General features: G+C 36.0%; 7 protein-coding genes, 2 long non-coding RNA genes and 1 pseudogene across 11 annotated transcripts; 3 read left to right on the forward strand and 7 right to left on the reverse strand.

Moving 5' to 3' along the window:
- Positions 1 to 2848: 2848 nt before the first annotated feature.
- LOC137738059 (uncharacterized) lies at positions 2849 to 4326 on the reverse strand. 2 transcript variants are annotated; one of them, XR_011068861.1, is made up of 4 exons: positions 3931 to 4326; positions 3640 to 3796; positions 3334 to 3448; positions 2849 to 2991 (listed from the first exon to the last, which is right to left on the reverse strand). It is a non-coding gene; the product is annotated as an uncharacterized lncRNA (long non-coding RNA). The 2 variants fall into 2 exon arrangements; XR_011068860.1 differs by lacking the exon at positions 2849 to 2991 and having other exon boundaries at positions 3185 to 3448.
- A 1254-nt stretch (positions 4327 to 5580) lies between these two features.
- LOC137736105 (exopolygalacturonase-like) lies at positions 5581 to 6780 on the forward strand (annotated as a pseudogene).
- A 5528-nt stretch (positions 6781 to 12308) lies between these two features.
- LOC137737142 (large ribosomal subunit protein eL14z-like) lies at positions 12309 to 14333 on the reverse strand. The gene is made up of 5 exons (XM_068476533.1): positions 14201 to 14333; positions 13959 to 14060; positions 12883 to 13012; positions 12678 to 12790; positions 12309 to 12503 (listed from the first exon to the last, which is right to left on the reverse strand). The coding sequence occupies exons 1-5, from the start codon at positions 14201 to 14203 to the stop codon at positions 12447 to 12449; spliced, it is 405 nt and encodes a 134-aa protein (XP_068332634.1). The 5' UTR covers positions 14204 to 14333; the 3' UTR covers positions 12309 to 12446.
- A 593-nt stretch (positions 14334 to 14926) lies between these two features.
- Positions 14927 to 18830, reverse strand: LOC137737567 (uncharacterized). 2 transcript variants are annotated; one of them, XM_068477088.1, is made up of 5 exons: positions 18418 to 18830; positions 16433 to 17665; positions 16070 to 16219; positions 15796 to 15976; positions 14927 to 15465 (listed from the first exon to the last, which is right to left on the reverse strand). In XM_068477088.1, exons 1-5 carry the CDS (start codon positions 18658 to 18660, stop codon positions 15287 to 15289), a joined length of 1986 nt encoding a protein of 661 aa, XP_068333189.1. In that variant the 5' UTR covers positions 18661 to 18830; the 3' UTR covers positions 14927 to 15286. The 2 variants fall into 2 exon arrangements, with proteins under 2 accessions (XP_068333189.1, XP_068333190.1); XM_068477089.1 differs by having other exon boundaries at positions 16433 to 17679; positions 18418 to 18558.
- A 721-nt stretch (positions 18831 to 19551) lies between these two features.
- Positions 19552 to 24377, reverse strand: LOC137737279 (protein NPGR2-like). The gene is made up of 6 exons (XM_068476720.1): positions 24105 to 24377; positions 23346 to 23629; positions 22371 to 22623; positions 20796 to 22012; positions 20318 to 20471; positions 19552 to 20046 (listed from the first exon to the last, which is right to left on the reverse strand). The coding sequence occupies exons 2-6, from the start codon at positions 23607 to 23609 to the stop codon at positions 19703 to 19705; spliced, it is 2232 nt and encodes a 743-aa protein (XP_068332821.1). The 5' UTR covers positions 23610 to 23629; positions 24105 to 24377; the 3' UTR covers positions 19552 to 19702.
- Positions 24378 to 28440: 4063 nt separating this feature from the next.
- On the reverse strand, positions 28441 to 29986 carry LOC137737476 (glycine-rich cell wall structural protein 1-like). The gene has a single exon (XM_068476968.1). The coding sequence runs from the start codon at positions 29755 to 29757 to the stop codon at positions 28642 to 28644; it is 1116 nt and encodes a 371-aa protein (XP_068333069.1). The 5' UTR covers positions 29758 to 29986; the 3' UTR covers positions 28441 to 28641.
- A 7445-nt stretch (positions 29987 to 37431) lies between these two features.
- Positions 37432 to 37857, reverse strand: LOC137736106 (uncharacterized). The gene has a single exon (XM_068475437.1). The coding sequence runs from the start codon at positions 37855 to 37857 to the stop codon at positions 37432 to 37434; it is 426 nt and encodes a 141-aa protein (XP_068331538.1).
- Positions 37858 to 43869: 6012 nt separating this feature from the next.
- LOC137736108 (uncharacterized) lies at positions 43870 to 44319 on the forward strand. The gene has a single exon (XM_068475438.1). It carries the CDS (start codon positions 43870 to 43872, stop codon positions 44317 to 44319), a length of 450 nt encoding a protein of 149 aa, XP_068331539.1.
- A 7377-nt stretch (positions 44320 to 51696) lies between these two features.
- Positions 51697 to 54410, reverse strand: LOC137737740 (peroxisomal membrane protein PMP22). Its single transcript, XM_068477291.1, has 7 exons — positions 54252 to 54410; positions 53947 to 54045; positions 53547 to 53648; positions 53356 to 53431; positions 52358 to 52428; positions 52181 to 52266; positions 51697 to 51942 (listed from the first exon to the last, which is right to left on the reverse strand). Exons 1-7 carry the CDS (start codon positions 54321 to 54323, stop codon positions 51891 to 51893), a joined length of 558 nt encoding a protein of 185 aa, XP_068333392.1. The 5' UTR covers positions 54324 to 54410; the 3' UTR covers positions 51697 to 51890.
- Positions 54411 to 63781: 9371 nt separating this feature from the next.
- LOC137736650 (uncharacterized) lies at positions 63782 to 65761 on the forward strand. The gene is made up of 4 exons (XR_011068784.1): positions 63782 to 63989; positions 64074 to 64192; positions 64728 to 64789; positions 65617 to 65761. It is a non-coding gene; the product is annotated as an uncharacterized lncRNA (long non-coding RNA).
- Positions 65762 to 71302: the final 5541 nt, after the last annotated feature.

Genomic DNA, 71302 nt, shown 5'->3' on the forward strand with positions numbered 1-71302 from the left:
ATATGATGGATTGTGCCCCCCCTCTGCGTACGAAGTTAGATCAATGAGAACGTACACAAGAATCTTGAAAACACCCCGAGTAAAATGAATTTATCTTATAGGTTAGAGAAAAACAGAAGTTGCAGAGCACATAAATTTGAACTGTGAAAGGGGGAAGCAATTCGTTGAAATAAGCAAATCATTTTGGCTCGCCATCCATCATAGCTGGACACTTTATTTCAACTAGCTGTGATGGGGCAACTGAAATTATCCAATGGTGAACACGCAAGAGCATGTTTAGTAATACTACTAGCAAGCTTGCCCGCACGGTGCTGCGGGTTTTGAAACTGTATAAAACATGTAGAAAGAGGCAAAGAGGCAGGTGTTATTCATTTGATCTCTCAAAGACTGATATTATTGCAACACATTCCAAATGGAATTTAAAAAAAAACATAAACCTTCACTTCCTATGAACTATCACCAGAATTCTTCTCTGAACAATCATCAAGGGAACATCCTTTCTACTTTTTTCATAACTTCCTAACCATGCTCAGAAAGATTAGGATTCGACAATCATCAAAGGAACATCCTTCAGATGATACAAATATTTAAGCATGAGCACACACCTCATCTTCAGATTCAGAGCTCTTTTTAGATCCAGAGCTGCTAGTGTCTGTCTTCTTAACAGCCACTGATGAGCCTTTCTTTGCAACTGTGCAGGCTTTTTGCGCAGTAACCTTTGCAGGGGTTTCCTGTGGACACAAAAGTTGAGGATCACTATTGACCAAAAGGTATCTTTCTCAATTGAACAAAGAATAAATACACAACACAATGTATCCCAAATATACAGATATGAGTGACTCAATCTTCAGGTGAATATCCCATGCAACAACCCCAACGGAAAAAAAAATTATGGCACCAGATTGGAAAACCAAAAACTCACAACATCATCTTCCGAATCATCGCTACTCTCATATGAGCTTTCAGCTGAGACTTCTTTCTTCTTTGTAGCAGCAGTTGGGCCATTCTTAGCAGCTACCTTAGATTGAGAAGCCTTAAACCAAACAGTAACACACACTTAGAAATAACCATTATTTTCAAAATCACAAATCAAACACAAAAAATTAGCGATAGCATATGTGCATCAGTAGCTTTCTTAGCTTCAGCAATCCTATTTTTATCAAAATGGGCCCATCAAAATAGATAAAATGATTGTGTCGTCAATTTTCCTCAAAATAGATGAATAACAGAAGTACATTTCTCCACCATTTAAGTGTGATAGACAGAGAGGCTAACAGAAACTAACAGAACAGAGAAAGACTAACAGAAACCGCAGTGTAGCAAGGCCGGACATCAATTTCTCCACCATCATGCATTCAAGAAGTAATTCATGGTAAAAGTATATCAAAGGTAATCATATGATCCTTGTACATATATGTCCTCAAACTATAGAACCATGCAAATGAATGTGATATCTAACCTGAAGCCGCCGCTTGGAAGTTTCATTTGCTGCAAAAATTTGTAGAGTTCGCCTCACCACCAAGGACTTATAAGTGCATTAACTGCAACATAAGTTGTTGCAAGATGTGGCATCTGGGAAATCAAGGAACGCGCTGTCAATTGTAAATCAAAGAACACGCTATCAATTGTAAGGAAAATAATGCAAAGCACTATCTAATAGAGTAGATAAGTAATGTTGTATAAGCCTAGTCAAGCTATCACAACTAACATTAACTGAGTTAAACAAAGATATATGGACACTGGCTAAGCCAAAACAGCATATAGTGAGACCAATATACTTGCACGTCCTTGTCCGCCGCCATATCAACCCTCTGAGTCATGGAAGCAAAACACTACTTCATGAAAATCTAAGGATACCATTTCACACTAACAAAACAATAAAGATCACTTTTTTGTTGTTGTTCTTAGTGGTTAAAAGAAAATATATAAATGACTGACAATCCGGATCTTTTTTTTTAGATTGACAGGCCAACTTTATTTTTCAAAAAGAAAAAAAAAAGAAAAAAAACTCAATGGTCATTGTTTGTTATAAGAAAAGGAAAAGAGAAAAAGTGGTGTAGTCGTCATCTTTGTTAATCTTTGAGATTCTCTGGACCATGTTGGGGGGAGGATTTTGTAGTCATCATCTTTGTTAATCGCATCTTCTTCTAAATTATCTTTAGAAAGATTAACTTGAATATAATTCTGCAAAACTACAAATGGATGGACACAGCCTGATCCCTTTTCTTCCACTGTGCTTTTAAGATAACAGAGAAAAGCCTCTGAAAATTGAAGTCCATAGGGCCCACTTTGTAAGTCGGCTTTGCAGGGGCATTTCAGTGCCTTGTGAGCCTTGGCAAGAAACTCATTTCCATCAGTATTTCATCAATATAGAAAGGCAGAAGCTTGATGCAGGCCCATAAATCAAAAGAAAACAGAAATATTTCATTGCACAGAAAAAAAATGCTAAAAAACAATGTGAGTCACAAAATATATGAAACCTAGATCAAACATCTTGATAAAACCTAAGAACAACTCCACAAATTTCTGAGTTGTAAAAAAAAATTCAAAATCCCGGATCAAATTTCTTGATAAACTTTAAAAACCCCAATTAAGATGAGGAAAATACATGAGGGACTAATTTTAGCCATATTAGTTGTTTGCATTAGGTTTTGAGAAACTCAAGTAAGGAACAAAAAATGAAATCAGATAAGTAATGTTATATTCAAAAGGTGAACACTAAACGTATGATAAAGATGACAATGAAATTGAATTATGGGTTCCTACCGTGCCCTTTGTGAACTGTCCTTAGTTGAGCAAAATATTCATATATTTTCCTGATAGGCTTCCACCTACAAAGGTAAAAGCAGAACATCAAAAATCATGCAAGCGTCCCTGTAGAACCTTTCCAACTGATGAAAAATAAGGGAAGAGATCAAGACTGACCTGCTCAGCCAAAAACTCGATTTCAACAAAATCTATTAATTGCACATCTTTGTTCTTCTCAGCAACCTGTTAGTCGTAAATTCAAGGATGAACATAGTATAGTAAGATTGTTAATTCACAACACAAACCAATCGATGGTACAAAATATAATCACCTAAGCCTAATCATCTTATATTAAAAAGACATCATACAATAACAATGAATGTTTTACAGTGTGCAAGTGAAGCAGCTTTCATTTGCTAATTTCTCAAGTGATAATGCAAGCTCAATTGCCGGATAAAAAAATAAGGACCAAGAAGACATCAAATCCAATGCAGACAGCAGATAAAATTGAAACCAAAAGGCAAAAGCTTTCTCTAACAAATAGATACATATAAAGAGTCGTTTGGGATATAGATATTGGTGGACCTGGAAGAATAGAGACGCACTGAGTAGGAGAGAGCAAAGAGAGATAGTGGAATTTTGGAGGAATACTGGACGACGACGAACTGTGCAGCCATAGCTGTTGGTGGCGGTGATTCCGCTGCGAGAGAAAGTTCGAAAAAAAAGTAATCAATAAATCTTACAGAACTGTAATAATTCAGTCATGAGCTTCGAATCATTGACATTTCAATTATAAGGATTCATAATTTAAATTTTAAGATAGTATTAACGGTTTACAAAATTAGAAAGGTACAAAGCCATTAATAATTATGTAACTCAAACTCTTCATACCTAGACTTTGCTCACTACAATCTCTATTTTAATCTTAGCGGCAAAGTTCTCTTCATGTCTCATTACTTCACTCTTCTTTCTTCTTCGTTACCAAAATGATTTTCTTCATGTACTATCTGATCTATTCAGCTATTCTCCTCAGACAACAAATTGATAACTGGGAAGAAAGAATAAAACATGCATCAATAAAATTTCAAATTTTTAACCACCTCTAATTTATAATTAATCTAAGTAAATACACAGCAACCACAACAATAAGAACTTTCAAATAGAAACGTATCTATTAACTACCATGCAGAGGATCTTCCTAGATCCAACTTCCCACAGCCCTATGTCCCCCATATTGGTACCAACTGAAGCATATACAGAGATCAATCAACAGTCAATTATGAGCAGCAAGCATCTAGGGAAAAACTGTAGAGCCGAAGGTATACAAATAAATATAAGGAGCTACTTAAAAAATACAACCCAAGAAGCAGAGTCTGCTGTGAATGATGAATATCCATGCTCATGGGAATTGAGCCCTGATTCAAAGTCCGTGTGACATTCTTAGGCAAGTCATCAGGTGCATTCAAAGCTTGCCCTGGACATGTTACTGGCCACATGTTAACAGGGAGATTAATCATAATCCCTGATTTCCTGGTATTCCTGTACAAACTGATTATGGCCTGATTTTTTTAAAATCATTCCATAAGCTGCAACCACAACACAGCCACAGCAATAAGAACTTTCATCAGTTGAATCTAAGCTTGCAAAAAGCATTCCATGAGCTGCAAAACACAAATGCAACTGACTATTATGCATACCTTTGAATTTTTCAGATGTTTCTTCAGATACAGTTCATTGGAATCCAGTGTAGGTGGTGGTGCTAAAAGCAATACATGTTATTTGCTTCTTCCAATTTCTACATAAACACAAATTAACAGATTAATCTCCCAATTACAATACGTAGCATGAAATAACAAAAACAGCCAATATAATTTGGTGCGTTAAATGCTTTGCCCTCCCTCATTTTATACATCGTGGGAAAATATCAAACCCAAACAGAAGTCCTCTGAAACTCCGATTTCAATATAATCAAACACAAACAAAATACCAACTCAACTCTGATTATAAAAAAACTAAACTAAACTATAAATTGAAACTTTCAACAGAATAACCCCAGAATTTTAAATTACTTACCTTGAGAACAGAAGGGTTTTGCAACCTACAAACAAACATCCAAATTTTTCTTGAAGGATTACGAGGCGAAAAAAATAGCTGAAGTCAGTTCACTTTTCTTGTATTACTGAATGTAGCTGGTCATTGCTTTAACTGAGTTCATGTAGCCTCAGACTGTTAATTCACTACAAGGAAAAAACCGAGATGCCAAAAAAGGCCGTGAAAAAAGGCTATCTTGCTGGAGAACTATAGTTGAATGGATGAATTGAAAAGGTGAGTTGAATCAGTTTTTAGTGGGATTCTGAACAAGGTCTCTTATTTCCATATAGATACTCGTACATTATAGTTTCGATACTCAACTCATCATTGGGCAATACTGGTAATTATTCAGCTCAAACTCAAAAAAGTATCAAATGTTGCTGCTGTAGGACATTTTTAGTTATGAATAAGGGGATCAAATAGGTCATCAATGTTGTAAGGGAATGGGTACTTCCTAAATCATGTTGGCATTGATGCTTTTTAAGGAATATATGCAGCATAAAACTGTCTTACGTTGGACATCTGCGCTTTGTTGGTGATGCGCTAAACAGTTTACTAATTATAGGATAGAAGTTGAGCTACAATTCAACTGCCTAAGGACATATATAAAAATAGCCAGTTTGGTTGGTCATTTTGATGGTGTTGACCCTTCAGGTAGGACTATAAATTGACCTGAAATCCAAATGTAGTTTCATCATTCTTCCATTAATCAAAAAGAAAATAACCGAGTGAAAAATCAAGATGGCTCGGACATTGAATATCCTGGCAGCGTTCTTGTTCTTATTGTCAGCATCCAAAACTCAAGCTGAGCCGGGTGTGTTTGATGTCACGAGTGCGACATATGGGGCAAAGCCCGGCTCTGATATCACGCAGGCTTTAGCAAAGGCTTGGACTGATGCGTGTGCATCACCGACGCCGAGTAAGGTTGTTGTTCCAAGCGGGACGTACATGTTAACAGAAGCAAGTTTCAAAGGTCCTTGCAAGGCTCCTATTGAGATTCAAGTACAAGGGAAATTAACAGCTCCAGCAGACGGCGGCAAACTTACCAGACCGGATACTTGGGTTTGTTTTGAGCACGTCAACAAGCTCACCGTATCAGGTGGTGGAACTTTTGACGGCCAAGGAGCACTTGCTTGGAAGAAAAATGACTGCAACAAAAACAAAGATTGCAAATCTATGGCCATCAATATCAGGTTCGACTTCGTTACCAATTCCACAATTCAGGACATAACCTCCCTCGACAGCAAGAATTTTCACGTCAACGTTTTGGGGTGCCACAATGTCACATTCCAACGCGTCAATGTCACGGCACCGGGGGAAAGCCCAAATACGGATGGAATCCATATCGGGCGTTCAACTGGAATCAACATTACTGATGCACACATTGGAACTGGGGATGATTGTGTTTCCATTGGCGATGGAAATAAAGAAATCACCGTAACTAGGGTTACTTGTGGACCAGGCCATGGCATAAGCGTTGGAAGTCTTGGAAGGTATCCGAATGAAGAACCTGTGGTTGGAATCAGAGTTAAGAACTGCACCTTGACTAATACATCCAACGGTGTGAGAATCAAGACATAGCCTGCTTCTCCTTCAGATGGTATTGCATCAGATATGCATTTTGAAGATATTATCATGGTCAATGTCAGCAATCCTGTCCTCATAGACCAACAGTACTGCCCGTGGAACCAGTGTAAACAGAACATTCCATCGAAAATTAAGATCAGCAACGTCAGCTTTAAAAACATTAAGGGCTCATCTGCAACTCCCCTCGCAGTCCAGATTGTATGCAGCAGTGGCATAGCGTGTGAGAAAGTGGAATTGGATGACATCGATCTCACCTACAACGGAAATAAAGGCCCTCTTACCTCTCAATGTTCAAACGTGAAGCCCACCATTACTCGCGTGCCAAATGCTCTTGCGTGTGCCACCTCTTTGTGATCAAACAAGTAGAAAATATATTCTTTTATTCTTTTATCATCTTGTACTACCTCTATCGATCTGTTTTTTTTTTTTTTTTTTTCTCCGATCAGATACCTGGTTTTGTTACGAAAAAAAAAAAAAGGAATTGTCCTGAAATTGCATCAGTTTCTACTCCATATATGTACTTTTCTTGGCATGACATCAGTGGGACATTCCCTTTTCTCAGTAAAATTGACAACTGAATCATTTTTACGATGATAAGCAAATATTTTTCCGAAATTGAGTTGACATTTTCTATAACTGTATCAGTTTCCTGGGTTTTACGTGCTGCTGCCAAAATATTAAGAAAAACCAAGTAAGAACCCTAATATAGCTAAACATTAATCAAAAGAAACAAGAAAAATATATAGGGGATTAAATCGTTAAACAAAAGAACCCTAATATAGTTAAATTCTAATGTAGATTTTTCGACACAGTGGATTAAATCGTTAAACAAAAGAAACATACATATTTTACAATGCCCAACTAAGATTTAATTACGTGTTAGAATTTTATATATATAGACTACAGGGATTGCTCAAACTTGCCTTTCCCCTGAATTTCTTGATTCGTTGAAGCTGGTGCCATAGCGGCTCTGCTTCCAAGAAGATCAGCCAATTAAGGTGAACGCAGAAGTCTTTGAGAAGTAGCGACAGACGATAGGAACGCTTTATCGTCTTCCTCATCACGATCTCTATATCTGCCTTGAGTGGATAAAGACAACCCTTCAACTTGAAGTGAAAGCTCCTCTTCCCTAATATGGAAAATGCGCCTCACGATGTTCCCAATAGCAAGCTCTGCAGTCCACCCCCAAGTCAACATGATCATTATATAATTTATAACGATATAACAAAGTATTAGCTATACAACTAATTGCACAAGAATCTCATGTATATGAACAAGACTTGGGGCAAACTCAGAATGCTAATCTCTGAATTCCGCTACCTAATTTAGATGTATCATTCTGTCATCATTAGACATAACCCAAAATCTATATGTAAATCTTGATGAGACTGAGAACCTAATTTGAAAATTACTAATTTACTATATTCAATTTCCAATTATAAGAGTAATACAATTGCTAGCTATCAAATATGTTATTCTTAATCAGCACATTCTGACACAAAAGTTCAACGAATCAATTATACCATTTTGACCATTAATTATAATAATTCAGGTGCACAGTTTGACAAGAAGTCAAGGAAGAGAATATTAGAGTCGGTTGGCTAATCAGTCACATCCGCACCTAGTACTCACCATCAAGGTTCGTATGAGAGAATTTTCATATCAACTAATACATTGAACTGCTTGCTAGAAGATGAGACGACAAAATTAAATGATGATGTCACCTAGATCAACGTGACTACAAGAATATTGCATCAAGGCGCAATTTGTTTCTCCAGTTGTGAATATCTACACGCTAGGTTCTTGCAAGTGTTTTATTACTCATGTATCTAGTGTTCTTTAATCCATGCCCCTATGGATTCATATACATCTTTTTAATTGAAAGCTTGGTACGATTTACTCTACTACATGAAAAGTTTTGATATAGAATCGATTAATCCAGTAAAATCCCAAAAACAATTATCACAGAGCTGTGGAGAACCGCCGCAATAAGAGCAGCTGCTTGGTTTGTAGGTGATGGCAACTTCTGTGCCGATATAACTGTCCGAAGCAATTCTGCCGTTAGCCAAGCAGTCTCCCGTGAACCCTCGACTTTCCTGCCATTGCAAAAATCCATAAACAGCCGTAACAAAAGAAAACGAACAGCAACAGCCACACAAAGAAAAGAGTACATGCATGCATAGATACACACGTACAGTTAAAACTCACCGCTTCCGGAGACTGGTAGCAAGCTCATTCACGAGACCTTGGACGTCCGCGATAATTAAACCAAACCCTAAAAGGAAAAAGATAACAAGAAAAGAAATAGAGAGTCAATTGATTTGAGAAGGAACAGACTGTTTTTGGCGTTGGTTTTTCTTTTGGAAAGAAAGAGGACGAGATCGTAACTGTTACCTCTGTAGGGGGATTGTTGTCTTACGAATTGTGAGAAGGTGACTTTGTTTTTACTACACAAGTATCTAAAATAATTTGGCTTTTTTTTATTAGCACTCCACATAATGTTAATGCACCCAACATTAAAATTTAATATTAAGTGGTTTATGTAACTTACTATGCAATGACAATTTCGACCTTTTGAGATTTAAAGACAATAAGAAATTTCTAAATACACCCCAAATTACTTTTAATGTATTATTTATCTTCTTCAACTATCAAAACCCCTCTCACCCTCCACTCCATTGTTGAATAAAATTCTAACTATTGAAACTATAAACACATTGATTGAGAAAAAAATTAACGAATTAAACACGATATCAATATTTCGGAAGTTTCACATGTGGTGAAATTTCATATTTGTCATTGTTTTAATTATTCAACGACATCGGTAATTATTTAAGCCTGCTTTTGCTTTCCATACTACCCAATTTCATAGGAGGCCAACCCAGCAACGCCTTTTCTGTTCTTATTCATCTTCTAGGGTTTACTTTTGCTCTGTTAGGTTCCTCCTAGTCGCCATTTTTTAGCAGAAATCCTTTTTTGTTAGCAAAAGGTTTAAGGGATAGAGACAAGGAGATTGGCTGTGATGACCCAATGAAACTCAAGCTCAACAAATCGGATTGTAGACTTCTCTTTTTAAAGAATGTTAGGGTTTTAATCCTGAGTCAATTTTGATTTATAAAAATTGAAAATGAGTATTATAAGATTTGAAGAATGTGGGGTGTATAGAAAATGTGGGATGTATGTGGAAAATATTAGGTGTATGAGAATGTAGGGTGTAAGGGTATTTATTATGAGAATGTATGTGAGGTGTATTAAGATAATTTTTAATTGAAAAAACAAATTTGAAGTGTATTAAATATATGAGGTTTAATCAACAATAAGTAAGGTTTTAATAGAATAAGCCAATTAATTTAATGTTTATGAGAAGCAGGATATGTAATATCAAACTAAATAAACGCGAACTAGTTTTTGATCTAGTTGTACTTTTCTCTTTGAAGTAGGAAATTGTATCTCCCTCTCACCTCGTGATTCAGAAAAAAATAAATAAACTTAGGGGGGTAAGAGTTGAAGTTTCGACGGGCTTTTCTTTTCGGTCAGTAAAGAACTTCACCAAAAGCTTAAGGGCCCGTGTAGTGGGCTGTCATCGCGCACGCCGTGGTCAAGTTGCTAGATCTTCAGGCGCGGCCGCGTCGTCGGGTCGACAAGCCAATCTATCCAATCTAATCTTTGTCTAACTAGTCCTCTAATCCTATCCATTCCACCAACCTTCACCAACACATTTGGTCTAAGAGTGCATTTATTGCGTCGAACTATTTCGGACTAGATTTGTTTTGGGAACTAAGTTGGACTGGCTTAGATGAGACTAAGCCCTAATTTGGTATTAAGGTGATTCTGAAAAAAGTGGCTATCACAAAAGACTGGGAGCTTTTTTCAATTTGGTAAACATTCAGCTGCAGCTTTTTTTCATAGTTTTGGGTGAAAAAAAAGCCAAAAACACAAAGCTGCAAAACCCAGCTTTGAAAAACCAGTTTTTTTTCACATCTGTTTTATATAAAAGTTTATCAAACATTATAATACTACTTTTTTTTTTTTTTCAAAAGCACTTTTACAAAAAAGTTTACCAAACACTGTTACTTTATTTTACAGTTGCTTATTCTCACAGCACAGCAGAAGCAGTTTTTTTTTTCAAAGCACAGCAATACCAAACCAGTCCTAAACTAACTTAATGAAACGTTTAGTCTAGTGTCAAACTAAAAACTAAAAACAATAACAACAAATTCTAATATTATATTATTTAATAATATTATATTATTTAATAATATTATATTATTTAATTCACTATAATTATTATTTTATATTATTAATTCAGGTTTGTTATTATTTTATTCTTACTTTTGTTTATATTTTTCCTCTCCAGAAACCTCCGTAGTGCTTTCCTATTTCTTTTCTGTTCATTTCCCCCACCCTTCATAAGTTTCTCTGTCCTAATCCCTTTTTTTTCTTTGTCCCTCTCCCTTTTCATCTCCACCTTTTTCTTCCTATTTTTCTCTGTTCATCTCCCTTGTTTCCTTTTCTAATTTTTCTAAGACGCAATTAGCAAATCAGAACATATCAGAGTTTGAGTCATATGGATGGATACTCATCGTTCTGCTTCTCTGGCGTCAATGACGAAGGTCTGCGATTAGGGAGTCTGGAGTGCATGTGTAATTAGAACGGCTCTTTGTGCATGTGTGAATGGACGACTATTGTGCTTTTCATACACACAACGATTTTTTTTTATGTTTTTTTCTTTTTTTTTGTATCGAATTTTGGGTTTGGATCTGGTTTTGAGAATGGAAAGAGTGTATAATTTTTTTCCTTTTTTGTTTTCGAATGTTGAGGGATTTAGGTTTGAAAATGGTATATGAGAGGGGCGAAGCAGAGCAGAGTTGGTAAATGGGATATGGGTTTCGAATTTTGTGAGGAACGAGTAGGAAGAGAAGGGGGCGGGGGGTGAAGCAAGGAGTTGGTCTTAGCAATCCGGCCAATTTCGGAGGTCTCACTAAGACCCTCTAGCGAAGCCGTTAGTCTTGGTTAGTCGAGGCGAGTCTCATTAAAGCCTGTCCCAGCATGGAACAAGCATGGCACTGCATTCCCACTTATCCAGTCTAGTGAATGCTAGCGAGTGCAAACAAACACACCCTTAAAGTCTTTTCTAAAACATAGAGGGCATGATTGAAATGCTCTAATCTTCTGTAATAAAAAAAGAATTAGGGTAACTTGAGCATATAGGAAGTAAGATGATCTCTAATGAGCTCTCTAAATGAACTCCTAACTAGAATTCAAAGAGGATTTCAAAAAAATAAATAATAATAAATAATAATAATAATAATTATGCTCCCTATCCAGCTCTTAAGATAAGGATTCATCTAGGAACTCCTAGTGGAGACTCCTTATTTTCTCTCTATGATTAATGCTAAATATTCCTATTGGAGAACAAAATCAACTAGATTTTCATACATTGAACTGCGGATTTTACGAGGAAACCCACTTTTTTGATGTCCACATGTTTTAGTAAACTCATGGATAGGCAGGAATTCAATCGATTCTAATACCCAAAATTTAGCAAACGTGAAAAACTCAAAAACCAAAAGAAAATTAATTTCACATCATTTTTAGCCTCGCACACATCCGTTTTTCTTTTTAACCATCGGATTACATAAATCAAACAGAACCAACAAACAGAATTAAACAAGAGTGTATAGGAGATCAAAAGTGATGTGCGGTTATCATTTCATTTCCCAATCAAAGTTATTGCAATTCTCAAGTTCAACTCACATGTATAGCAGAGTACTAAATACATTTGTGATGAACCCAATTTTAGCCGGGGTCACAACTGATACTAACTTTTGGTTGGGGTACTTATAGGCGCAGAACCACCATATTAAAACACAAGTCATCCATACAAGAAACTGAAGATCTATATATCAAACCATAGTGTCAATGATATTAGAAATGGAAAAAAATCTGAAAATCTAAAATTGATCCGATACAGTTTCGAAAACAAAATCCACGATAAAATTGTAAACTAAAAATATAGTCTAAGCTGCACTCTGCTTCTTCAGTTTCGCAAGCTCATTCCTGACAAGCCCAGCTTTCTGCAAATGAGGAAAAGGGATTAGCACGACAGAGTTCAACATGTCAAAGATGAACAAAATCATAGTGACCGTCTACAAACATTCCAAACTATGCCTCGTAAGGAAACAAGGCGCTTTTAAAGAAAGGAGTACATGGTTTAAAACTTTGTACTTGTTTATGGCAAAACAACCAACCTTAATCTTAGCCAGCATGAGCTTGAACCGATCAAAGTCATTAAGAGCCGCCCTTCTCTTCTGAACAATCAGTTTTCTACCCCACGAACTGTTCTCCCACTTCTTCTTCACATCTGCCAACACGTATACAACTATTTCGAATAAAACTATGACATAAAAAATAAAAATAAAAAGACTATTACTTTTTACGAGGAGTTGAGCTTACCAGCGGCCTCCATGGCAGCAAGCAGTTCCTTCTTCTTGGGGACCCTCTTGATGTCGATTTTGATGTCAGTGAGAGAAAGTCTCTTGAAATTCATTTGGGACCTCACCATATCAGGGGCATCAACCAGAGCCTACAGAGAATTACCAGAGGATCAAAACGCTGACGTCAATGCAGAAAAAACATCACAAATACATTGAAGATATGACAAGACCACCATCATACAATTACAGATGGGCAGATATCGATTTGGTTCTGATTGGAGCCCAATCAACACCAATTCAAAATTCTACCGTTGTGATTTATCACACCAAATAAATACAAGTTATACAACCCAACAAAATTCGGGTCAGATTGGATTGGTAATCATGTTATAATCTGCACTCAAACGAAAAGTTTAGATCTTAAAATTTTCTCACCAGCAAGTAGGAAACTAACAAAATCCATGGGCCAGAGGAGAAGTTGTATGAGAAGCTAGAACTTAACCCTTCTAATAGATGCAACAGATTTCAGTATATTCAAATTATAATTATTTAACATTCCCATCGTACCTAGTCGCATTCAGCAAAATAGTTATTAGACTCTTCTAAAAATCAAGAGACATCCCAACATGCATCCAAGGGAGTACGCATACAAAACACAATGGCGAAGCACAAATAATAAATTTTCATTGTTTCAATCCAAAACCCTTTCTTTAATATATTAGTTGATTTGTTCTCATTTATATATCTAAATACAACTCAAACAACACAGTAAGTGACCTTATTGTTTAGGGAATGGTTGCGTTGGTTGTAAATCTCTAGTCCGAGATTCCAAAAACAATAATAACAACGCAGTTCATAGAGCTCAAAATCTAACTACTAGCTCCAAAATACTTGAGGAAAAAGCATAAATATGCAGCACTGAAGCTTCCAACTCTACCCAAATGAAGTCCCAAAAAATGCCCTTCTATTTCCCCTCAAATTTTCTACGCTAAAAACAGAATGCAGCAGAAAATTCCAACTTTACAACCAAAGAATAAAATTCAACAAAGTTCAAAAATAAAAATAAAAAATGGAAAAAATGAAGGAGAAGGGTACCCTGTTCTGGTCAAGGACATCGACGATGACGACGAGCTTCCCGTAGTCCTCCCCGTAGTTGACGAGAGCCACCCTTCCGATCTCGACGTACCTCTTGAAAGGCTATCCAAACAACAACAAAAAAAAAACAAAACAGGGTGAGATCAAACAAGAAGAACGAAACGAAGTCGTATTAAAAGAGTATACAGAGAAGGAAATCCAATGGGTGTGTGGATTAGAGTGGAGGAGAAGAGATAGCTCACCATTTTCTGCTTCTGGTGTGAGAGCTCTGGTAGTGGTAGTCGTAGTGGCAGCGGTAGCGGTCGAGGAGGCGGAGCGGAGACGAACAAATGCAGCCAAGGTCGGGGATTTAGGGTTTTGTTATTGTTATTTAGGATGAACTTGGATTTTTCATTTCTTTATTTATTTTTTATTTTTTATTTTTTATTTTTTATTTTTTATTTTTTTGGTTGTTTAATAAAAGGTGAATTAGAATTATCAAATTTGAGTGAGGCTGAGTCGAGTTACCTCAAATAAGCTTTAGATAATTTTTGCAGCATACGTCACATGGTATTTCAAGTTTTAACCAATTTAAACAGTTTATTATTTTCTCAAATATCATCTTTAAAATAAATTTAAAAAATTGGCCAAATCGAGAAATATAACCTTAAGTTAATATGTTAATCTATATTTGAAGCATTAAATTTTTTTTTTTAAATATTATTAGTATTAGTGAAATTGAGAGAATTTGAAACTATTATATTAATTTAAAAAAAATTAAGTTTCAAACTCATGATGCATTGAGAGACACTTAATAACTTATTCATTAGGATGTTAGCCTACATGCGTGTTCCTTTTTTTTCTTTTTTTTTTTTCAGTTAGATGCGGTAGGTCGTCCAGCTTATAGTAAGGAGGTCGACAAGCTTAATATCAAATTATTATGACCGACTCGGTATGTGACTTAACTAAAATCTCCACTCCAAAGGACATCACCCATGCACCTATCGCTTGCCAAGCCGAAAGGTTAGAATCCCCTCTTTGGGCGGAAAACCACTCCACCCCATGCAACATTGCCAAGACAGTTGGTGGGCCATATTCAGCCCGACCAGCAGCCCAAGCCAAGCAGTCCATATTTAACTGGGACTCTTTTGTTTCTAGTTTGTTCCATACACATATGCTTGATTCTTACTGTTATGTCCGTGTACATAAATTGTTTCCAAATTATAACTCAATTTCTTGCAAATTGTCAAATTTTCAATCTCAATTCGAGCTCTTCCCTAAACCCTAAATCCTAAAAATACAAAAATATTTGAAATATAATTGTAATGAAGAACAAGTGGACATCATCATCATTCAACATAAACTTGCCAATAGACACCAATCCCAGCCACAAGGGTAAAAAGTATCAGTTTCCGACTGATGAAGTACGATGAAGTGGGGGATGGCTGAGGTGGCTCGTACTGTTTTCCTCTAAGCTTGGCAAACAACCTAGATCGCAGCTGAAGGAGCCGACCAGGTTTATTGGCATCTGCAAGCAAACATCAGAAGCTGTTCATGAAAGAGTAACGAGTCCATAGAGAAATACTTCAATCCTAGAGGGCGTATGGAATCCAGACTGAACTAAAAGCAGACTACCAGCCACATGAAACTCTGTTCCTGACCGTAAATAAACCCAAATAGATGCATTATGAAAATCCAAGAAAAAACCAAATTACATTTGGGAACATTTAACCTAGGGCATTTTGTATAAGATAATCGATATGTTTCAACATCTGCAACTTATGCGGTGTTCTAAATTAATACTCGTGTTGTATATCCATGAAATTGCCAATCAATATTACGCTACAAACAATCTAACCTTTGCCCTTCGCAAGTCTTTCCTCCTCGCCAACACGCCTTCGAAGCACATTGAGCAAAGCACCAAAATACAAAGCACAGACAGTGCACGTAATTGTGATAACATTGTAAGGCATGCTAAAATCGGGTGTTGTCAGGGGTACAAGCAATACTTCTGTGTATGCCAGAACAGTGCTCTTTTCCTGAAGGAAAAAAAATAATTATAGAGTGAAAAATAGGTATAAAAATCCATGAATTGAAATATGTACAAAAGAACAATATGTCAGATAGAATACCTGGAATCTGGATAAGATGGAGGACTTATCCACAGATTCATCTTTAAAAAATTGCATACTTGTGTGGAAGTTGGGAAAGCTTATTATGGCTGATGGAATATCAAATCCTTGATTGGCATCTGGCGGATATTCATCAATATGCAAAAAGCCCTACATAGATATTATAACAGTCATAAGAAAATCAACAAGTACAGATGAAATTAAGTGTACATTCAAACTTCAGTGTGTGTTCTGAGCAAAAAATATGATACTGAAGTTCCTATCACCATCGCTTTAGTCAACCATTGTTTTGCACGAGCATACGCAAAGTTTAGCAAATAGAGGAATTTTCACATAGCTATAGAACAAAGAAAAAGAAATTACCTTATCAAAATCCAAGGTTATAGCAGCTGATTTCATTCCACAAGGGAATTTCAGGACCATCTCCATCAACCCAGGTGACACCTTGTCTACAGAAGGTGAAACGCGCATCTTTTCAACGACATCTGAAACTGCTTGAAGCTCTTCATCAACAAACACTTGCAGTGTATGATAATAAACCTTAATATACCATGGCACAACCTGGAAAACTTTGACTTCCAATTTGCAGCTGCCTTCACTCGTATCAGTACCCAACAACCAATCACTCACTCCCGTAGATCTCAAGGATATTGCGATAGCACCCCTTTCATTCCCACTTCCCATCAAGAACCTACTAGCGTGTAATGGTGCTTTCTGACATGACCAAACTACAGGACGCTTCCAAGTTAGGCCTAAATCAAATGGCCTAGATTCAGTGTAATTCTCGATAGAAAATTCATATAAAACAGATGGACTCTTCTTTTCAAAGCCATTCAGTTCTTTCAAGACATTGTCTGGCTCGACAGACAACTCAAAGACAGATTCATCAGGACTAGATATCTCATTTTCTTTCTGCAAATAATCCAGTTGAGCAACTAGTCCCCTATCAAGCTGAACGTATACGGTGGAAGATTTAGCAAGCACACATCTTCCAATGACCTTCCTCCCAAAAATTGAAGTCAAGGACCAGCTTGGTTGCAATTTTGTTTCATGGGAATAAGTCATAGCAGTTCTCTGACTATTGGGTTCTACAACAACTGTGAGTGTTTGCTGAAGAAAAATTCCTGAAACTACCCCCTCTGATTCGATTTCACTTGAGGCCAACCACAACCGCTGTGAATGATAAAATCCCTTGTAGATAGACGGTCTATCCATTAATGCAGAAAGCCCAGCTTTATCTCTACAAGGTAGGAGCTTGAGCCAGGGAGTTAGGTTCTCAGTACAAACAGCCTCACGAGGCAATGTACCATACCTCAGACTGCCTGCCGCTGGGCGATATCCCCATTCAGGGGCAGAATATGTTGTAGACGATTCCAGGAAGTTGATTGATGCACAAAAGAGACCTGAGAGAGCATGAGTTAAATTCTTCCAAGAATCATCCACCTGGTCATGAGAGACATCAAAAACAGCCCACAACTCAACTCCAGGAGGCTTGGCATTGTCACTTGCTACAGGATCAAACCCACCCCAGCGATCATAATTCCATCGGCCTTGTGTGAAGGATAATTCCATTTCCTTAACATGAAACTTCTTAACCTGTCCAACCAACACTATCCCACAAGTTATTTAGTAGTTCAAGATACCACAGAAAATTTTCATAAATTCATAGAAATATTGGAGACAAGTGGACAGTTGGGTTGTGCAAGCAGTAACACTTAGAAGAATGTTAAAAAAAAAGGGTCGAGGGGTTGTCACTTGTCAGGATCTCGGATGCATTATATACTGGACAAGCAGAAGCAGAAGAATGCATGATAGCGAACATTTAAAATGTCGGTTGCAATCTGGTTTAACCTAAGAGAATCAAGTACCCAAAACCTTCCCAAATGCAGAGTGACGATTAACTGGTATGCAAACAAAGTCAAGTCTTGTACCCATCGTGTGCCCATGCCATATTTGGGTTGCGAATTCCACTACAGAACATTGATAGCAAAAAAACTAACAGTTCCTCCATGAGTCATTGTTACACACTTGTTGTTTCTAATTTCCAAACACCATATACAATCCACCATTGCAAAATTGTTGTTAATTTGCAAAGTACATGAAGATACACTACCTAACACAAAAAAAAAGCAGATGCCTCCAGAGTGCCAATTATAATAAACCCTAAAACTGAATCTCAATCCTAAAAGCTCAAACACGTAAATTTCAACACTTACAACACCTAATCAGTTATCAACTACCTTAAGCACTCTATTAAACAAAACCCAGATACAAGATCCAAACTTTATCTGTTTACTGCCTCACCCTAATCCCAAATTAGCGATTTTGAACAAATAAAAGGGACCTACCAGCTGAGATATGGCTTTGGGGAAGAGATGGTGGTGGCGACCATTGGAGCTAATATGTGGGGCCCTGCTCCGGAAGTGGAAGTGAGCCAGCACCTTTCGATCCGGCAATGGCCTCAGAAGCAACTCCTCCGAGAAATCTTCTTCTTCGACCACCGATCCCGAGGCAGCTTCGGAATGGAGAATTGGAGCGGATAGTAAGAGAGAGAGTAAGAGGACCGGTCTGAGTTGAAGGAGAAGGGCCATGAGGAGAAGCGAGCGAGCTAGAATCGGAGTGTGGGCGGCGTTGAGAGTGGCTACGACAAATAGTGTTTAAAATATCGGCTATATCGGCCGATATTTCCAGCGATATGTCGGAAATTGGGGTAGTAGGCATAGAAACTAGAAAGAGGGGGTGAAGTGAAAATCATCCATGAGTATCCCCATTTTTTTTTTTTTTCAGCCAAAAGGTTTATGGTTAATTTTTAAATAAGTCTAAATTTCCCTTATATTTCCAGTAATTAAAATTTCAAAAACTACTTATGATGGATACAAATTAGTAAAAAGAAAATAGAAAAAAATTAAGTAAAATTGGAACATAAATTAATAAGCCACATGAGAGATTTGGAAATGCTACGAGTGTATTACGAGTGTATATAGAAAAAACTTACATATAATTGGTTCATAATTAGCCTAGCATTTTCTCGTATCAATATCATTAAATTTTTGTTTATATATTGTATTATTGAATTGAAAGAACACTTATTTCATACAAAGTTAACTCTAGTAAATGAGAAGATGTTTTATGGAAGGAGAAATAAACGCGAATGTATAGGGTTGGGTTGAGGATAACAAACGCGAGCCTGAAAGTGCAAGCAAAGTGGAAGCAGTTTTGGGGGAGGTGAAGATGAAATTAGACGGACGAAGAAACTACTACACAAGATTTAGAGAACCAAGTTTATCATAAAAAATTGTTAATAACTAACGTTTAATGTTACAATCGATTCGCCGCTAACCTTCACATCATACCAATGCTTAGTATTACGACGTAATAGTATTTTTCTTCACTGTCAACTCAAAGAAATGTCATCACATACAAACGCTTAGATTATGCCGAAAGTTTACCATCCTGTTTTGGTAAATAAATAAACGAACAAATTTCACATATTAATAGATTATAACTCAATATATTTTCAAGACAGAAGGATACTTCAACATTTTTCGTATTCTAATGTATTCACCTCTTTGTATCATTTCAAAATACATATATATAACTTACAAACCACTTTCTGATTCTATCATACATGGTTTAGAAGGTGCAACAAGTCGGGGGTGGCCATCGAAAGGGTTCGATCGGCGCATGTTCTTCAAGAAAAGCTGCTGCCTCAAAGCACTCGGCTGTTTCTAGCGTTGATGCCCTCGCATCAGCTTTGTACAGCAGCCCCAGATTGTACCAAGCAGAAGGGTTTCCTCTGTCAAGTCGTAGTGCATCCATGAGAAAGCTTCTAACGACTGGTAGAGATTGGCCACCAAACTGTCTGAGTATACAGGCAGTGGATATCAAGCTTGGGACGTGGGTAGGTTCAACATCTAATGCCTTCCTGAATGATTCCAAAGCTTCTTGCTGGAGACCCTTGGCTTCGTAGAGTAAACCTAGCAAAATAATCAAAGTTTTACAAGAAGGTCCACAGTGAAGGCTGATGAAAGATTTCGCTACAAATTTGAGTAGCTTGGTGCCAAAATTAACAAGCCCTGACTTTTTTCTCTTTGGACTCAAAATTATACTTCTAGAATTGTGACTCTGTGCTACCGGAGACAAATGAGTAGCGGGAAGTAATAAAGTCATCCATATAAGAATCCAAGACCCAAGGACTCAAAATAATGCCAGTGTTTTATATAAACGAATATAGCTACAGCAATATACCTGTAGAGTGCCATCTGGAAGCAGAATGAGGATTGATGCTCTGGGATTTTGAAAGGCAGACCTCAGCATCCCGCCATTGGGACAAGCTTGTATATAAATTAGCTAAATCGTGCCACGTCTCCATTTCCAAGCTTCTATTATGGTTTCTCCTACTCTGTAAATGTATAAAGAGACATAATATATTCTACAATTTGCTACCAAAAAACAGCTTTCTATAAATATTAATTGGATACTCAAGATAAACTTTAATACCATATTCCTTGAGCATCTCAAATAACAAATAATGGTTACGCATTATGATGCTGAAATATTCTCAAATTATATTTGAAAATACATGAAGTTTATGATCCACCAGTGTAATGAAATAATGAAAATTTTGGCTAAAAGTAAGAAAAGATTTGCCAGCAAGACACTTTTCAAATACATTAAACATGTACGCTTCAAAGGAAATGGAACACAATGAATTACCACCATTTACCTTTAAAAGCCTCTTCTCAACACCAAAGTTTTTTGTCCGAACTTGAAGAACAGCCAGAAGATGGGTGTATGTTTCTATTGCATTCTTCAGCTGGCCTTGTGCAATATGCAGTTTTGCTTTAGTTCGCAATAGTTCTCCTTGATCCCACTTCCCTGTCTGATCTAGAGCAGCATTGATTACAGTCTCAGCATCAATGAACCGTTTTTGAGCTGACAATATTCGTGCCAAAAGAGCATATGATTTTATATTGGAACCAGCCTCAAGTTTTAATAGCTGCTTTGCATAATAAAGTGCAATATCCAACTTCCTTTGCTCAGCGTGTTCTAGACAAAGATGATATACAACGTATGGAGATCTCTCTTTTGTAATTTTATCAGCAGTTTGTAGTGCTTGTAATGCTTCAGACTGCTTCAAAATCCTTTCAGAATCAGAAGCGACTGATCTGGATTTAGCTGACAGGGAAACACCAAGTAAGCAATTTGCGATACTCAACATTTGGCAGCATTTTCCATCCAACTCTGACAGTGCTTTGTACACGTATTTGGTCCCATCCTCAATGCAAACCGAATTTTCACTGCAAATCTTTGAAGCCAGTAATAACTCCAGAATGCAGTCCGTGTTCTCTCGATTATTTAAAACATTTTTTAAGAGATTCAAAGCCACCAAGTCCTCACCTTCCCCATAGTAACAAAGTGCTAGAGTGCAATATCTTTCTTGTCTTCCCATAATTCCAGGAATCAATTCTTCAACCTGATGGGCTAGGGCCCTCACTTTCCCTGAAATGGACAAGGCAAAAGAAAGATGATCGAGGATTGATGGGTCCCATCCTATCCTTCTGGCAACAAATTTCCTTAGTAGAACCAACAACAGCAGAATAGCCTCTTCTATATTGTTTCTTGGCACAAAGGAGCTTTCCATCTGCGAACGGAGATTTGGGGGGTTTGCATCACAACCACTGTACAGGAGAAAAACTGCAAATTCTTTTTCTATCTTTGAAGCAAGTTCAATGTCAAGATTCCAACGATAGAGGAGAGCCTGCCGGTATGACAAGATAGCTTCTTGGGCAGCCCCAGCAAGTATCCACAATTCTGGAAGTAATTCAACAGCTTTACCTACAGTCTCTTGTAATTTACAATCTGAAGCAAAGTTTTCGGGCAAGCCATCTGGTAATGCAGATTCTACAGTGTCCAAAATAAGTTTGCAAGATTGAGCAGCTTCTGCAAAATTACGTCAGCAAGCAAAATCAGAACTGCAGAAATTATAAATAGTATAATGTACTATCTCCATAAGCTTACATGTTTATAATTGTACGGGTAGAAAGTGTAGCAGAAGCAGCCAAATATGCAGCTTAATGTATTAAACACACAATCATGAATTTCCGTCTGTAATTGTGTGGTTGACTATAGTTATATTCTTTATAAAGTTCTATTATTGTAGAAGAAAACTAAATGATCCAGGGAGCATTCAAAGCTCATGATATGTAAACATATCACAGATAAGACACAAGAAAGTTGCAAAAGTCTGAACATATATAAGAGAAACAGGGGCAGGAAAGTGAACAAGACGGAAGGATACCTCCAAACCGTCCTAGACCCTGCAACGATTTCGCTTTCAGAAAAATAGCTTCAAGGAGTAAACTAACAGCATGCATAGACATGGGTGGGCCCGCATCACTTTGAGAACGACGTCTGTTGGTCTCACATCTTCGAGAAATGGAGACTTTCATCTTGGGAATCACACCAGCAATGTCAATTCCTTCAAATACATGAAGTGCAGCTTCTGTGTTACCTTTTTGATACTCAAGCCTTCCTAATAGAGCTCTTGCTTCCTACAAAATGCACAGGTCTCTTAGCTTTTGGAATTATTTGAAGATGACTGAAGATTCAAAGCAAACTGCATCATCATACAAATGTAACCATGCAGATGATTTGATATGAAGTCATTTTGGGAAATCCGAAAAATCTCCTATTAAAGAAAGGTTGGCTACTATCAATAGAACAATTAACCAAATTCCACTCCAAGAAATTAAGCCTGGTTTGACTTCAGTGTCCCATGACAATGACCATCCAAAACTAATTTGTCAAACAAGCTTCCAATTTTTACAAACGGCAAACATTGGCACTCAGGATTTTGTCAAAATTGGCGTTACGTACTTGAAATACTAAATGCGTTTAAAGGTATCTATTTTCACCGCTAAATAATGAATTAATATAGGTTATATACTATATACCAATGTATACCATATAGAAACAGCTAACAGAAATAAATTAACAATTAGAAGGAGAAACCGAAAGAAACAGTCCCACAACATAAGTTTCTACACGATCCGGTATATATTTGCAGGACTATAAAGGCAGAAATAACCACAAAACATAGTCATTCATAGCATTTGCAGTTGCACAAAATGTGCAACTTAATTCCATTCGAGCATACAGCGAAAAAGCTCAAATTGTTCAAGTTGTTGAACTTAATAGATAACGACTTACAAACAAGTTAAAACAAAAGCCATACAAGGAAGTAATGGCTATGCAAAATTTATATGCAACCAACCTCGTAGTTCAGATAACCACTCTCTCGCAGAGACGATTCAGCTTCTTCAATATTGCTGTTATCCACCTTTGTTTCTATCTCACCCGTTCGCGACGAGTGGCCAGTGCCACCACTAGCTGAGTAGTCCCGAGTAGCCAGGGAGTCAGACGAATGAGGGACTTCATCTACCCTTAATTGCTCACCGGAACGCATACACTTGAGCATTTTATCCAACCTCCCTTTAATGCTGAATCTTCTCTTACTCATCCACTTCTTAGTTCTCATACCGGATCAAACCAATCGAACTGTTTCCGCATTAACATTAACCAAAAATAAACATAAACAAATTAGAAGAAAAAAAGAATCAGAGGTCTTCAATGAACATACATGACAGAGCTCTCCCTAGGGTCATACACTCTCAGATCATGAGCACGAACACACCCATTGACTCTATAAACACTTCTTTTTCCCCAAAAATCCTAATTCCCAGAACTCAAAATTCCAAAACTTTCCCTACATATGGAAAATTCAGCAATTATTCCGGAAACCCACTTCACAGAATCACCAAAATCCATGAAATTGCAAACACTAAACATCCAACTAGCTCATAAAACATGAAAACGCAATGAAGACCAAGTTTCAATTCAGCACAAAAAAAAACACCACAGCATGAGAAAACACAATGATTGCTGGAACAAAAAAGTGGGAAGAGCGAGAAAAACTCATCAAAGCATGAGAAAAAGAAGAGCTGAGATCAAATACAGCTTCCAAGAAAAGCACCTTTTGGCTGGCAGCAAAAAGCATTGGCTGAGCCCACAAGCCATCAACATTCTCCCCATGCTTCCCCCCCTCTCCAATTCATCAAAGGAAAGGGATCGCCTGGACTTCTCCTCCCCAAGAATCCAAAGCAACAAAATAAATTGGCCCCTTTTCTTTCTTTTTTTTATTTAAATCTCTTTTTTTGTGCGCTGCTTGAGAAATTGCCAACAGTTGTGGTTCTGGAGCTGCTCAGAGTTTGATGCATTAAATTTTGAAAGCTGACCCCTTCAATTCAAAGATGTGAACAGAGGGAAGATTTTGCGCACCCGTTTAATTCCTTGAAAATTATATAATTAATTTTATTACATTAAAAAAAATACTTAATTAATTTTTTTTTTTTCAAATGCCAGGCAATTCGAAGGGAATGTCCTGGGCCCACTTTGAAAATCTAACCCCCGTATTTTTCACTTTATCTTTTTGTCAACTGCCGGCCCCGGCGACAATCGCATTTTGCCCTTTTGCATTATATAATATTGGGGGAGGATGGCTGCCAAATTATTTATTTTTTTTATTATTCATATATTCTAAACTTTTTACCTGATTGTCTTTGCTTCTTTGTCATTGTGACCATAATTTTCTACTTGTACTTTGGCCAAAGAAAATTCAGTGTCCGCGGTGACATGATATTTTTAAAAATGTGATTCTTATAGTGAAAAAATTGTTAATTAAACTCTCATCGTGAGTTCGTTAACAATTGAAGTCCGAACCTAAACTTCCATTAGTAAACTCCCATGACTATCACGTGGAGGAGTTAAATTTATCATTTCAATCCAAATTAAGAAGACCATGTGTCTAATATGACTTTTGATTTAATTGGAATTGGATTTCGCAATAATGGCTAGGATAAAAAGGTGAAGCTAAACCTGTAAATCCACGTCAATGGCTAGGATAAAAAAGTGAAGGTGAAGTCACACCTGATTTCTTAGGTATGGTATTGTTTGAAAAATCACGATGCTTTTAATAAACCATTATTGTTTGTATTGCCTACCACGTCTTTGATCATAAGTTGAACTTATGAACAAACTAAGTCTAATCAAGAGCAGAAAGATATATGGGGCAGCAAATTGAATATATACACACACACACATATATATAGGCATAATTACTAACAAGGCTCATCACAAAGGTTCAATTAACAATTTTTTCATTACGAGGGTCACATTGAAAATGTCGTAGCACCACATAGGCCAACAAAAAATTTTAGCCTTTAACTTTATATGCATTTTTTCAGTAACATAGAAACTACTTTCTATCTCACTCAGCGCTAGTCTGGTATTGATATGCTGTTTTAAAAAAATTAAAAAAAAAACTGATTCGGTTGTGTTGTGAGAATAAACAGCAGTAAAATAAAGTTATTGAGTGTTTAGTTTTTTTGTAAGAGTGCTTTTAATAAAAACAAAATAAAAAATAGTGTCTGAATGTTTGATAAACTTTTATATAAATTGCATTGCATATGTTAATGATTAAAAATGATATGGTATTTAATGTGATATAATAAGTCAAAGACAATAATGTAGGGGCAAATATTGCAATTTTGTAAAACATGTGGGAGTATACTTGCCATTTGAAAATTTCATTAGATGAACATTGATTACCATGCTTTGAAAAAAAAAGATTTAGAAGCATAATTGACCCTGCTTCTGCTTTTCTACTCAGCAATTTTTTAAAAAAAAACACTTTTTTTTTATTTTACCAAATGCATTTAATGCTCTAAATTTTTTAATAAGCTGTGTTTTTTTTTAAAGCACCACAATCCATAATTTCAAGATATATTGAAGGTGAAAGAGAATGATTTTTCTTGTTAGCTATGAACGAAATTCACTCCTGCTAATCCTACTATTTTAAGTAAAATTGGAAAGCATAAGTTTTTATTCACGAGTAATCCATCTTCTATCTTTAAGATTGATCATAATTTAATAATTTCTTCCTTCAATATAATTTTTATTTACTAGGTTATCAATTCCAATTTAATTATGTGTACCAAACGAACCTAACTTTAGATGAATCTGAAATATTAATAGTGATAATGTTAGGTAATTTACTTATCAAAGATCAATTTTGCAGTGTTGTTTCTAGCAAATTATCAGCAAAAATTATTTGTTGATGTGAAAATTTGGTGCAACTAGAGGGTAAATGTTGACCGGTTCGGTATAACCACCGAAGAACCTGCAAAACCATCCTGCAGGAACCTTGGCACCGGTGTGTTGTGTTGTGACAACATAGGTAAACAGATCATGCATGGATAATATTGGCAATTTAAGCTCGCCAATATAAAATAATGTCTCTCATGTTTCTCACAAAATTGAGTGTTTTATATATGATTGGTTGTGTGTTATTCTCTTCTAATAATCTGCAAAACCATCAGGAGGAACCTTGGCACCGGTGTGTTGTGTTGTGTCAACATAGGTAAACAGATCATGCATCGATAATATTTACAATTTAAGCTCACCATTATAAGATATTGTCTCTCAGATTTCTCATAAAATTGAGAGTTGTATATATGATTGGTTGTGCGTTATTCTCTTCCGATCATATTAGTTGGAATTAGTCACGGTAAATTTTTCTCTCAATTTGACGCCATGACTTGTAATCATTTCATTTCAATAATATTATGTTGCTTCGTCTCAAATAGCCGGCCTTTACAGAACTTCTGGCCACCATAATTATTGGGGTAATTTTTTTTTTTTAATGAAGAAAAACATATAGTATAACCGTTTCCAGTACAATCGAAAAGAAAATCATTTCTGATAGCAGTGAGTAAAGGCTAATATACCCAAGGGCATGAGCCCAAAATATAAAAGAAAATGCCAGAATTGAATATGCAGGGACCAAATTCGATAAGTAATTGGTTGACAAAAACAAAGAAAATAAAAACGAGGACGGCCATAAGTAATTGGTTGGTGCCATCTTAAATTCTGCTGTCAGCAATCTACCAAGATTTAAGTTCAGTCCTTTTCATCTTTTTTTAGAAGAGTAAATTGTAGTTATGGTCTCTTAACTTTAACTCAATTAGAGCAATAGTCCATCAACTGAAAATTCATTATCATTGGTCCATCAACTCATCAAAACGTGCAACTATGGTCCCTCAACTAAAAATTCATTACCATTGGTCCCTCAACTTTAATTCAACTGGAGAAATGGTCCCTTAACTTTAACCCAATTGTAGCAATGGTTCTTCTAACATAACTCGTTTTAACAAAATTTTGGAGTAATGGTCCATCAACTAAAAATTCATTACCATTAGTCCATCAACTCATCAAAACGTGCAGCTATGGTCCCTCAACTAAAAATCAATTACCATTGGTTCCTCAACTTTAATTCAACTGGAGAAATGGTCCCTTAACTTTAACCCAATTGTAGCAATGGTTCTTCTAACATAACTCGTTTTGACAAAAATTTTGACGTAATTGACGAAAATGATCATAATTACACACTTTGATAAGTTGAGAGAGCCTAATTGTATAAATGATCATTCCAACATAACTTATTTTGACAAAATTTTAACGAAATTGATGAAAATGATTATAGCTACACATTTTGATAAGTTGAGGGACCAATGGTAATGGATTTTCAGTTGAGAGATCATTACTCCAATTTGATTAAAGTTGAAAGACCATTGCTATAATTTACTCTTTTTAGAAAGTTTAGTTCCTGGTGTTTTTGGTATTTGGCTAAAGTAATCGGAGAAAAGGTTTATCGATGCTACTTGTTGATTAAATTGTTAATTTATTTCAGAAGTACAGATAACTATACGATATTTAAATTATATGATTTTTTTTATTTTTTTAGGAAAAAAATTAGATAAAAGTAAAGAAAACAAACAGTTCCGGTTATGATGTTTGTACAACGTTAATATGTTAATCACAAGTGATGAACATGTAAGTTCCCCTATAAATGGACGCAAATATTATCTTGCGTAATACTTATGTATTCCAACCCCTAATCAATCCTATATAAAAAAAAATATCACTCCAATTAGAAATTATTTCTTCATTTAAATATTAGTGAGAGTACAAAATAACATATTCATGATTAATAGTCTATTTATTTCTATTTATTCGATATATTTAAACAACTAGATGATCTCCACATATGAATATAATTTTTTTTTCATAGAAATAATCTTCAAATAAAAATTAAGTTTTCAATCATTTTAATTATAAAATTTATACATAAATATACATTATTCTTTCGGTTATAAAAATAATGAACTCAGAAGCATAGTAGGGGTTCTTTTGTCATCCCAGAAGTAGACTTCTGATTGGATATAATCTATTTGACAAAATTAATCAAAAAGTAGTAGTAATAAAAATTGTTCATTAATTATTACACAAAGTACTAGTTGATAGATCCTTCGTTCATATACATGCGTGTGTGCATGACATGAAGCTCAGTGGTTTCCATAAAAAAAAGAAAAAAAAACATTAAGCTTAGTGATGTCTAATACCACCATCGTTCATAAACATGCAAGTGTGTAAGTGCATGCATAACATGTAGCTCAGTGGTGTCCAATACCACCACCTCCACCAGCACCGCCACCTCCACCAAATCCACCACCACTGCCTACTCCCCCACCAAATCCGCCACCGCCTCCAAATCCGCCACCAGAACCTCCCCCTATTCCTCCTCCAAAACCACCACCTTTGCCAAATCCGCCCCCAATCCCACCGTCAGATCCGCCTCCAACGCCACCACCGACTCCCCCACCTTTGCCAATTCCTCCTCCAAGACCACCACCTTTACCAAAACCACCACCACCACCAATTCCACCACCCTTTCCAATGCCTCCACCTACTCCACCTACTCCACCACCTTTACCAAACCCTCCTCCTGCTCCCCCACCAATACCGCCACCTTTTCCAAGGCCACCACTGCCACCGACACCTCCACCCTTTCCAAAGCCACCACCAGCTCCACCACCAACTCCTCCACCTTTTCCTATTCCCCCACCAACACCGCCACCTTTACCAAATCCACCACCTGCTCCACCACCTTTTCCAAAGCCACCACCGGCTCCGCCACCACCACCACCGGCTCCGCCTCCAACTCCACCACCCTTGCCAATGCCTCCTCCTTTTCCAAAACCACCACCAGCTCCACCACCTTTTCCTATTCCTCCACCTACACCACCTCCTTTTCCAAAACCACCTTTTCCTATTCCTCCACCTACACCACCCCCTTTTCCAAAACCCCCACCAGCTCCACCACCTTTTCCTATTCCTCCACCCTTTCCAATTCCACCACCGACACCACCACCCTTGCCAAAACCACCACCAGCGCCACCACCTACTCCTCCACCCTTGCCAATCCCACCACCAATGCCACCACCTTTACCAAACCCACCTCCAGCTCCAAATCCTCCACCGCCTCCAGCCCCACCACCACCTCCAAAACCACCACCAGCACCGCCTCCAACCCCACCACCAGCTCCAACACCACCACCTCCACCTACTCCACCTCCAGCACCAAATCCTCCACCACCAGCTAAGTTCTTCTCCTCCTCATCACGCCTCACACTCACTACGTTCCTTGCAACCACACTCACTGCAAGAATTTGAATACAAAACAAAGAAAACAAAGCAAGCTGCTGCGATCTCCTACTACCGCGTCCCATTCTCAAAATATTCTCTTACAACTCTGAGCTGCTTGCTGAGAGCTAAAGAGATCATTGGCTTCTTATTTATACTTGAGCTTTGCTTGAGCAATAATTAATCGGAAAGAGATCCTCTTCGGATCTCTTCCATCAAAGCCATTAATCAGGACCTTCTAAATTTTATCTAACAGCCCAACTGTTTTAACCCCTTAAAAGTTATGATAATTTTTAACCGTTAAATGAAATTTAGAAGATCCGGATCATTTGATCCGGTGACCTTGAGGATCTATTTCCTAATAAATCGACCTCAACAACTAACTGATCGCCACATTTAATTATTAATGCAAACCCACAATTCAATTGTCGGTACGCGTAAGACTTCTTGTGGTTTCGAACAAACAAAACCCTAATTAGGCAGATAGATAGATAAGTAGTAAGGGCAGCTCTAAATGCATGCACCCACAAATCAGTTATTGCACCCACATGGCTAAGTTTTGCTTCACATGATCTTCTTCTTTCCCATGAAACTTGGATTTTAATTTGGTCATGCATCATATCAAAGAGAAAATTTTCATTGTGACGGGAACACGGATGGTACATCACGTGTTTTTATGTAAGTGGTGGGGAATTTTATTTCTTAAGTTATTAACTTTTTAATACACATATTCTACTATTTATATGGTAACATGTGGTGTATCATCTCGTATACCGGTCACATTGAAAAATCTCTTCATATCAAACTCTAAACGAGCTAGCTAGCTAGCCTGTCTATTTAAATATACAAAAGGGCACCAGATTGTTACCAGTAAACCAAAGTGAAAGAATTTGCACCTTCACTTGCAATATTAAGTAACCAAATTAATTAAGTTAGTTGGGTCACCCAGTTTTTGAGTATTATAGAATTTAAGGGTATTAATGTTAGGAAGAATAAATTTTTAAACCAAATTTGTAAACAAAATAGTGTGATGATAGATGATTGGATTATTACTTAAGTATTGATTAACATGCTTATTTCCTATTGGTAACACATCATTTGGTTAAAAATTTGATCTTCCTAGCATTATCCAAAATTTAATCTATTTAGAGATTTTTATAGTAAATTAATAAGCTCCAAATCCACAACTCTTTTTAACCATTGAGAGACTAGCCACCACCAGCTCCACCACCAGCTCGTATGCTTTCAAGAATTTTGACAATATAACAATTTTAATTACCTAAAAATAACTCAAATGCATGTGTAGATAAGTTCGAAACCTTAAAATTTTAGTTTCATTTATAAATGTTGAAAGAGGTTCAAAGTTTGAATACCGTCTTTCTTCTTTGAAGCAAAAATAGCATATTGTTTGATTGAAGCCTTCCGCATTTTGCATCGCAGTTATAGATCCATGCACTTGGAATTTTTTTTTTTAATTTTGGTTGAGCAACTTCTGAAGAGATGCATGGTTGTAAACGAGACTAGGTTAATTATGCCATGTGCTCTTGGTAGATGAAGAAGTTATTGCCTGTTGAAAAATTTCGCTTCACGTACTGCTCGCACTTAAATTCTCATCAAACCAAAGAACGGCTAGCTAATCGTCACCACATATTCAACATATTTTATTATTCAAATACACAGATTCATCGACGTAATGTTATACAAATTTTGAATAGGTAGAAATTGAGTTTTTATTTGTTTTGCCAAATAACTAATTTCATAAAAGATAAAACACACTAATACAAAGTGAGGTTAGTATGAAGATAATCCACAACACAATAAAAGTGCAGCCCTGCCCATTACAAAAGTAAACCGGTAAGAAGAACCAACGAACTAAAAGAATGAATGGAAAATGGGGGTGGGCAAGCCACCCGCGCGAAAAGCGCTCCAATAATCCTACCAAATAGGGCGAATTGCAATTTAGCAGCCACCGAAACCCACAACACACCTCCAACTAAAGTCCATGGAGGAAGAACTCGTTGAGCCAAATAGCCGAACCTAGTGGGCATAAGCTTGCGGCTAGGAATAGCAATTTGGGAAGGAAAAAGCATGAAACTCAAATCTGCAACAAGATTGCCAAACATTGAGACAAAGCTCAAGGAAAATGGGACAAGCTCAAAGCAAAACAACCAGAAAGGAAGAAGATGGGGTTTAGGGTGGAAGGAGGGGAAAAAACGAAGGAGGAGATGGGGTTGCTACTGACCCCACCCAAGAGGAAGGGCCGGCAGCTAAAGGTGAGATTGATTTGGAGGTTCTAGATTTGGGAGAGCTGGAGCAGCGCACTAGAGTTTGAGATAGAAGAAATAGGTTGAAACTCAGTTATTTGAGATGAAATAAAATAAAACAATTAAGTGATGTTCAATCAAGAAAACTGACTAAAGAGAATTGATACTTTACAGGTTAATAGGTTATTGGTTTATGCAATATCTCAAAAGTGAATGTAAAGTTAGACATTCGAGTATTCAGATTAACGTAATTTTAGTTATTTAATTTGTGTGCCAATTTTGGGTCTCTAGTATAAAAAAATAAAAAATAAATAAAAACAGGGCGAACCATTTTGGTATAATCTCAGTTGCATAAACACATCCAGGTTTTTAGAGTTTTCAATCAATTTTGATTATTTTATATTTGTTTTCAATTAGAATTTGTTATTTTGATGAACAAAAAGTTAGAAATATTTTGGAACCTCTACATATCTGTACATGCTAGAATTTTTAGTTTTTACATCTACACCACCTAATATAATTAATGCTAGCCTTCATGCACAGACAAGGATTATTTGCCCTTCCACTTCCGGTGCCCTCCCGTGCCCTCCTGTTTTGTGTAGTCACAGTTAAGCCACGTCAACATTTTATATTACTGGTTATAATGTTTTCAGAAATGTTTTATTAAAACTTTATTTTCAGACCCACTCACACTTATTTTTCGCCCCTCTAGGTTCTAATAGCAAAGGTTTCATACCGACGAGGATTATTGGCAAATCTTGGTGTAGACAATTACCTTTGATGGTATAATTCTCATCCTATTTTACTGTACTGTAGTTTGCTCTGACATCATTTGTGAAATAGATCTATTCCCTCTCATATGTGCACTTTTATATTTAGGCACCTTTAGGTTTAAAATTATTCACATTTTTCACATCACTACACTTTATAGCTTCGTCACCTTTCAGGTGTCGGCCAACACAGCTCGATTCGAAGTCCTAGTGGACATTTTGGTCATGGTGTGTCATCTTAAGTGTTTAAAAATAAAGAAGATAATACAATTGATTGAACCACATTATTGTGCGGGTGTGAAATTTCTTTTTTATCACTGGCGATACGCGACTCTTAAGATGTTTTGGACTTGTTTAAAAATAGAGAAAATAATATTTAATAAACAACTGATTGAATCACATTATTACTAACCTAATGTGAGGTTAAGCCCACCCCCTCCTCCTTAGTATAGATAATATCGTTTGTTCGAAAAGAAAAAAAAAACATTTGACAACTAATAGAATTACATTATTATGCGCGTACGAAATACCTTTTTTATAACTAGCACTACGCGTCTTTTAAGATATTTTGAACGTGTTTAAAAATAGAGAAAATAATATTTAATAAACAATTAATTGAATCATATTATTGCTAACTCATTGTGAGGCTAAGCCCATCCCCTTCCTATTAGTGTAGATAATATCGTTTGTTCGAAAGAAAAAAATTATTTGACAACTAATTGAATTATATTATTATGCGCATGTGAAATACCATTTTTATAACCAGCACTACGCGCATCTTAAGATGTTTTGAACGTGTTTAAAAATAGAGAAAATAATATTTAACAAACAACTGATTAAATCACAATATTGCTAGCCAATTGTCAGGCTAAGCCCACTCCCTCCCCCTTAGTGTAGATAATATCGTTTATTCAAAGAAAAAACAATCATTTGACAACTATTGAATCACATTATCATGCGCATGTGAAATACCTTTTTTATAACCAGCACTACGTGCCTCTTAAGATATTTTGAACGTATTTAAAAATAGAAAAAATAATATTTAATAAACAATTGATTGAATCACATTATTGCTAACCGATTGTGAAGTACTAATTATAAAAAAATAAAAATAAAAATAAAAGCTGTACAAAAAGAATTAATTACAAAAAAAATATATTAGTTATATGATGAAAATACCCCTATATTATTTGATTCATTATCTTGAATTGCTTTTGAAGTTTTTTGTTTGAGGGGCATTGATGTCCAATTATTTTTAGTGAAGCTTGTGATCCCAAAGATTACTATTCATTGGGCTGTTGGCTTTATATGTAAGATTGAGGTATTCAGTTTTTTTTTTTCACATTATCTATAATAATTTGGATCTCTATATTTCCTATATTTTTGGTGATTGTAGCTAAATAAGTTGGTAATTAATTAGATCTAAAAAAATCAAACGAACCCTTAATTATGCCATATATCGTGTGGATATATAGCATGCTGAATTGAAGAATTAGATAAAAAAAAATAATTAATGAAAATTGTATGAAAACTTTGAGTATAAGGATTAACTTTTTAGTTTAAAAATATAATTTTTATATTAAAATGAACAGTATCAAAAAAATTTCGTTAAAATTCTCAAAAAATAATCCAGTTGTTTTGCATGAAAGTGTTTTCCAACTACATTAAACATAACACTAGCTAGTGCCAGCTGAATTTGGTCCAATATTCCGGATTTGGATCCTCTCCGAATCTCCTGTCTGGGGATCCCGGGGATCAAGGCACAAGGACCATTCATCAAAGATCGTGCGGTCACAATTAAATGCTTTTTACGTAAAATGAGATTGTTTTACTTTTAAAAATATAAAAAATATTTAATTGTAACCGCACGATCTTTGATAAACGATCCTTGTGTTTTGATCCCCAAAATCCCAAAAGGGGGATCGGAGAGGATCCAAATTCCAATATTTCGCCCATAATACATTCAAATATTGCTTTTATAATTGAGTTAGGTTACCATATTAATGAGGATTTGACAACTAAACAGTGTCCACTTTTTAATAAAACTAAACAAAATAAAAGTGAAAAAACCTAGCAGCCACCGCTTCCGTCCCCAGTCACACCACCAATCTCGGCAGTCCCCGCCGGTCCAACAGGACATTCTCTTGATTTTCTTTGTGGAAATTTTAAGAATTTTCAATCATGTTCGTTTATCGTAAATTGAGCAGTCATTTTTTATCAGGTAATATTTTTGTTCAATTTTAAATAAAATAATTTACAATAATTTCTAACTGTACATTATAAGATGAACGGATACGATTTACGAATATTTGAATTCCCGTCAGCAGCAACTTACTCACCCACGTCAGCGCCTACCCCTACTCTTACTTGCCGTCACAAATGCTTCCTCCATCTACACTTGTGAATTTCAAATAAGTGGAGCTTTGCAATTGTCATTGATGACAAGAGGATTCTTGGTTGGACAACTTAAAATTCGTCATAAAGATAAAATTGTCAAGATCTAGTCGTAGCACACTCAACCAATTTTTAAATTATTCACGATATTTCTGTCAAAATATCTATGATCATCTTTAATTTTTGAGTTAAAATTTTTAGTTCAAAAAATTTAGGTTGTAATTTAGAAATAATTTTTTTGTTCAAACTCTTTTGGGTTAAAATTTTAGCTCTAGATTATTAAATAATGAATTTAGGTTTATTTTTTTCTTAAAGTAACTTTTTTAAAAGAAAAAAAATTATGTAAATTATCCTAATTTAATTTTATGAACATTTTAACATAAAAATATTTAGATTTCGACAAATATTGAAAAATTACTAACCGACACCATGAAATTCATGAAACACTATGAAAGAATATGAAACACATAAAAAAAAAATTTAATTACTTTAGTCATTGGATTTAAATTTAGACAATTAGATTTTTTTTTACCGTTGGATTTCATCAAATTAGATCTTAACAATTGAATTCAATGAATTTATAAATATAAAACTAAAAAAAATATATATATATATGGTGGGCCAACCCCACTAATTCAAGGGGGAATCCTAGGCTAAATTTGGTCTAGAAATGAGTTTTGAGTTTTAACTTATATGTGCCCTAAGACCATCTCCAACAATGGGCTAAATGCCAAATTTCCCCCCCCCCCAAACCATCTCCAACCCATGCTAAAACATTGGGCTAAATTCCAAATGTTAAAGTTGGGCCAAATTCCCCCCAGATTCCCCCCCGCCCCCCCCCCCCCCCCGCGCGACTGGACTCGCTGGCCCAAAGGCCAGTCTCGGCCCGCTCACTCGTGAACGCGCCCCACGCGGAGCGCTTGCAGACCGTGCCCGACAGGGTGGGCCCCGTTGTCAGCGGGTTGTCGGCCACCCAGATGAAGTCGAACGGCTATTTTTGCAATCCAACGGTTGCGTTTCAAGGACCGTTGGTTGATCCAACGGTCCAGATTCAAATTTGATTTTTTAAAATATGTTATTTTAAAATACATTGAATCCAACGGCTGAGATCAAATATAATCAAATCTAACGGTAAAAAAAAGATCTAACGGCCCAAATTTAAATCTAACGGTTAAAATAATTAAAAAAAATTATTTAACTCAAAATTCACCCAAAAACTCTATAAATACCTATGTATTTGTTCAAACATCCACACAAAACTCAAATTTCTCTTACAATTCTTCCGATTTATCTTTCTACCATTTCTTTCCATTTCCAAATTGTTCAACATGGCAAGAGAGCATATTAGAGGTCGTAATTGGACTTGTGAGGAAGATGTTGCTCTATGCTTGGCATGGGTTTCGGTTAGCGAAGATGGTGTAGTTGGCACTAATCAAAATAAGAAGGTTTTGTGGGATAAAATCATTGCAAAGTTTCAAGAAAACTGCAATGGTAGCAGGCGGGATGGTGGTGGTGTTTATGATCGGTGGAAGACTATCAACAAAGCATGCACTTTATAGAAGGGAAGCTTGGAGAGAGCCGTGGTTGGCATGGCTAGTGGGAGGAGCGCCATAGAAATTGTGAGTTTTGTTCTTGATATTTTATTTGTCATGTACATAATATTATGTTGCAACTAATTATTTTTATGTATTTTGTTGCATAGGGTGACAAAGCAATGGAAATTTACAAGACAAGAGTAACACCAAAAAATCAAGTTTTTAAGTTGCAACATGCTTGGGACATCCTCAAGGATTGTCCAAGGTGGGGAACCGATGCGGACCAACAATGGGGAAGATTATTTCAACGTGAAGCTGCACAGACAAATGCCGGAGATGAAGGTGTTGCTGAAGGTGTCGATGAAATGACCCCATCTCCTTCTTTTGCAAGGCCCCCAGGAAGAGATAAGCAAAAGGAAGCAAAGAGAAAAGGGAAGTCCCAAGATCTGATGAGTGGACACTTTGATACCGGAATGGCAAAATTGAACGAAACTCATAGCGCTCGCCAAGAAGAAGCGGCTCGAATGCGTTTACAAATGAAGGAAATCTCGGATAGGGAGGAAAATAGGTTTGAAACTGAATTCATGATGAAGGACCTCAGCCAATACACTCCAGAGAGGAAGAAGTTCTTACGTGGTAAGCAAAAGGAAATTATGCGAAAGTCTGCCTCAAGGAGTATGTTTCAAGATGATGAATCTTCTCAATCCTATATCCCAACATTTCAACGAAGTCCATCACCAAGTGAAGATGGTGGATATGATTGTTAAGTTTACGTAGTGTATGAATTATGTGCTTTATTAATTAAGTTTATTAGCTAGCATGCGAAAAGCAGATGTGAGCTTCTGATGAGGTGATAGACCTTGTCGGCCTGTGGCATCTACCCTCCGTTCAAAGTAGTGGTCATGATTGACAACTGCATTCAAGATGCTTTCAAAAAGCTCTCTCCTCATCCGAAACCGCCTCCGAAAATCATGAGCAGGAAATCTCGGACGCTCGATGAAATAATCTTTCATCATTCGATCATGACACTCTTCTCTATCACGCTGCACATATGAACGCCCCGTGACAGAACCACGATGGCTAGATTTGCCATCGTGCTCAGATTGCATAAACGAGTTGATAAGTTCAACTTCAGCATTGAACAATTCTGCATCCTCAATCTCCATCCTTGCTTGGTATTGTGCCATCTGCATTGTCATACTACGCCTTCTACTATCACCCATTGATGAGATATTGAGGATTTTTAGGAAACAAAAACTCTTTGAAAGTTGAAATATGGGTGAATATAGAGGATGATTGAAGGTTGAAAGGTTGTGTGATCAACAAATATTGGACATATGTTTATATAGAGGATGATTTCTGAAAGTTTGGTGGTGAATGGTTGGTGAAAGTTGAAAGTTTGGTGTTTAACGGTTGGTGAATTGAAAATTTGGTGTTGAAAGGTTGGTGAATTGAAAGTTAGCCCAGGATTGAAAGATTGGTAAAAGTTGACGGCTTGCTTTGTGGGAAATTTAGTGATTTTTCAATATTTATCGGAATTTAAATTTTTTTAGATTTAAATGTTTATAAAATTAATTTACGACAATCTACATATTTATTTATTTTTTTAAATTTTAATTTAAGAAAAAAAATAGCCTAAGTTCATTCTTTAATAATCCCGGGCTAAAATTTTAGGCCAGAACGGTTGGAATAGAAAAGTTGTTTCTGGGCTAAAATATTTGGCTTTTAGCCCAACCATTAGAGATGGTCTAAGGGTTGGAGCAAGTTGGGTAAGTTTAAAACCTAAAATTTGAGTTTTACACCAAGAGTTGGAGTAGGTCTAAAGAATCAAGGATCGACATTGAAGTAGGGGTGGTGAAATATAAGTTTCCCTTTATGCCCGTGAGATATAAAAAAATAAATAAATATCAAAGATATATCCCACTTCACTTTAAAAGTTTTGCTAAGCCCATTTCACAGTTTGAAATTTTGAAAATTTTCTCTAGTTTCAACTAAATCTTAATGATTTGATCAATGGCAGAGCTAGAAATTTTTCACCGGGTGGGCTAGCTTAAAGATTTAAATTTTTATAAACAAAAAAATTTGATACTGTACTTTTCACAATATCAACTAGTTTAAGAAAATTTTCACAAGATGAGCCAAGAGTTTTCGTTATTAAACAAATATGTGTCTAAATTCAGACTTGTACATGCACAAGCATTGAGAAATGAGATATAAGAAAAATAAATGATTTATAAACTTTATTATATAATTTTAAATATTTAAACCGAAAGAATTCATATCAGTAACTAAATATATAGTGGGTTACATTTGAAAATCTATAAAAATTACATGTAAAATTTTATTTTTCACCAAAATTACCTGGGTTATAAACCAAATAAGCCCTTAACGTGGCTCCCCAGTGAATTTGATATAACATACACCCATCCCATTGTCATTTTTTCATAACTTTTATTAAAAATAAATAAATTTGTATATCGATATTTTAAAAGAAAAACTAATGAAAATGGTTCGAAAACTTTGAGTTTTAATGATAAGGATAAAATAAAGGGTAAAATGAATAATATCAAGATTGATTTTTTAGTGTAAAAATATAGTTTTTCGTTAAAATAAATAGTACTGTGGGCTTTTCGTTAAAACTCTTTATTTTAAATACCCTATAAATAGGATGGTAAAGTGGTTTCTAGGGTAAAGTAGCACCAGTGCTGGCCATGCCTGACAGTTTTGGAAGTGAAATTAGTCACGTCGCCAGATCTCATTTTCAAATCTGAGTTCAGCAACTATTTCGTAGGCCATACATTCTGTTGCACTTTATACTGAGATTGCTAGGGCTCGTCTTTGCTCACCTTTCGTGTCTTATATTTTTCATTTGCTAAAGAAAAGAAACAAACAAGCAGAAGACAACATCTTTTGTTTTGGGGAATCTGCATGTGGCAGTTATACTTATATGTTAACATAACACATGTTAAATTGCGAGAGGTGGATTGTCTGTTCTTCTATTTTTATACTCTGATCACGGTTAAGTTACGTCAACATTTTATATTTCTATTACTTTTTGTTTTATTATTTCTATTAAAACTAATTATAAAATGTTGACGTGGCTTAACCGTGACCACACATCACAGGAGAGCATGAAAAGAGTATGAAAATAGGAGGGCAAACAATCCACCTCCTAAATTGCGAATAAAAAGGCTTAAAACGGGCTGGCAATCCTGATTTGGTCCGGCACCAGATTTTGCACCCTTTGGGAGATAAGCTGATTCTCTGGAGATTGTACAAAAAATAAATATTGAGCTCTAATGTGAGATGGACTCATTTCTTCACTTAATTATAACATATCTTCACCATAACATTTTTATTATCGAAACCGTTCAATCTCTTAATCTTCATTTGAAGATCATCTCTAAAAAAAAAAAAATAATAATAAATAAATACGAATTGTTTAGTCATCCAAATGGTACCTAGACTGTAGATTTATTTATTTGATACATTTATATGACTAAAGGATATCCATTTCGAATGATTTTTCAAAGAGATGATCTTCAATTGAAGATTAAGAGAGTAAAAAGTTCCGATAAAGGAATTTTTATGATGAAGATGCGTTGTTTGCAAGTGAGTGAATAAGCTCGTACCCTGAAAAGGAGGAAGGGGAGGGGAGGAATGCAAATATTATCCTTTCTATAATAAAAACTAACAGAGAGCACACACTTTGTACGTGTGAACAATTTCTCTTAATAAATGCATATTACTGTTTTGTCTTCCTTATGTAAATATTGCGTATCAAAAGTGAGGGTAAAATTGGAAAATAGGACAAGTAGGGATATGATTGTCATTTTGTCAAAAGGTACAAAATCACTATTTTGCCCTCATTTTGTCAATAGTGTGTATCAAAAGTGAGGGTAAAATAGGAAAAAATGGGAAAAAAAAGTTGACAATGAGGGTTCTCTTAATAATAGTATAGATAAATTTTTTATTTTCCATTTTTAACGGTTGGTTTAATCCTGACTCTTTGTTTGTTTTTATTGTTGAATCCACCACACCAATTGTGTCACATGTCACAACGGTAATTTTTTCATAAACATTTTGCTGCTGGAACTCTAATGGCCCATGTGGATTAAAAAATAATCCCAAAAATCCTGGAAGCGACACGTAGACTTTCAACATAAAAAGACAAGATTGCCCTTATTAAATGAGCAGGGCATATTTAAATTCCCCATGCGTAGCTCATCATCCCTGGACATGCAAGTAACGGACTACGACTGTTTAGAACTCCTCTGCACATGGAAAAAGGTATTTAATGATAGGATTATCCCTAAATCTTATCATTAATACACTTGCCAATTGAAGACAAATCCTATCAAGTGAGTAATCTCAATCACATTTATTTTGAGATATCTTCAAAATTATTCCAAGATATTATTTACACAATATCTTGGGAATTTTCTCACTAAATCTCACCTAAAGGCGGGCCATACTCCCTATAAATACCCGATTTCTCCACCAAAAATGGGTAAGCTTTTCTATACACAGAAAACTCTAAACACTCACTATATTCAGATAGACTAACTTAGGCATCAAAGATACATTAGCCAAATGCCCCCTTCCCCCACTCATCGTGGGAGTGTGAGGTTTTTGGTTTTGGTCCTTGATCAAAAGCGTTGATTGTTTTACAGGTGCATTTTCGCCAAAGCGAAGAACAACGGAAATTTGCATCGATAGCCCAGATCATTAGATTGTTGGAAATCCAATGACTCTCATCGTGCCACGTCATAGAGCTGTTAGGCTCTTCCATTGGAGTTGATGTAGGGGGGCCACATTGGCAGTTGATGTTGACTCACACCTTGATTCTGTGTGTGTGTTGCACGTGCCAACTACAAAAAAAAAAAAGAAAAAAGAAAAAAAAAGGTAACTGACGTCAGCCAAGCCAACAGACGTAAGGCCGTGCAATTCTTGCACATGCATTGGGTTGGGCTTGGTTTGGTCCACCAATTGCCCTCACATATTTGGGTCGTTGAAGCAGCTTTTTGAGGTTGGAATTGCTCTGAGAGAAAGCCGGTACTATAAAGCCACAAACAATGTATAGTGGCAAGGCAAAATCCATCGCAAGACCAGAAATCATGCCAAGTCAAGTAGGAATAATTTAGGTGCGACAAGAAGCTAGCAAGTCAAACAATCCCGATTGATTGTTAAAAAATTTAAAGAACAAACACTAACTAAAATGTTGTCACTTAATATTATGGTTTTGTAGTAATTTTCTTTGTTTGTAAGGCATTCACAATAGTTTAAGACTTAAGTGAGTGGAGATTTATATATAGGAATCAGACAACCTGAGTTTGATACCTATAAATACTCTTCCTATACTAGTGTGAGTTCAATATGTTGAACTCACACATGAGTTTAAGATATTGGTTTTACACTCAAATTCTTCAGGGCACTGTAGATGTGTGATTTCTATATGAGTTCAATACATTGTATGACAATCACTTTTTTTGGCCCTACTGTGGAAGACCTAAGTGAGAGGTCTTGTGGTTGATCTCATGCATAATGAGTTCGATACTAATTTATTTTCCTACTTGTTAGGGTAAATATATCTTTATATCTTGAGGAAAAAGACACTAATGAGAATGTCTTGTTCCATACCTTTTAACTTTGGAAAAACTAATGAAAAGTCCTTAAAAACTTCCATTTAACCTTTAGGATAAAAGTTTTCAAAAATACCTATACTATCCTTCAAAGTATTTATACAAGTATATTGTTATTAGTGGTCATAGTAAGTTACACATGCAACCAATTTCACATCAGACATTGAATGCAGAAGCATGGTGTTACATCAACTCGGCAACTAGGGCACGACGCAGGCCACATTTTTAGACCATATTTCGTAGACCATGATACGACAGTTGATGATTGTATTTCTTTTCAAGAAGGAACCCGATCATCAACCGCTATATCATGTAATCTACAAAAAAAATAGTCTAAGTAGATGGTCATCTCACTAGTATCATCGTTGCTACTTATGGTTGCCCATGTGAGTAGTTGCTAATCATATTTTGGAGTCGGAGAAGTTATGGATCGGTGCGAGAACTAATATGAATGATAATGAACGAGAGTATGAGATGAACAACACTTCCCTCACTTAAATTTTCATATTTTATTTTTCAAGCATGCCATTTTCAAAATTAATGTGGAACCATCTATTTTTTTAATTCAATGATTATTTTACGCATAATACGATGCGGAAAGAAATTGTGCTTATTTCTTGCTGGAATTGTTATTAGACTAAAAAATTCTTATTTTACACTCTAAATTTTTATATTTAAAAAGAAAAATATATTTGAAATGAGTGCAAAATGAGATTTTTAGAATACAAATAACAATTCATTTTTTTGCAAATCTATTTTTTGTGGGTAAATGTTTTCTTCATAAGTTATGAAACTCAATTACATCTATCGCGAACAAACTTTTGCATTTGTAAGTGACTGTTTTTAGCATTTTGCTCTTATAAATTTATGGGCATGATCGCATTTTTTGTGTAGTGAAGTATAATAAATCCGCGGCCCAATGCCCTCGTTCAGCAACCATGACGAAACCCAATGGGTATAGTTATTTGAAACTCACAATGGCATTTAAGTTAATTCCCTCAAATCCGGGGGCATATCTACTATGAAACTTCCTATAAATTCACGAACCACGCCGCTTCTCTCAGTCTTCCTCTCTCCCCCACCCGCTCCTCTTTGTAATCCTCAATATTCTTTCTTCCTCCTTTTCTATTCTGTGTTTCCAATCTCGACCGCCGCATCCATCCATTCTCCGGCGTACTCAGGCGGCCCCCTCCTCTCACTCCTCCGCACCTACAATCTGATCCGTCGCCCGATTCGTTTCACTTAAGAGCTATCCGGTTCCGATTTCACCCATCGAGCTTCAGCCTCTAACCTAACCCCCAATCCCGACGCGCACCTCCTTTCATTTCGTAATTTACCATTTTTATTTGTTGTTTTATCTTTTTTTCTAAATTTTCCTTTTTTTTTTCCTCTTCTCTCTAAAAAGTCTTTTTGTGAAATTACATATCTGTCACCACAAATCCCCACCCTTACGTTTTCAATAGCAGTCTACCCGTATTTTACGCTTTTGCCCCCCCCCCCCCGACAACAACTTTCCACTTGACGGTTTTAGCCGCTCAAGGATTTTCCATTTGGAAGTTCGTTTTCTGACGTGGCATGGAGTTTTGAAAAAGGATGAATTTCCCACAAAACCACAGCCGTAGGATTTTGCCACCTGTCGCTTCAAGAAAGCGAAAGGAGACCCCATCGAACGGCTTTAAACTACCGGCTCCGAAGGCTCCAAGGGCTCCAAGCTCAACGACAGCTCCAAAAGCTCCGAGCAAAACGACAGCTTCGCCGCTCTCGGCAAACTGGCTTCTGGCGGGCCACATGGCGTACGAGTATTTAACCAAGGGCACACTGTTCGGTCAGAAGTTCGACCCGGCTCTAGCCGAGGCGGTTCCCCTGGTGGCTAGCTTCTCAGCCGAGCCGAGGAAGGGGAAGCCGGTCGAATCAGGAAAAGGATCCGGTACGGGCGCAGCGCAGGAGAGTTACGCTGAGGTGGCGAGCTTACTGAAGACGGATGGGGCCCACATTCCGGGGATTGTGAACCCGACGCAACTGGCGAAGTGGATTCAGATGTGACGATACGTATGGTAGGATGGGGTAGGGTGGAGGCGTGGCGTGGCGTGATTGGATGGAGCAGTTTTGATCCACGTCAGCCAGTAAGTTGTTGTAGTTGGTAGTGAAAAAAAAAAAAGAAAAAAAAAGTTGTTGGAGTTCTCGAACCAAAAGTGCAGGATTCGTGAATAGGGAGGGAGTGAGTGAGTGTGAAGGTGGCCAGTGAGATCGAAATCCAAATCATGCAACTGCAGTGACTCTTTCTCTCTCTAGAATCTGTTCGTGGTGATGACATTATCTCTGTGTTTTGCTTTGTTGTATTTTATTTGTAGGATGACGATGATGATGAAGAAATTTAAGGAGAACACAGAATGGAGGCCGGCCGGCCTGTCGAATTCCGGTGCTTTGTTGTTATTTAACTTGTTTAATCTGATCTATTTAATCATGTTTTGCCTTATATTTTGTTTTCATTATTTTTATTTCGGTAGATTTATATTGCGAGTTCATAATATTGTAGTATGAATGGCTGCATATATATCCTTGCATGCATCATGCACGTGTGATCTGGGCACGTTCCGTATAAATATATACACATATATATGTGTATATATAAATATATTTGGGTAGATTTATATTGGACGTTGCTCGTTTCTGGGTGGCTGGAGTTGAGTAATATATATGGTTGCATGTCTTGTCTATGTTCAATTTATTGTTTCCTGAACTCTTACATACACCTTGTTCAAAAGCGAAAGAAAACCATGGATACTTACACCTCGTTTCATGCAAGTTTTTCTGTTGAACTCGTCAGCAAACTTCCATCTGTTTATGTTTGTGTATTGCACACACACCAAGGTACGATGTGGCTTGATCGTTGATCTGCCATCAAATTTGGCATTTTTTTTTGAATTGTACGACTATGCTTTGCAGATATGCGAAATTCTACAGTTGCCACTGTTTTAATTCAAGAATATATAGTGATCGTTTTACACACACACACACACACACACACATATATATATATATATATATATATATATATATATATATATATTCAATATACTGTCTCTGAACTCCGATAATATATATGGCTTTACATATATACACCTGGTTCAATAGTGAGAGGAAAACATGGGTATATATGTACCCCACGCTACATGCAAGTGTTTCTGCTAATCTTCGATGAGTATCCGTCCATTTTATTAGTGTAATGAACACACCAAGGCACGCTGTGGCTCTTGTTCCCTAATCTGCAACAAATTTTTGCAAAACGATCGTTTAAATTTGTACGGACTACTGCTTGCAGACATGCAAAATTCTACGGTTGCTACCGTTTGAGGTCTATATATACTACTCTCGTTTGAGTGAAAGATTTTAATGATATGGAGGGTCGATTAACGTAATTAGTTAGGACGTACTATTGATCTACAGTGGTTGTTTCAGTCAACAATTTAAAACATGCATGACAACTTTAGCAATGTGATTATACTAATTAAAACAATATTTGTTGTTAATTGTCTATTTACACCACCCTGTTAGCCACATGTATACCAGCCTACCAGCTGGTTGTCAATGACTCTAGTTCCTTATAAATTATATGTTGACCATCTTTTTGGAATGAATTATTATTCTTTTTTATTTGAATGATATTCAAAAGGAATTTTCTTGGTTTTAAAAAGTCCTATATGTACTAATTAATCAGCAAATAGAAAATTATTGATTCATTCTATATCATACCATTTCAATTTGGATTGAAAAAAAAGAAAGAAATAAAAAAGAGTTTAGTAAAACAGTTGTCTTCACAATATACTATGACTTGAGTAATTCCCGAAATCTGGTAGAAAAAGAATATAAATGATCATAGCATATTTTCATTTTCTTTTCATTTTTTATTTTAATTTTTAGGTTTTAGGATTATACGAACTCGAACAGTAGACCTTCTCGGCAAAATAGATCAAACTTCTTATTATCAAAATGATTTGAGCTGTTTCAAGGACCCAATGTGCATTTTTTTTGCATTGGGCTCTTTCTTTCTTTTTTATTTTTTATTTTTTTTATTTCTAGTTATCGATATTTTTACATTAAGAAGATGAGAAGTTCGGTTAAGCTATACAATGGGTAGTTTAATTTAAGCTCTTTAACCTATTAATTTAAACAATTTGTTTTTTTTGACCTCTTAATGGCTGCCCTTAACTCTAAGATTTTATTTCGACAAATTTATATTAGGACCCTGAGAACTAAGGTAGACCTCATTTTCTCAAGAATTTTCAATGCAACCCTAATAAAAGGGAATTGTTATTAGCACTCCAAAAATCTCATTCTACACTCCAAACTTTCTATATTGGGAAAGAAAAATACACTTGTGAGGAGTGTAGAATGAGATTTTTGGAGTGCCAATAACATTTCCCTAATAAAATGGACATCAAAAGTTGCATTATTGCCTTTTCCTTTTTTTAGTCAAAGATTGGGTAGACCACTCGTTAGGCTTAGTTTCGCTTACTTTTATTTTGTTTTTTGGAATTGGCTTTTGGTAAACTCGCCTTTTGATGACATCAATCTTATGAATATTTTTTTGGGACTCTTTGGCCGTGAACTCTGGTTCGAGTACTCATTCCAATCTGGTAGAAAAAGAATATAAACCAATAAAATTCCTATTCAATATCATTCAAATAAAATAAGGTGATTTACGCGTCCAATTTTGACAATGTGATATTTTAAATCTTAGTAACATATGTGAAGAAAATCCAAACTTAGTTGAAAGGAGCGAACACATTGTCCTGACCAATTTAACTAATGTCTAATATGCGTTTGTCATGCTTATACATTAAGAGTAAAGAGATATTGTGTAGATTAACGTGTTCACCAAAACCTTCCTCTAAAAGGAAATTGCTAAAGTTCATCAAGAACAACATTTGTCTGAAGAAGCCATAGCCTGTACACTTTGACGTTTTCTTGTGGAAAATGCATGGGATTTCTTCCGCCAAATTAATGACTGGATTTTCTTTCTTGTAAGTTTCAACGAAACTTCCCCCTTAGGCTGTCTTAATCCAGCATGCCATTTGTGACACAATTTCTATATATTATCCCCTTTTCCATATTAGAAACATGCTTGAACCGTCAAACACTCATATGTTAGTTATGTGGCCAAATTTTTTTGGATTGGAAGGTCGTATCATATACGATTCGATAATTTCTCCATACCCCACATCAATTCCCGTAAATGGTAGCTTCTGCTAGTGGTATGTATTTTTTGCCGAACAATCTGTAAGGAATCGATGTTTATGTTGTCATGCTGTGAATATGATAATGTAAATATTATCCCGGTCTAAGATATTTCAAATGAAAGAGAATTTTATATTTGAATTTGTAGTTCCAAATAAATCATCATGGTCATCAATGTCTACCAGCTATCTCCAGCTCCTTGCTCTTTTCATTAATAACACAAATAATTTCGATCTTATTTCAGTATTTGTACGTTGCATAGTTAGCGTGTATATATGGTTATTAACATATATAGTTATTGCAAGTGATCATTTACTACATTGGTGGAAAAAAGTTGAGCTCTAACATATTGATGTGGGTTTGAATCCTGTTTGTGGTTAATCTATTATCTAATTTAACAAAATCTATCGTTTGACAAAAAAAAAAAAAACATATATTGTTACTAATCAGGAAAACCTTAGTCATAATTTTACAAGGTATACGTCATTTAGAAAAAAAAAAAAAATACGAGGGAAACCAAATTTTTATCAAATCTACAAACCAAATAATGTGTCACTAGTAAGAAATAAGAGTTTAGTTACAAAATTTTATTCCCACATATGATTCTTTGTTTTAAACTGTATTGTGAATAAAAAATTAATAATAAATAAAGGCTGAGGTACAAAATTTGTGTTGTCATCCGACAATTACGAGCTAAATAAAAGAGGACAGTTCAATTTGTGTTGTATTAAGTTATTAACAACCATATTACGCTCTCGTTGGACGGACACCAAATTTGTGTTGTTGAAATCCAAAAAGTTAGTTTTCTATGGCTAGGTTTATTCTATGTATTTTTCTTTTGTTTGTTCTAGGCCCACTCACTTCTGAATGTCCCTTTTTTTCTTGGTCGATTTTGTCTTTTCATGTATGGAAAGAGATCGAAAGACCACTTTTATGGTAAGTCTTCTTCTTTTTTTTTTTTTTTTTTTTTTTTTAAAGAAAATAAAAATCAACTAATGATTTGGCTATTGCAGTCCATCTTTTCGGAGGTCAAAAAGACACACAGAGGTAGTTCAACTTCCTCTTGACCACCATCGTGCGATTTATTAACGTCACGAATTAAACTAAGGACATGTCATGTTGAATACGAGTCTAAAATTCATCCCAATCACTGGGCCACTCCATGATGTTTTTAATGGTAAATCTCGTTAACTAATGAGATAATTACAAAAAGTAAGGGATTTACATAGGGTGGTTCCATTCACCCTCTCAATTTCCGACAGTCGGATCGATTAAATTGAAAAAGAGAAATTTTATTTGAACCCATATAATCCATTTCTACATCCAACTTACGCTTTTCACCCATATTACTTTTAATTAAACTATCAATCTCTCTTTAAACCCAAGTATATTACCTAAACTACCCTCACAAACCTAATTCAATTTATAAATTTATCTCTATACCCATTTTAGAAAATACAAATTCAAAATTTGCAAATAGAAGTCCATTTCAAGTTAGGACTACGAGAAAGTGGACAAATTCATAATCTTCGCAATATGATCTTCTTTACAATCATATTATGATAGGGTTACCAAATATTTCAACTTCTATTTCACCAAACTAAATTGTGAAACTATAAAAACCATGCACTGGATTTTCTTGGAGAGAGCTCATCAAATTTATTTCCATGGATATGATATAGGGCTAATTCAAGTTATTTTCTATTTGTATGGGATACAACAGATTTACTTGATTTTAGTAATGTTTGGAAGAGTGCTTATTTGATTTAATGTGTGTTCATATCTTTCTGCAGGGTTTAATCAAGAATCATTTTTCACAGCTTCAGAAGACTAGTGCAGATTCCGAATGCCCTGTGCGGTTGATCAGCACTTACTTGTGTGAGGTTGACACAATCTTATCCAATTGACAGAGGAAGGGTAGGGTTTAATTATAGAGTGTTGGTTTATTGATAAGTTTTAGTTTTATTGTTCAGTTTATTTCGTACTTGATGGTAACTATGCAATAAAGTAAAAAAGACAATTAAAATTAAAGTTTAAGTTGAGTGTAGAAAAAAGTTATACGGGTTCAAATAAAATTTCCCATTGAAAAAAAATTAACAAAGATTTGTAAGAGGTAAAAAGAGATGTGAATAGCACCATCCTTTACATATCTAAGTCTAAATAATTAAGAGTCTAAAACGACTCTATCACCCATCAAACCATGCCCAAAATACGATGTTGAAAGCCGAGAAAGAAATTTAAAGGAAAATATTATGACGGTCATGGAAATCTACCTTCAACCCATCTGGACATCGAAGAAATCCAAGTCTATTTTATTTTTTGAGTTTTCTTGTGAGCATGTCTGATTTAGGACCTCTAAGGAATGAATATATTTTACTCCTTGGTTCTTTAATTTACTAAAGTGTCATTCAGTGATGGAGTCAAAATTTTACGTAAGAAGGGGCCACACATAATTGTTAAAAAAAGAAGATAATATTTACAAAAAGTATAATACATGCTTGGAATTTGAGCAAATTAATTTTTTTTGAGGCGCTAAATTCTTATTCATGTTGAAATTAACATTCCAATATCAAGTCAATATAAAGAGTAGTTAATCAAAATTAAAGAGAATCAAATCAATGAAAAACTCTAGGAATACCATGTTTTAGACCATATTTTGGAGACCACATAATGTGACGATTGATGATTAGATTTCTTCTTTAATGATTTAAAGAACTAGTTCAACTATTAACAACTATATCATCACGTGGTCTCAAGATATGGCTCAAGAAGATGGTTTCTATAGCATCGACCCAAGTTAATATAGAATAAATTGAGAATTTTCGAACAAAAAATGTGAAGAATGGATTGGGAATTTGGAGAAAGAAATATTTAAAAATTTTAGTAAAAATTCAAAGAGAACAGAGAGATTTACAAACTTCAATATTATTGTGGGTTGGGAATTTGGAGGATGAAATATATGAAATTTCAAGAAAGGGACGAGAAAAGCTCAAAGTTTATTAATATTATTTTTTTTGTCGAACAAAGTTTATTATTATTCGGTTGGCAATATTTTTTTTTTAAAACTAAACTAGACTTTAGATTTTAAAATTTAAAAGTTATTTATAAAATAGAATGTTAAATTTAGTTTTAAGATGAGTGTTGGAAATTTTAAGAGTATATCACATGCAAGTCACGTGACCTAAATTGACGAAAAATTGAATAGAATAGTTTCGAATCTAATATTAGAGATGTAATTGGCAAATTTTATGTTTGAGGACTGATTTTTCCAAAAAAAAAAAAAAAAAAAAAGGTTTAAGGACCTAATTTTCACTCAAGTAATATTTGAGGGACTAAATTGACAGTTCACCGTATTTTAATTATTGGTGATTAGAATTTAAGAGATTTGTATAAACTAAAAGAAGTATACTACTAAGTTAATATATATAAAATACTAAATATTAAAAATGGTTGAAAGAGTGAGGGTCGACCTTGGGCTATACTGGCCTATTAGTGCCTCTGCTTTCTTTAACAAACGATAAGGTAATTGCACTAAATACATTAAACTACATGAATGAAGATTAAAAGTTGAGTGCAGAGGGTGAAGCACGTTACTTTGGTCAATGCACTTGTCTTTGTGCAAATCTGGACTTAGGCCAACTCCCAAAGTTGAATAATGTTGCTTTCATTAGCAGAACTGAATGCATGATGGATATAGAGAAGCAAAAGGAAAATTGGTTGACTGTGACTCAAGCTTGGGGAATTTCGGTCTAAATTCTCTTCCCAGGTTCTACGTGCTTAGCATTTTATTTAGTTGGGATTATGATTAATAACCAAGCTCACAAATTATCATCGGCGTCGCCTCCTTACTTCGACTTTGTTCGTTTGATTCCGGCCATCTTTTTGTTCGCGTTTGCTATGACGTTTTGTCTTCAATCGGTGTTTGAAGTCACAGACAGACACAGAAAGGTTGATGATCTTCCCTCAACTACGGAGGCAGGGAAGGATTGTAAATCCACGGTTTAGTATTCTAGCCAACGAGTGTAAGAAACTTTTTTTGATCTTGTAAAATGTACTAAATGTGTTTTGTCCATGCTCAAACTTGCGTATACTAGTCTCTCGGCATGCGCTTTTGAACTCTCAGCCGCACATACTTTAACAATATTTGTTTCAACATAAAAATTGTTTGTTAACTGACGATCATGTGGAATTGCAGATTTTGGAATACAACAATCAGAAAATAAGATTGTTTCAAAATCATCTGAAACAATGTGACCTTCAGAAAGTGCAAGTTTTACAGTACCAATGCAGCAAGCTACTTATACAAAGGATAACAATTGAGGACACCATTTTCACAATACAAGAGTCTCAAATTTCGAATCAAAACGACTATGTTTCTATGCCTGCTTGATTACCGCCGATCTAGCCTTCAGATTAAGAAAGATTGCCCTGAAATTAACAAAGCTAAGAGTGAGAAATTTTCCAAGCAATTTTTAAATTGTAAGGACACAAGCAGTTCTAATTTAAATGCACAAGTTTTTTTTTTTAAATTCAAATGATGGTTATGATGTATGTCAATCCCTCTTTAGTTTCTTGTTCCTCGAAGTATCAGACTTGTTTTAAAGGGAAATGACACAGCATGACAACGAGAGGTATTTTAATGAGGCAATTGAAGAGAGCAGCGTACCAGCACGAGGCAACAAAGCTGTGAAACAAGACACGAAACTGCAGAGGCATATATTGGTAATTCACCCAACCAACAATAGGCCAAAACTGCAACCATCATAATTTCAGCATCGTCAATTCATTGTTTCACAATTATACCATGATTACAAAAAAACAACAGTAAGCTATTATTTCATACCTTCCATGCGGTCAATTGGATAGAAGGATAGTCCTTTCGAACTTTGCTTCTGACTAAATTCCATGGTCTTCCTGCAATACCAGAATGAAAAGTAAGCACTGCATCATTCCTAGTATAATGTTTCTAAATTCACAGATATGCCTGCGCTACGCAACAAAATTGTCAAGCTTTCAAAGATGTAAATCAAAACATGGCTGAGACCATTGAAAGTAAAACAGGAACAAGTCAAAGGAGCGAGATAATGTTTAAGGTTAAGCATGAATTTATTGATACGCAAGGGTGAAAGTCATATAGACCAGGAAACAATATTCAGAATAAAATAAATTCGGCTTCAGCATAAACACTCATTATTATTTTTTCAGTATCAGTTTGGCCTGAGCATTTATTCAGAACACACTAGTGAAGATAAATGCACATTTCTTTGGAGAAATTTCAAGCAAACATCACAGCTCTGCTCTTCAAAAGGACACTCAAGTTATAAATGTCACACCATTCTGGGAGGAAGGACAGGAAAACAACTCATAAATATGGAGAAACTCGGGCTTGGTTCCGAGGCAGGATTTCCTAAAATGAATCCGACTGGGGAATTTTAGCACTTTAAAAAAATCGGAAACAATACAAAAATTCTGTTTATCTGATAAATTAAACTGTGTAAGACCTAGTGCTTTAGATCCCCCCCCTTCTTTACTCAATTACACCACAATAAATGCACAAACAACATCAAACAATTAAAGTTCTCTAAAACCACAAAACTGTGAATTGATGTATCCTACGCAAAGACTGGATGTATAGTGCACACAGAGAACATCCTTTTGCCCTCAGTGCGGCCAAACAAAGCAAGAACAAACATGAAAGAAAAAGAAAAGACAAATCAAGTCCCACCAAGCCGTCATACTACTGTAACTAAATACAAAATGGTGTTAAATACTAATGCAAACCAGATATCAGTTACCATATGAGATGGATCCTTTAAGCGTATACCAAAGATATGTGCATACCTTCAATCACCAAGCCATAGTACGTCATGAAAACCATGTTGTTCCAAGGAGACGACGTTAATTGTTCCACCAAAACCTAATAATTGACATTTGCATTCATCAATAGTCGGCTCAAAAGTTTCATGTAAGCTTTCAGCACCTATTTAACTCAAAATGGAAGCACAACTTGGACTTCACAGAAAAAAGTTCACCTTCTTTGCGATTGTTTTGTTGTCCTTCTTTCCCTTAAATATTATATCCATCAATTTGTGGAGGAAGTGCCCAAATGGTCCCGCATATGCGAAACCATACAGCTGAAAACGAATTTAAGCTTCAGATTACAACACTATACACAATCGTATATATAACCTGATTAACATATCAGTAACTGGAGAAAAGTCAAAACTAAGAAACCAGAACGACATAACAATAAAGAAAACAAACTTATCTCCTTATTGTCTTATTCTCCATTTTCTCAGCAGCCAAACAAATTTTAAGAATTTCTTATGAGAAAAAACCAAAGTTGGGAATATAATACAATCCAATTAGTGATTTATTAAAAATAAAATTACACTAAAAATTACAAGCAATGATCAAAATGGGCATGCATACCATTATAAGAAGAAGTCTTCTCAGTTGAAGCTTTTTGATCCCAGAAATCTTCTGGGCTATTGCATCACTGCACCCAGCTAAAACTCCTGATGTAATTGCCTAGTAACCCAACAATTCAAATCAGATAAAAACAACAAGCATGAATCTTTTATACACCAAAAAAATATATACATATATTATATGAATATATATATATATATATATATATATATATATATATATATATATATATATTCAAAACTTGGTTCGAACAACTCGTTTTTCCGATTAGAAAAACTGGGTCTGATTCAAACATTGAAACAAACCTTAGTTCTGAGAGGGTGGGATTGAAGCTGTATGAGATATTTTCGCCAAGCCTCGCTGACTATTTCAGACATGGTGACTCCAAAGCTCTCTCTCCCGCTCTGTTTTTTTTTAATCTCAATGGAGGGTGTTTCATTGAGTCTTATAAAGATTCAAAAGATCTGAAAAGTTGAAATGGGGTTTTATAATTCTCAATTTTAATAAATTCCTTTTCTTCGATAACGACAAATTGGGGTTTGGTAGGTAGCGTGCGGAAGCAGTGTGATCAAACAAGACGACTCTACCATACCATGCTTCCACCATAACACGGAAGACCGCTACCTTATAATAACATTTGTCAGGAAAAGATCAAGGTAAATTTACATTTAGAAAGTGTTATTCAGACTTACTTTTACATCTCACACTATTTTGTTAATTTTTTATCATTAATTTTTTTTTAATTTATTTGATTTGATGATCGAAAATTAAGATAAACGTGTGAAAAGTAAAAATAGTTGTATGGATACCACTACCCTATAATTTTTTTGGAATATTTTTCTAAGAATTTGTTCCTTTTAACTTTTTTTATACTGCAATATTGGAATGGGTTGTTGAGAATCAAACTAGAAACCCTTGGTCTTAATTTTTTAATACAACAACCTTGGGGGTTGGGGTTTGAGAGATCGAACTTGAAACTTTAGGTCGAAATAGTGGATATTCTTTTTTTTTTTTTTTTTTTGTCAAATGATAAATTTGTTAAAATAAAGAGTTGACGGAGTTTAAATTCACGTGGTGGTATACGAACAACACTTATCTTCGTCATTGTGATAGAAGATCTCTTGCAATAGTGAATACTCTTTAAGTCTTAACCAGTTAGTCTTTTGTAAATTTATTTGATAATTTTAAGGTTTATTTACAAAAACATTCTCGAAACTCAACTTTCTCTAAAAACCCATTGAAATGCAAATTTTGTCAATCTTTTAAACTTAACGGGTGTATGTAAAACTAATAAGACTAGAAAAATACAATACACACACTTATTTTTACATCTCGCATATAGTTGTTAATTTTTTATCATTGATCTTAGTGGGTGAGAAATAAAAATAACAAAAGGATAACATTATCCTAAGACTATTGTTGTTAATGAGCCCCATCTGTCCAAAAACTTTTGTTAGTGTTTTATTTTTCTTATTAAAAAAAGAGAATCTTGAATTAAAATTGTTTCTTTTGGTTAATTTTTCAACCACATGGCAATTATGTGACACAGATCTTGTCAATGATGGGTCTCATTTGTCGCATGTAAACAGTTTGACGGATTTATTATACCATGGGGGCAAAGTAAGACGCAATAAAACTTCATGAGGCTAAGTAAAACTCTAGTTGAGATTCAGTGGGTATGGATGTAATTAAGCTTAACTTTAATATAATGAAGAAAATCATCACTAAACTGCAGTGTTAAAATATTTGATGCAAATGAGTTGAATTAAGAGAGGTTTAACAAAACACTCATGGTACTGTTCACTTTTAACGAAAAACCATATTTATACCTTTCTTTAGTACTATTCACTATACCTTTAAAAATGACTTTTCATTAAAAGGGAAGTATTTTTGGACTTTTCGTTAGATTTCCTTTGAATTAAATCAGGGCAGAGCTAGAGTTTTAATACATTGGGGGCACCCCAATCTACATTCTTAATATAAATCAATTTTACAAGGAGGAAAACCCGAAGTTTTTCTTCAAGAGAAATGGTTTTTGTACACTCCTCTTTTGCACACTACTGTTCAAATCGTTTTTTTTTTTTTTTAACAAATGATATTATTTATAATAAGGGGGTGGGGGAGAGGGCTCTGCCTCGCAATGGGCTAGCAGTAATGTTGTGATAGCCCGTCCCTAAAAATTATGGTTTTTATAATTTTAATACGTGAAATTACGGAATTACCCTATGGGCAAAGCGTGATTTTTCGAGGACGTATGTGATTCTCATATATTTTGTCATGCTTATTGACATATTCGGATAAAGCTCGATCTTACCGACGCTTAGGCACAAGTAGAAGTGAATTTGGAGTTACGGTTAAAGTTTTATTGAGTTACGAACCCAAAAGTATTTGGAATGAATCACTATTTTAATTATCTTACACTATATTTTTTATTATTACTAAAGGATTTATATGCCATTGGTGAGTGTGGCTGGGAAAAAAAGGAGGAAAACAGAAAAGAAAGAAAAAGGGGGAAGAAGAAGAGGGAACAAGAGAAAAAAGGAGGGAGTTGGACGAATAGGGAGAGGAGAGAGAGTAGGATGGCCTAATCAGAAATGGAAGAAAAGAGGGGAAAGGAAAGGAGAAGAGGGGGGGGGGAGGGATAAACACGGGTTGGTCCGTGCAAACCTTCGGACCCGACCCGTTCCGTCAAATTTCTGGCCATTTTCCACCATTCTTCCTGCGAATCACGTCACCTAACCACTGGGAAAACATTCCCCATTGTTCCCTCTACCTATTACACCCAAAAGTGAAGATGTTTGGCTTTGATTTCATAGAATCCAAACCGTAGGGGGCGGCGACACCGTGACTCCAATCCACCAAACCTGAAATGTTTTCATGCAATTAACACCACTAATAGACTTCCCTTGAGGCCTAGAACAATGCCCAATCCTTGGCTGGAGTCGAATTGAGGACGAATCAAGAACACCAATTTCTAGGGTTCCGGCGGGTTCGAGGCAAATTGGAGCCCTTTCAGGCCAAATTGGACCTAGCCACAAGTATAAAGTTTGCTCTACTCTTTGAGATCTTCATTTCTATAATTTTTGAGAATTTTTAGAAATAGTTGAGTTTTTTCGGTGAGCCGGGGCGGCCGTCCGCTACCCGTGGCGATTGGAATGACGACGCACGGCCAGGAAGCCGACATTGTGTTTTTATGCAAACTTGTTATTCTAATTATGCTTTTGAGACCTAATTGCTGTGGTTTGAATATTAATACGATTGTAGTATATATTGGATTAAATGAATATATTCATATTTGGTTTGAATTCTGGATATGTGAACTACGAATGGCTTGATCCCTGTTTAGGGTACGTAGATAGTCTAACGAGATGTTAGATGTAGCCATACAATATTTGTGACAAAAGCCTTGTTTGGGAAATTGAGCAATGTGAAGGAATTTGTGAAAATGTGAGTTTTAACTTTATGATTTGGTGGTTAAATGTGGTCGTCATAAAATAGTGTGTGAGGAATAGAGAAATTGAAGTAAGGAATTGTAAGTATTGATAGTTAGTTAAGCTAGTGTTTAGTTGGGCTTGTCATCGATAATTATTCCCGAAAATAAATAGTTCGAGAGTAGGGCGTTATAGATTGTGCATTTTACGCCACATTATATGTACATATATATATATATATATATATATATATTTGAAAGCACTACGATATGATTAAGTTTTGGATTGCATCATGGCATATCCATAGGTATATTACTGCGCATAATTATTGTGAATGCTTTGAAGTACGAAGGTGAACGCAAGACGCACAGGTAAGTTCAGGTGAGTATATGTTGTGAAATGTAAGATGCATGGTTATGATTACATTTTATTTGAAATGATTGAGTTATGGCATGACTATATTTATGTTTTAAGCAACTCCGACACTGTCGTACAGGTTGCAATGATAGGTAACTCCGACATTGTCGTACAGGTTGCTTGTGAGTCGTACATGCCATATTAGATGCATTTAGAGCTCATAAACTTGCACCTCGGTGTTAGTGCTCCTATTCGTGGACAGGGCACAGTCCTTCACGTGATGTTCACCTCCCGCATCTTACGCTTACCTTGAATCCAAGGTAGGTGCACAGGCCTGTCGTATAGACCATATTAGGTGGTTCCGACTTGTAGGTAACCCTGCGATTATTCGCTAGTCTTCACGTGATCGTAGCACTTAAGCGTACTTATTCACACTTAGTCCTGTCGTACAGACCACTAGAGGTGGTTCCGACTTGTGTGTAGGGATATTTGATTAGCTATAAGTTCAGTCGTACAGGTCACTACAGGTGACTTCGACTTACGTGCTAGCATTGATTGATGAGATATGAGTGAGTCGTACAGGTCACTACAGGTGACTTCGACTTACGTGCTAGCATTGATTGATGAGATATGGGTGAGTCATACAGGTCACTATAGGTTACTCCGACTTATGTACTAGCATGGATTATTAAGCACCTGATTATTTATATTGTTGATGAGATGCTGTATCGTGGTATACTTCTGGATTTACTGATAGTATACAATTGATTTCATCCTTATACATAGTATGATTTTCTGGGAAATTATACAGGTTTTATGGTGAGGGGTTATTACTTTTGATAAGTGAATGGTTTTTGAAAAGCTTTGTTTTCGCCCACTCACATTTTCTATTTTGCACCCCTCCAGGTTCTAGTAGTAAAGTTTCCGTATCGACGAGGATTCCTGGCACTTCCCAGTACATGTGGCTTCTTATGATGGTATATGACACACCCCGACCGAGATCAGGGCGTGCTGGCCGTCACACGAAGGTGACGTAGCCATGTGCGCGTGCGGAAGCTAAGAAGATAGTAATATAAAAGTACGAATAATTAAAAACTAACTAGCATACAAAGTACTAGTGTATGTGAGACACAATTCAGAGCAAATCTACAACAGTCCAAAAGGAAAAGATACGACATATATACACCCGAAGGTGACCCTACAATGGTGAGTGTCTGTCAGAAATGCCGGGACGCCCTCTGGGATAAACCACCGAACTTGCTAGACCACTAGAACCTGGAGGGGCGCAAAAACAAAAGCGTGAGTGGGCAAAAACAAAGCTCTTTGAAAACTCTTTAGCAAAATATATTCTAACCCCTCGCCGTAAAACCTGTATACTTCCCAGAAAATGAACATATATACGTATGTATAGATATGTCAATCATGCTCCATGATATGCCATTCATGCTTGAGAATATGCCACAACAGAATCTCATAATCAAATATAAATGCTCAAGCGTAATTCACATCAATAACATATAATCTGGCAGCCGGGAGTCACCTAACGTGACCTGTACCGCTGCAGATAGAGCTCCAATCTCAACTCAACATCTGAATCTGCACACGAGTCGGAACCACCTAACGTGGTCTGTATGACAGGACTGGGTGTAATATATACGCTCTAGTGCTACGATCACGTGAAGACTGTGCGAATAATCGCGGGTCACCTACGAGTCGGAACCACCTAATGTGGTCTGCACAACAAGGCTTGCACCTAACTTGGATCCAAGGCGAGCGTGTGGTGCGGGTGAACATCACGTGAAGGACTATGCCCTGGCCCTGGGCGGGAGCACTAACACCGGGGGTGCAGATTATGAGCTCTCTAAGCATTTCAAACTACTATTACATAACAACATGAATACCGCTTACCTGGCACTTACCTGTGCGTCCACAGCACCAATACACATATATAAATGTATGCCACTACCAATGCATGTGATGATGCGTAAATGTCATTCATATGATGCATGGCATAAAACAAATAACCTTTTCTATTTAATTTCTGGGAATAAATATGTATATAGGTATATACGGAAAACAAAAGCCCACTCACTGATAATTAGAAGGGTCGTAGCCCCCCTGCCTCGAGTGTGTACGCTCGTCCTCGGAATACGTATCACCTATACGCGAAAAAGCTACGAAAACGTTAATTTAAAAGCACATAACCAACTTCTCGTACATTGCTCAAATTGGACAATTGAATATACCAACGTGCTCTACACAACCTCAGGATCGCACCTATATTTTTAGAAAAATTTTTGGACCCCGCACGCGCCCCCACGCGCCGTCCAAGGCACGGACCTACGCGCCCCCACGCGCGGCCACGTGCCATGCACACTGACGGTGTCAACTGACGCCGTCAGGAATATTCCATTAAACCTAACTGTTACCGTTACTGCCGTTAGGAATATTCCGTTAAACTTAACGGAATATTCCCCTTTTTTCTCCGGCGAGCCTCCGGCGCCGGCGACGGCGCCGGAAAACTGGGAAAACTTCCAACCGTGTTTTCTCCTTCGTTTTTCAACCAAATTTCATGATTTTTGAACCAAAATGAAGCTTAGGACTAGTAGAACAACGTTAGACTAGTTTTAAGGCCTAAAAATCACACGATCATACCTGTCTTCAAGCTCAAAACTCGGCCAACTTTGAATAGGACGATCCCGACGTCCAAACTCGTCCAACGATTCACTCAGAGGTTCCTTGGGACCTCACAAACACATCTACAAGCTTCAAATGTCCAAAAACTAAGTAAATTAAATTTGCATGAACAATAACTAAAACTGAGCTCGTGAAATCGACGTGAAAACGTCGGAATTCCTACCTAAAAATGGTACCACTGAACTCCTCTCAGCCTCACAAGCACGAGGGTGGTCTTGGTTTCTTGATTGGTGAAGGTTTGAGTATATGTGTGTGTATAACCGTATGTTTGCAGAAGGAAGAAGAAGAAGAACTCGGGGAGAGTGAGAGAGAGAGAGAAGAGACAGAGAAGAGACAGGAAATGAGGGAATCCCGGGGGAGTGAGACGAGGTGTATGAGTGTGTGTGTGGTCCTACAACACCACACAACACAAAACTACACGTAAAGTAACGAATTAGGGGGGTAAAATTGTAAATTCGAATGTACGTTTCGTTAGTTTCGGGACGGGATGTTACAGTATAATTGTTATCTTATCTTATTGTACTCTACTTATGCTCTGTATCACGTGTGTATGGGTCCATACTCGCTCACCGTGCACTCGTGTATTTAGGCACTTCTAGGTTTAAATTTATTCATAGTTTACACATTATCACACTTTATGGCTTCATCACCTTGCAGGTGTTGGCCAGCACAGCTTGATTCGGAGTTCTAGTGGACATTTCGGGTTGGGGTGTGTCAAATGTGGTTCAAATTCGCCTTTAGCGAGAATCAAATTTAAGACATCTCGCTTACAAGTGAAGAAGAATACTACTATATCATAGTACTAAGTGGGAATCGTTCCTTTAACTCTATATACAATACAACACCAATTCCCTCCTTAAATAAAAAGTGAAGTTCAACTATTGCAAATAACAATTTGATATCAAATTTTTATAATTAACTACTATGTGGCTTAGTCAACTTTAGGGGTGGCTCGGTACAAGATCCCAAACAAAAAATGGTATCTCAAATCCCAAACCGAAAATTATGGGAAGAAGACCAATTTCGAATAGAAATTTTGGTATTCCCAATTTTCAGAATTTCTGAAATGTTTTTGGTATTTTGGGATGGATGGGATTTGATTTTGGGTTTTGGACTTTTGGGTTGAAATTTGAGATTTTTAGGTTGTGAGCTAAAATTTGGGCTTTTGGCCTGAAATTTTGTTGCCCACTAATTGAAATGTAGGCTTTTTACCTCATGCCAATTTGAAATTTCGTACCAATTGAAATATTGATTGATTCATACCAAGTCAAATTGACATTCCAAAGTTGCAAATTACTTAATTTCATACTTCCATTTTTAATATAGTCTACTATCAAACTACTTAAATTCAACAATTAACATGCATCAAACATATGTGTATATATAGATATATATATATATATATGTATGTATGTATGTATTTCGGTTCGGTTCGGGATTCCCGACCATTGAATATGTATCTCAATTCTCGTCCTGAAAAGTTTGAAATCGGTTGGGTATGAAGTCTTGAAAATTTATGAATTCTCTGTTTGAAATTTTTTTGGTATAGGACCGAAATTTTTTCAATTTGGTTTGGTATTTTCGGGAAAAAACCTTCTAGCTGTAGTCAACTTCCTTGTATTGAAAAAGAGAAGTTAGAACAACGTAAATTTCACGTTTGGATTTGCGGATGATCCTTGATAGCTTTCTGACTTTATTTATTTATTAAAGGAGGGCTTTCTGATTTGATAAACGTGCCTATCCAAATGCAAAAAATATTTAGATATTCACGCTCTTAGCTTAAAGCTTGTTTAGATTTGTTTTAAAATGATTCAAAATACTTTTTATAAAAATATTTTAAGAATCAATTCTTAATAAAGTGCAAATGAATGTTGGAAAATCATTTCAATTACCTTCTGAAAAAACACATAACTTGCGTTTTTTTGCCAAAAAAAAATACTTCAAGTGTCTTGAAAATTCAAAAATGTTTTTCCAAATGAGACTTTAGTTGCAAGGTCCAAAGTAATAACAAATTCGTCAACCGTCAAGGTCAAATAGGGTAGGTAGCTCTATACGGTCATAAATAAGAATGAGAATCCTCTCCGGATTCTTTTTGTAAGAATTTTGAGAATTTTCAAATCGTGTCTATTCATCGTACATCGTACGGCTAGAAATCATTTTAAATATTTTTATTTAAAATTAAATATGAATAGTACCTGACAAAATTTGACTTCACGATATATGATAAACGGACACGTTTTAAGAATTCCTAGAATCCTCACAAAGAGGATCTGGAGAGCATCCTCATTCATAAATTAATACCTTTTTGTTTTAGGGTATATACAAATTTATTTTATTTGTTCTTTGTTGTACTCATGAATTGAACCATATTAAATAAATTTAAAATTTTCAAAGATTTGAAATATAAGAGTTGTTAAAAGCTTTGGAAAATTGGAGGACCCCAATCTATAAGAGCATTTCTACATATTTTGAAGGGTTTGTTTGAGGTTAAGAGTGGAGTTGGGGGAGTTACTCCTCATGTGAATAGTGAACTGCCATGGTTTCTAAAAAATCATTCTCCTCCTACTATTCACAATGACTGTTCTTTTTTTTTTTTTTATTTTATATATATATAATTTTTTTTATGTATGATTCAATTACTTAATGATAATTAATGAATGAGATTAAATTAAAATAAGTTAATATGATTATTCCACATGTTCATATTTTACTTTTGGTGTATTATATTATTTGTGGTAAATAGTGTTTTTGGTGTAGAGAGTGAAGAATATGATTGGTATTTATAGGAAAAAAATGGGAAATAGCCGTTGGATTTTTATTTTTATTTTCGAGTTTTTTGATGAATGCTTATTTATGAAAAAATCATGACTATGAATTGGAGTTACTATTTGGAATTGAAAGGCCAGGAGTGCGCCAAGTGGCAAAGAGGCATAGGAGAGGAATGTGACAACTTGTCCTTAATTTTATAATTTTATTAATTTTAAATGAGTGATTTGACAAAAATGCTGAGAGGTAAGGATTTTGGCTACCGTTGGCCATCGGTTAGAGGGATGCAGGCTCATTCTTTTAGCGTATTTGCGTAGTTCTCAATGATACGATTGCGTAGGCGCAAGTGAAATTGAATTTGGAGCTAAAACGAAGATTTTATGGAACTCGGAACGATAGGGGCATTTTGGGTAATTTCTGCATTGGAGATATTTCTACATTTTTGGATCACACTTGCGTTGACACATGGCAAGATTCCCCATTTTTCTGGGGGTTTCCTTTTCTGTCCCGTGATCTATCTCTCCCTCTCTCTATTTTCTTCTTCTTCTTCCACTCTCAGTCTCACTCACCTTTACTCATTCTCCTCCTCTTTTGCCGACACACACACACACCCACACCTCTACACTTGCAACCACAGCAAGGCAACACCCCCACCATCATCCCTTGTAATCCTTGTGGGCCATTGGGCCTAGAAATAGGAGAAAAGTACCTTGAAAACTACCTCCCCGTATTGCACAGTACCATCACTGTGCATCACTCTTCTCCGGTGAATTTTGACCATTTCCGGCCAAGGTAAGCCTCGAAATTGGTCCCTATCATTGTAGATCATGTCTAGGTTCATGATTGGTAAGTTTTTGGGTGGTTTTGGTGGTGTAGGAGCTCGGAAAACACGAAGGAAGGTCACTGTTCATGCTGGAAATTTCCAATCTGTGGTCGTTTGGCCACTGTCCAGCCCTTTTTCCTGCCAACTCCGATTTCCATTGGGCCTCCTAAGGGTATGTCTCTCTTCTCTACATTTCTAACTTCAAAATGGTTTTAGAATCATCAAGTTAGGTTAAGTATCGAACTAGAAATTAGTTATGAAAGTTGGGAAGAAATTTTCTGGAAATTTCGACCGTGACCATTTGACCATCTTTAGGCCATTTTTCTGGCCAATTTTATGGACTTGTTCTCTACATTTATAGCTTTAATATGGCTCTTGAATCATCGAATTTGATTGAGAATCGAGCTAGAAATTAGCTCTGGAAGTTGGGATGAAATTTCCTAGATTCTGGAAAACTTGGACTCGTGGCCATTTGGCCACTTTCAGACTATTTCCTCGGTCAACTCCAGCCATTATTCGACCTCAAACTAGTACAAACACGTTCTCCATATTTCTAGCTTCTAGTTGGCTTTTGAATCATTGAATTTGGTTGAAAATTGAGCTTGAAATGAGCTCCTAAAGTTAGGGGGAAAACTCGAAATAAAATCTGGAGAACTCGTTTATACGTTAATACGTTATACATAATTACATAATGGTTTTGTTTCTAGGTGAAACGCATTGCAAGGATCTTCGAAGCCCGCGAGGCGGGTTCGACCAGACGTCATGTTTTGTGAGTGGGCATTTGTTTTATATATATATATATATATATATATATATATATATATATATATATATATATTTATATACTGTTTCCAGAAACGTTTTTTTATATAGAACTACGCTTTGTTTGCAATGTCGTAAATAAGTTACATTTTAAATATTGCATTGTTACACTTGTGAATTGTATTGTGTGATGCTGCGGAGACTCAGGTAAACTTTAGGTGAGTATTATGTGATTGAATGGGTTGCATTGCATTGGTATGCACACATTTGTTTAGAGCTCATTATGGCTGCACCCCTGTGTTAGTGCTCTAGCCCGGGGCTAGGGCCAACCTTCACGTGATTGTTCACCTCCCACACTGCATGCTCACCTTGGATCCAAGTTTGGTGCCAGCCTATTGTATTGACCACAATAGGTGGTTCTGACTCGTAGGTGACCAGCGAATTATCGCATAGCCTTCACGTGATCATAGCACTTGAACGTACATATGTATACCCAGCCTGTCGTACAGGTCACACTAGGTGACTCCGACTCGTGTGCTAGCCTAGATTGATGAGCTATAGGTACAGTCGTACATGTCACATTAAGTGGCTCTGACTAGCATACTATTTTATATTGGTTTCACACCTGGCTTACATTTATTATTGCAGAGATCTTATGACATGACATATTTCAGTTTTCACTACTCTTGTGCATTGGTTTTCATACATACGTAGTAGTATTTTCTGGAAACTATACGGGTTTTATAGTGAGGGGTTAGTACTCTCAGAAAAGATAATTGTGTTTTCTAAAGCTTTGTTTTTGCCCACTCACCCTTCTGTTTTTCGCCCTTCCAGGTTCTAGTAGCAAAGCTTTTGTGCCGATGAGGAATATTGGCAAATCTTGGTGCAAACGAATACCTTTGATGGTATAATTCTGAAGGAAATATTTGTGAAAACAAGTTCATTTGAGCAACATCTATGCATGCAATTAACAATTAAAAGGCGGAATCATGCTTGTATGCACTCAAAACAAAACTTTACCCATGAAATTCTAAGCCTAGTAGTTATGATGAACCAATACTCAACTCAAGATCTAAGAAAAAAAGTTAAGATTTCTTTATACCTTTGAAGCACCTATTTGCTTAGCAAATGTTAATCACCCATGTGAGGGCCTTCTTTCCTTTGTCACCTTACTCCTTGGCTCCATGGATTTGGATGGAAGAATTGGGTTCTCCAAAAGTCACCAAAGTTGGAGACCATTAAGTTTCGACACCAAGGATTGTTAAGGAAGAAGATGAGTGATCATGGAAGAATTAGATGCTAGTAAATTCCCCTATAGTGGCTAGCTTCCTAGATAGAAAAAGGAGAGTTTTTGTTCTCTCTAATTTCCTCAAGAAAACCCTAATGAAGAAAAGGCTATAAAGTCACATTTATACCTACCTTTATTAGAGTGGCAAACTTGTAATAAGTTCAAAACCCACTCTCTCTAAGCATGGCCGGCCTCCCTATTTTTAGTGGGTTAATTGCTCATTTTGTTTTAGTTGTCACACAACTTAAACCTTATGTGCCTTGTGGACCAAAATCCTTTTGTGTCCCGAAACCCAAAACTAACTTAAGGCCTAAAACGAACCTTTCATTCTAGATTAATTAGCTTTTAATTAATCCTTACCATATACAATTAAACTATTTAATTGTCCTTACTCATCTTCATTATATCTTTCAATCATTACCTTACACGGTCTGAGATCCATTAGGTTCCTTTTAGTGAGGCAGTGGGCGATTAGAACTCTTCAAATTGATTGTGAATTGAAACTTACTTTTAATTCTCCCTTTAGTGATTATATACCTTTGGGGCTTCCACAAACCATGAGTGACACCTAGCAGTATGTCATGGCTACCCAAGCTAATCAGAAGAGGTGGAGAACCTATTCAGTTTAGGATTCCAATGCAATACGGTATTTCTCTAATATAATACTCTTGACCACATTGTTTGGTTTGATAGTTTATTCATGTCTACTATACAATGTGATCCATTTACTTATATGATTACCTTGAATGTGATTTGGAACAACTTCCTAAATCTCATTCATACTTTGGCCAGAGATTCTTAATCATATCATAGAGTATTCTCCCTCAAACGGTTTGAAGGTTAGAGATCCCTTGTTGTGCATTCATTTGCCTCCATAACTAAGTGGCTTAACCCCAACTATGACGTGGACACCATCTTACGGAGTGACTTTGACATAGTCAAAGATCAAGGACCTAACCACAAGACAACTACGATGCCTCAGGTCAAAGGACTACTTTACATTATCCCAACCATGAGTTCTCATGTGACATGAGAATAAGAACTCCTTGTTGATCGCGTTTAGTGGACTTATTCTCTATTGAGCACCTACATGCCTCAGGTCAAAGGACTACTTTGCATTATCCTAACCATAAGTTCTCATGTGACATGAGTATGAGAACTCCTTGTTGATCGCGTTCAGTGGACTCATTCTCTATTGAGCACCTACATGCTTGTCTTGGTGTCAGTCACACCAATGACTCGAGACCAGTCACTTTCTCTAAGAGAAGACATAACACGTACTAATCTTAATGAATTGTCAATGCCCATTCCAATTAGAAAAGAAACAAACTCAAGGCCTTAAGTTCATGTGAAGACCCAACAGTTTAATGAAGAGAGAGGTGGATTTTCTCTTCCTAACTCACAAAGGAGAATGATGAGCGAAAGTCAGGAGACATGTTACTAGAATTGACGTGTGTTGAAGTTGACCTGGGAAGGAACACTCTTGGAAGAACAAGCGGCACAGTCTTCATGAGAACAATGACGCTCAGCTGTCTAACACCAAAAGGGAAGTGCGCAGTCGCGCTAGGAAAAATGAGAAGGAAGATTTAGCTATAATGGGAGATGCCTTTCACCTATAAAACATAACTTTTCACCTACAAAAAGGGAGGTTTTACCCAATACCTGATTGGGGAAGAGTGTGAGAGGGAGGAGGGAGATTCAAGGTTGCATTGCACCAAGCAAGGAAAATCACTCCATAGGTGCAAACAAACTTGAATCTTAGAGATGACAATTTTCTTACAACCTTAGGTATTCTTCCCAGTTTACTTTGATCTTCGACAGCCAATAGGAGCTCTCTTAGAACCCTAATAAATCCAAATTATCAAACCTAGAACACCATGCAACCATGCAAAGTTATCTCTCGTGCTAAACCGGTAAACTTTTGGCTTCCACAGCATGCCCTACTCAAGCAAGCCATTATTTTCTTAGTCATAATGTCTTTGAGCCATTAATCCAACCGAGATACTTCCTAAGACGCGCTAATTCTATTGAGGCATCCCGACACTTGGTGTTCAAACGGAGTAGGGGAAGTAAAAAACGTAGCCGTCAATGCCCATTTTTAGTTCGGCTAAAAGTCCCCCGACACCATGGTTAGAAAATATGGGTTGAAATGGTTTAAAGAAGATTATTGCAAGAAGAAACTGACAGAAAAAATAAAAAAGTTTTATCAATCTTTGAAATTAACCTACCTTTTTGAAATGGACCATTAATTAGAAAATTGATCACTGTCGTCCTTGAATATGAACGTCGGTGTGCCACAAATCAATATCTTTCTTGTTGTCCACTTCCGTCAAATTTTATTTCAGTGCGTTAATGTGGCACACAAATGAGTCCCACTAATCTATCTTATAACGCCACTTGGATTCATCATAAACACCAACAATTTTAAGGATTTTAAAACTGAATCTGATTGATTTTGTGGAAACACAATAAACTCTTCAAGAGTGTCATGTGGCTATTGAGGTCATTGGGTTCTGGCCCAGTACATGGCCTTAAAGAGGCCCATATCAGTCTTCTGAGTTCTGATTTCATGTTATTTCATTTCCACTCTAGTTTTATGTAGTCATGTCTATCCTCTAAACACAACCAATTTGAGGATAATTTGTGTCTCATTATTCATTGGGTGGTGCTATCCATACATCATTTTCACTTTCGGTCGTCAGATCGAATGAATTAAAGAAGATTAACGGACAAAAATTAACAAGGGTGTGTTAAAAATAAAAAAGGGTGTGTGTGAATAGCACTTCTCTTATTCATTGTATATATGTCCTTTCGACTTCCTCTTCAACTTCCTCCATCTATAATTTCTGCAGATAATTTGATGAACTGACATGAGAAATTGGATTTTTCATTTGTAAGAAGTAAGAACAAAGAAAAAGTACGTAAAATTTAGAATGGTGTCAATTTTAAGGAGTTAATGAGCTCGCTCGTTATTGCTTTCATCATCTCAATGACCTCAATTTTTAGGAGTACAAATTTAATGCATGCAGGAAAGATATATCCTAACTTGCTTCTTCTGATTGCACTTCCACAACTAATTAAAGATATGTCGTTCCTCATTTCCTTATTGCTTTTATCATCTCACCCTCAAGGACTTCATCAATTTTAGGAGTATATTCGTAATATTCCTTCTAGGCTTCTACGTTAGCAGGGCCATTGAATCACACAGAGATTTTTGTATAATATACTCCACACTTGTTGGGTTGTTTTGAGGACAATATCGTTGTTAAATCGATTTTTTTCCTTTTAAGTAACAATATATTTACACTAAGGGATGGAAGAATATGTATAGAACTAGTAATATACGAGATTTGAATATAAGATATCTTATATACAAGTAAAGAGAAATGTCATTAAATCGTAGTAGTAATTAAAGGGTGGTGTTTAACTAATGAATAATGCTAGGGAAACCAAATTTGCAAATCAAATGATGTGTCACCAAATAAGAGATAAACATGTTAACTGACACTTAATTTATAATTTAATCATTTATAACCATATCATTTGGTTTGCAAATTTAGTTAAAAAATTCGGTCTCCCTAGCTACTCCTTAACTAGTTAATCAGCCTACAATGCATATCGAGAGCTATGTCTGACTATTTATTAGTTTGGTTTTATGAGATGATCAAATAAGAGAAACTGGCGCATCTTTGGAGGAGCATTTGTAGGTTGTAACAAACTGGTGCATCATTGGGGGAGCATTATTTTGTCACGGTATTTTGGGGGGATGTGGTGGGGAGAAACTGATCAGTCCTTTATTTCACTTCTTTGTATTAGGTACTTTGACCATCTATATTCCCCTAATATAAATCACAAGATGCACCCATATTCATTACATTTCTTTCAACAAATACACAATTAAAAAAGTAACAAATACATATTTCTTTACTTATAAGTGAGAGATTTTAGGTTTTTGAACCACATTATTATGAGACTTAACTTACTACTTCACCCCCTTAATGTGGATAATATCGTTTGTTAAAGAAAAATACATAATTAAAATAAAAAAAGACAATGTCAAGAAAGTGAGAAATAATACCCACTCAGAAATAAATACTGGAGATTACTTTCTAAACATGGAAAACATCTTTGGAGCAGCATATGGTCGTCCAGCCCAACCTACAATATTCACAAAAATAAGATGCTGGGTTAATCTCGAATAATCGAATTTGGAGGCCATATAAATAATTACTTATAAGTACAATTCATCGTTATATGAAAAAAAAAAACCTTTGGCGGGGTCCAAGCCTCTCTCTTTGAGCTCGGCATGCTCTTGGCAAAGGGCACATGAGTCGCAGAAGAAATGAACACCACAGTCGCAACATGGTTTGTCCGGTAAGTTATATTTGGCGCGCAGTTTCTGTCTGTAGAAGCATGAGTAGAGCCATTGGAGCCCAAACAACATCAAGCCGCAGTATGTACAACCTTGCCCACAGCATGCTAAACGCAAACCAGACCGACCGTGCAAACTCCAGTTAGTAACGCAACAAAGGATTTTAATCTGTCTCTTGTACCTTATCTTGTTTAATTTATTCATTGTCAGACTGTTAACTTGAGTTATAATTGAATGAAATGTTGTTGGACGTATAATTCAAATTAATGGTGTCATAACATAATATCCATAAAATTTTCAAAAGGTATTTGTGGAACTAGATTTTTGGCCCAATTACAAAAAAGGTGTTACTTGAGCTGTAAAAATAAGTCACAATGCACTTTTTAGTTAAAAAAAATAAATAAATTAAAAAAAAAAAATTAAAGATGCAAAATGACTGTTTTAGAATGATGATAACAATTTCCGAAGAAAAAAAAACATGAGTTTGTGATCGATAATATAATACTTACAACTTTTTCCTTCATCTACAATTTCTGCAATCCGACCAAAGGTAACGCATGGGCAGAAGTATGTAATGCAACCTACATGAAGTCACCAATTAGTCGAAGTAATGCACATGTACACCAAGAAATACTGCTAAAATTAAAGCTGCCAATTTTGTATTTTTTTAATTTTTTGAAAGAAATAAATAGATATTTATAACATTATACTCACATGTAGAGCACTCATTCCCACAACCGAAAAGGCCAGAAGACCATTCGGACTTCAAGCCCATGCGATTCAAGATTTTCATATCGTCACCAAGAAAGCAAGAAAAAATATTGTATATATTAATGAAAACAATGCTAAATTATGTTGCA

Source organism: Pyrus communis, chromosome 6, assembly GCF_963583255.1.
Source record: "Pyrus communis chromosome 6, drPyrComm1.1, whole genome shotgun sequence".
Taxonomy (NCBI): Eukaryota; Viridiplantae; Streptophyta; class Magnoliopsida; order Rosales; family Rosaceae; genus Pyrus; species Pyrus communis.

Excerpts from the sequence above, each read along its gene's own strand:
- LOC137737740 (XM_068477291.1), bottom strand. The coding sequence starts at position 54,323 with ATGTCTGAAATAGTCAGCGAGGCTTGGCGAAAATATCTCATACAGCTT. Across the intron at positions 52,429-53,355 it reads CTATGGCTTGGTGATTGAAG|GAAGACCATGGAATTTAGTC; the intron begins GTATGCACATAT and ends CTGGTATTGCAG. Across the intron at positions 51,943-52,180 it reads AGCTTTGTTGCCTCGTGCTG|GGCAATCTTTCTTAATCTGA; the intron begins GTACGCTGCTCT and ends TGTTAATTTCAG.
- LOC137737142 (XM_068476533.1), bottom strand. Across the intron at positions 13,013-13,958 it reads ATGTCCTTGACCAGAACAGG|GCTCTGGTTGATGCCCCTGA; the intron begins GTACCCTTCTCC and ends AATTCTCTGTAG. Across the intron at positions 12,504-12,677 it reads TCATGCTGGCTAAGATTAAG|AAAGCTGGGCTTGTCAGGAA; the intron begins GTTGGTTGTTTT and ends CCTCATTTGCAG.
- LOC137737279 (XM_068476720.1), bottom strand. The coding sequence starts at position 23,609 with ATGAGAACTAAGAAGTGGATGAGTAAGAGAAGATTCAGCATTAAAGGG. Across the intron at positions 22,013-22,370 it reads GGGTCTAGGACGGTTTGGAG|AAGCTGCTCAATCTTGCAAA; the intron begins GTATCCTTCCGT and ends GTAATTTTGCAG. Across the intron at positions 20,047-20,317 it reads TTCCAGATGGCACTCTACAG|GTTTACTCTACGAAGCCAAG; the intron begins GTATATTGCTGT and ends TTATTTTGCTAG.
- LOC137736106 (XM_068475437.1), bottom strand. The coding sequence starts at position 37,857 with ATGGGTGATAGTAGAAGGCGTAGTATGACAATGCAGATGGCACAATAC.
- LOC137737567 (XM_068477088.1), bottom strand. The coding sequence starts at position 18,660 with ATGGCCCTTCTCCTTCAACTCAGACCGGTCCTCTTACTCTCTCTCTTA. Across the intron at positions 17,666-18,417 it reads CCAAAGCCATATCTCAGCTG|GTTAAGAAGTTTCATGTTAA; the intron begins GTAGGTCCCTTT and ends TTGGTTGGACAG. Across the intron at positions 16,220-16,432 it reads TAACCTTGGATTTTGATAAG|GGCTTTTTGCATATTGATGA; the intron begins GTAATTTCTTTT and ends ATATCTATGTAG.
- LOC137736108 (XM_068475438.1), top strand. The coding sequence starts at position 43,870 with ATGAATTTCCCACAAAACCACAGCCGTAGGATTTTGCCACCTGTCGCT.
- LOC137737476 (XM_068476968.1), bottom strand. The coding sequence starts at position 29,757 with ATGGGACGCGGTAGTAGGAGATCGCAGCAGCTTGCTTTGTTTTCTTTG.